General features: G+C 38.6%; 6 protein-coding genes and 1 long non-coding RNA gene across 8 annotated transcripts in view; 4 read left to right on the top strand and 3 right to left on the bottom strand.

The window, feature by feature from the left end:
* Positions 1-2,341, top strand: part of psmb1 (proteasome 20S subunit beta 1) — a 6,824-nt gene extending 4,483 nt beyond the window's left edge. Inside the window, exons 5-6 of the mRNA XM_017463818.2 lie at positions 26-132; positions 2,019-2,341. Of these exons, the coding sequence (XP_017319307.1) occupies positions 26-132; positions 2,019-2,204 (293 nt within the window). The 3' untranslated portion in view covers positions 2,205-2,341. The remainder of the gene's footprint in view (positions 1-25; positions 133-2,018) is intronic.
* A 3,982-nt stretch (positions 2,342-6,323) lies between these two features.
* On the top strand, positions 6,324-12,894 carry LOC108263225 (uncharacterized). The gene is made up of 6 exons (XR_001812117.3): positions 6,324-7,220; positions 7,982-8,180; positions 8,667-8,877; positions 9,086-9,201; positions 9,807-9,973; positions 12,825-12,894. It is a non-coding gene; the product is annotated as an uncharacterized LOC108263225 (long non-coding RNA).
* dnaaf10 (dynein axonemal assembly factor 10) lies at positions 10,703-17,373 on the bottom strand. The gene is made up of 8 exons (XM_017463819.3): positions 17,057-17,373; positions 15,379-15,479; positions 13,881-14,011; positions 13,483-13,584; positions 12,795-12,910; positions 11,914-12,048; positions 11,720-11,817; positions 10,703-11,183 (listed from the first exon to the last, which is right to left on the bottom strand). Exons 1-8 carry the CDS (start codon positions 17,240-17,242, stop codon positions 10,976-10,978), a joined length of 1,077 nt encoding a protein of 358 aa, XP_017319308.1. The 5' UTR covers positions 17,243-17,373; the 3' UTR covers positions 10,703-10,975.
* Positions 17,374-17,406: 33 nt separating this feature from the next.
* Positions 17,407-22,866, top strand: pno1 (partner of NOB1 homolog). Of its 2 annotated transcripts, XR_001811652.3 has the most exons (8): positions 17,407-18,014; positions 19,475-19,624; positions 19,739-19,822; positions 19,919-19,979; positions 20,741-20,858; positions 20,948-21,018; positions 21,102-21,255; positions 21,428-22,866. XR_001811652.3 is itself a non-coding variant. In NM_001200627.1 (7 exons), exons 1-7 carry the CDS (start codon positions 17,817-17,819, stop codon positions 21,167-21,169), a joined length of 750 nt encoding a protein of 249 aa, NP_001187556.1. In that variant the 5' UTR covers positions 17,736-17,816; the 3' UTR covers positions 21,170-21,352. The 2 variants fall into 2 exon arrangements, 1 of the variants encoding a protein (NP_001187556.1); NM_001200627.1 differs by lacking the exon at positions 21,428-22,866 and having other exon boundaries at positions 17,736-18,014; positions 21,102-21,352.
* On the bottom strand, positions 21,100-39,493 carry ppp3r1a (protein phosphatase 3, regulatory subunit B, alpha a). Its single transcript, XM_017463821.3, has 6 exons — positions 39,301-39,493; positions 29,470-29,509; positions 25,549-25,725; positions 25,021-25,080; positions 24,749-24,933; positions 21,100-23,195 (listed from the first exon to the last, which is right to left on the bottom strand). The coding sequence occupies exons 1-6, from the start codon at positions 39,301-39,303 to the stop codon at positions 23,148-23,150; spliced, it is 513 nt and encodes a 170-aa protein (XP_017319310.1). The 5' UTR covers positions 39,304-39,493; the 3' UTR covers positions 21,100-23,147.
* Positions 39,494-39,982: 489 nt separating this feature from the next.
* Positions 39,983-47,470, bottom strand: cnrip1b (cannabinoid receptor interacting protein 1b). Its single transcript, XM_017463194.3, has 3 exons — positions 47,163-47,470; positions 42,245-42,389; positions 39,983-41,668 (listed from the first exon to the last, which is right to left on the bottom strand). Exons 1-3 carry the CDS (start codon positions 47,339-47,341, stop codon positions 41,504-41,506), a joined length of 489 nt encoding a protein of 162 aa, XP_017318683.1. The 5' UTR covers positions 47,342-47,470; the 3' UTR covers positions 39,983-41,503.
* Positions 47,471-51,389: 3,919 nt separating this feature from the next.
* plek (pleckstrin) lies at positions 51,390-56,029 on the top strand. The gene is made up of 9 exons (XM_017464884.3): positions 51,390-51,547; positions 52,258-52,413; positions 52,505-52,686; positions 53,752-53,843; positions 54,384-54,568; positions 54,915-55,019; positions 55,214-55,297; positions 55,412-55,484; positions 55,693-56,029. The coding sequence occupies exons 1-9, from the start codon at positions 51,506-51,508 to the stop codon at positions 55,830-55,832; spliced, it is 1,059 nt and encodes a 352-aa protein (XP_017320373.1). The 5' UTR covers positions 51,390-51,505; the 3' UTR covers positions 55,833-56,029.
* The last annotated feature ends 10,124 nt before the right edge of the window (positions 56,030-66,153 follow it).

Raw genomic sequence — 66,153 nt, 5'->3', positions numbered from 1 at the left:
TCATAATTTTGCCTCTCACTTCAAGGTCGAGGTGCAGTGTACAGTTTTGATCCAGTTGGTTCCTACCAGAGGGACGCTTACAAAGCCGGTGGCTCAGCAAGCGCAATGCTGCAGCCCCTGCTTGACAATCAGGTAAGATTATAACGGACAGCTTCACAACTGTCCGTTAGGGCATGTTGGTGCGAGGTGTTACTCAAATCAACATGTGTATGTATAAATGCAAGATAATTCTCACACATTAGTACATGTGGTTTAATTTTTTACATACATACATATAACGTTAACATAGCTGATTGGTTCAGAGTTAGAATCGTTTAAAATATGAATAGTTTAAAATAAAATTCTATTAAAAAAAAAAAAAAAGTTTAAGATACTTAAAAAAAAAATACTTTACAGGCGCCTGGAGGAAATTTCTCATGGAATACGATGAGTATTTAACTTGATATAAAACAGGAAAGAACAGTGATGGATTTACCAAATGATGAAGCCATTTTTTGGTTGTTAAATCTTATTCCTCTAAACCAGTGGTCATCAACCCTTTTCCTGGAGATCTACCTTCCTGGAGACTTGAGCTCCAGCCATAATTGTGCCCATGTGACCATCTAATCTTTACATTAAGAAGTTCTTGATCAGCAAAAACAGGTGTGATACACATTGGTTGGAGATGAAACTGGCAGGAAGGTAGATCTCAAGGTGGAGGGTTGGTGACCACTGCTCTAGTCCGTAGTAGCAATTAAAATGGAGGACAAAAGTATTCAAATTAAAGAGAGAGTTCACCCAAAAATGATAATTCTGTCATCAATTACTCACCCTCATGTAGTTCCAAACCCATAAGACTTTTGTTCATCTTCGGAACACAAATGAAGGCATTTTTAATGAAATCTGGGAGATTTCTGTCCCTCCGTTTACAGTCCAGTAACCAAAACTTTCAAGCTCCAAAAAGTTCATAAAGGCATCGTAAATGTAATCCATGTGACTCAAATGGTTTAATCCCAATTTTATGAAGTGATACGAATGCATAGATCTCCGATTCGCGCTCACCAGAGAACCACGACACGTTATGTTGATGTGAAAGCGGCCCAAAAAAATGCAAGTTTGCGGACATCTTTGGTACATGGATTGTTCTGCGTGACTCCGTTTGTGTACTGCGTCCCTCTTCCTCTGCTGTAAACAGTGTAGCACTTCCGGGTCCCAATAGGGACTTTAAGCAACAGCTGCAAATGGAACAGCAACGGCATCGACATTATGTCGTTGTATTGTGCATACACGACTTTAACTCCTACTTCATGACGTTCTACTGTAACGTCTACTACGGGAGAATAGCTGGTTTGCTGTAGTCGTTACAACGTAACAGATTAGGTAAGTAAATGTTATGTTTTATGGTATATGACACTGTAATTGCATCAGTCTATGATTGTACCATTTAGTCTTTTATTTAATCTGTGTTGATATGCTTTAAACTTCAGCTAATTTAAATTTTCTGACACGAAATTTAGGCATTTAGGCATTCGTCTTTCTTCATGTAATCAAGATTAAAAGGCAATTATTGCTTACATGGTAAATCTAGGTTTTTAGACTTATTGGCATCATACAAGAGTAAAACCTCTTTTCTGACAATAGATAATTATTTAATTACTTAATTTGAGCTTTTTTGCACACATAGAGCATTCATATCTCTTCATAAAATTGGGATTAAACCACTGGAGTCGCATGGATTACTTTTATGATGCCTTTATGAACTTTTTGGGACTTGAAAGTTTTGATCCAAAGCTTCATTTGTGTCCCGAAGATGAACGAAAGTTTTATGGGTTTGGAATGACATGAGGGCGAGTAATTGACGACTGAATTTTCATTTTTGATGATAAACAGCTTTTATGAGGTTAGTCTTATTGGGTATAGTAAGCTCTATAGCTTGATGCTCTTTAGTCTTGATACTTGAGAATGCAAGAGCTAGAACAATTGTTGCTGCGAAGCTAGTAAAATCTTTGACAAAACCTTTTGTACTTGGTTTTACACAGATTGGATACAAGAACATGGAAAATGTGGAGCAGTTGCCATTGACACTGGATAAAGCTGTACAGCTGGTTAAAGATGTGTTCGTATCCGCTGCAGAGAGAGATGTCTACACTGGAGATGCGCTCAAGATCTGCATCATTACCAAGGAAGGCATCCGGGAGGAGAATGTACCACTCAGGAGAGACTAAAGGGCCTACATGACTATGCCAGAAACCGCCCTGCTTTCTCTCTTTTTTCTGGAATTAATATGTTCACTCTGAATATTGAATACTGCTTTATTGTCCTTTTTTGTATTCTTGCCCAAGAATAAAAATACTAAATAGTTGCAAGGTCTCTTTATTTGCTATTGTAAGTTGTTTGAGACATCAGGTTATCAAGTCGTATCAGGTTATAAACAAACAAATACACTACTGATGTACGTGCTATTCAACATAAACTTTCATTTGAATTACACACACTGTCATTGGTTGTAAGATGAGGCTCACCCTAGCTGTAGAAGCAAGTGCATCTCTACAGTCAGTAATCTCTCCAACTAAAAATAAATAAATAAATAAACAGAAAATCATTAGTGAAAATTGAGTGGTTTTAAAATAAATTGGGGACTTTTTTTTGGTAACAAATAAATAAAACGAGTACATCTCACTCCTTCTGTAACAGCAAGTGACCGTTTCAAAGAGTGGTTTCATGCATTCCAACATTAAAAGCTTAAATAATGGTCTATAGTTTTCTGTGACTAAAACTTTTATATAAAAATATTTATATAAAATATTTATAGAAAAAAAATCATAATGCCTAGTATTATTTTTTTTTAGTATATATTCAGTATATTCATTTTGGTTGATTTAGTCAAGCTTTATTTTTCTGTCCTTTTATTAACAATTAAATTATAGGGCAATATGAAATAAAAACTGGCCTTAAAGAACGCTTCTTAGGTCATTTCTCTGCATAGATTCAGTTTTAGTATAAATGATCCCCTGTTAAAATGACAGGTTTTTGTTATGTAAAAAATAATAAAAACAAGATAAATCATGTGACAACTTTTTCAAAAGGTATATTTGGTGCATAAAAGCACATCACCAAAAGAACTCCATACCCACAGTGAAGCTTGGTGGTGGCAGCATCATGCTTTATGGCTGCTTTTCTTCAGCCAGAACTGGGGCTTTTATCGAAGGGGAAGGAATCATGTCACGTTTCAGCACGACAATGACCCAAAGCATATAATCCAAATCAACAAAGGAACGGCTTAATCAAAAATCAATGATTTTGAATGACTTAGCCAGAATCCAGACCTGAGTCCAAGTGAAAATCTGTGGGGTGACCTGAACCCAGCTGCACACAGGAGATGCCCTTACAATTTGATGGATCTAGAATGTTTTTGCAAAAAAAAAGAGTGAGAAAGTATTGCCAAATCAAGACGTGCTACGCTGATAGACTCTTCCCCAAAAAGACCGAGTGGTGTAATAAAATCAAAAAGTACTTCAACAAAGTATTAGTTTATGGGTGTGCAACTGAGGTTGTTTTTCTGTTCACCTGCCAAGGAGTAGCCTCATCAAAATGCGTAATTGTGATTTAGAAAAGCTAGTACTGAACCGCGTACATTTGTGCCTTTCGTTCAAGCCACACTTAACACTTTTCACATCCACAGTGTCGAGTCACATTAGCGAGGTAGCGCTTGATGTGCTAACGAGCGACTGTGGAGCATAATCGTAAGTATGAAAACCTGTGTTGAGTAGAACATTTTCAAAGTTTTTTTTTGCGAGTATAGAGCTAACTAAGGTGCATGTTTGTTGTGTTTTTAAGTTATTTGGCAATGGGTCCAAGTGCTTAAAACTGGACGATCGAAGGATTAAACCAAACAGACATTGAACTAACAGCTGAAGATGGTACGGTGAAGAAATACCACAGAGAGATCTCGAAGCTGTCCTCAACAGCAGCTAAACTCACCGAGCTGACTATAGAGGCCTGTCCAGACTTTTCTCCTAATCTTTTTGAATACTCAAGTAAGTTGTTTTGTTTATTTCGAAATCCCTCCAGGACCATGTTTCAGCATACACTCGTTGGACATTTTATCAGGTGCAGCCACCATACAATTACTGACACACTGTAGCTTTTGTTGTCCTGCACCTCTACCCTACAGGTTCCCAATCCTGGTCCTGGTCCTGTCCTGCACATTTGAGTGTTTTTCCTGCTCTAAAACAGCTGATTTGATGAGATCATTAACAGGTTCCTGAGTTGAAGTGGGCTTGTTAAAGCACTTAAAACACTACAATGCTCAGGGCAGGGTTACACCAGCACTCGGGTTGGAAACCAGTGCTTCATCCTGTCAATAGAACCACCGTAGGACCACCGCTGTCCAGATATTATTTCCTCATCTCACTGTCATGTCCGGGATTGATTTTAAACACATAAAAGCCACTGCAGGATTTATAATAGATCACCAAACTAAAAGAACACACTGACACTGGTGACCCTCCAGCTGTACAGCTATAAGGTAGACCAACATTGTGAGTATGTCTAAAGTAGACCACTCTATAAGGTAGACCAACAATGAGTGAGCATGTCTCTCAGTCTCATAATGTGAAGGTCGTGAGTTCGATCCTCACACAGCGCATGAATGTGTTGAACAATGGACTCTTCTCTCTTCTCCCTGTTGCGGTCAGGGATGCGCTTTCGCTCTCCAAAGGCCAACACACAGAGAATGAGCTGGAGCGTCTTCCCATAGGCCATTCAGGCGCTCATCCAGGACAAAACTACCTCAGCCTGATATTGCACAGCATCATTTTGCACAAACAGCTGCACATATACTGCACTGTATGCAAAATATATACAAAACACATCTTCGTATTGTTTCTGCCACTGATCTGTGTATCCATCATATTATATTTCTATATTTTATATTTTCTCTAGAGTATAAATTTCTACAGACAGTCGAAAAAAGTATTTCACTGCATGACATACTGCGCATGCTTGTGTGTGTGACATTGTCCTTTAAAAACCCCCCAAAACTTTGGCACTTACACCTCGTCTCTGTGCACTTTGCTTTTCTAGAACTCAATTAAAAGATCTTGTATGGTAGCACTACTTGTATTTTTCTCTGCTTGATATATCGCTTTGCTTGTATTTCCTCATTTGTAAGTTGCTTTTATAAAAGCGTCTGCTAAATGAATAAATGTGTGACAAATAAATTTTTAATTTGAAATGTACACTGTTTTAAAACCCCATTAGCACTGCTGCTTTTGATACCCTTGTATGAACACAATACACACAGTGACATGAGAACCGTCCACCACCCAAACAACATCTGGTTAGCGGTGGCCCGAGGTAGAGCACTGTGACAAATGGTTCATCTCAACAGATGGGTCCCAGCCAGTTTACCTACATGACCTACATGATAGGTAGATACAATGGCTAATGTGTGTATGTATAATGTAGGTACCTATTAACGTAGCCTGAGTGTACAGAATCAGGGTTCTCTAAACAGAACTGCATACAAGGTCAAATAGTAAAACAGTATAACTGTCTGTACAAACTGAAAGTAACTGTAAACAACCATATATATTACAGAAACAGATAAGTCACTACTTTCTCCTCATCCCAGACCTGTGTCAGATTGTCTACATCATGCTGTAGGCTGTTTCATGGTGACAGTGCCAGATCCGAACATGAAAGTGGGGGTGATTGAGAGCTGCAGCGCTGATCCTGTGTTTCTGAATGCTGGAGACACCATGGTCACTGTGACAGTTTTGTCACCAGATGGCACAAATTCCCAAGTAAGCCTCAATTTTACCACTACTCATGAATTCATGTCCAACCTGGCTGGAAAAGGTTCATTTATAACCCACATCTCATAGATCTGTTGAGTTGGATCAGATTAGTGATGCAATTAAAGTGTAAAAAGGATCTCCAGTGGGAGTGTTGATGACTAAAAAAAAGTATAAACCAGTGTTTATACTGGAACCCTCTTCCTTGAGATCTACCTTCCTGCAGGTTTCATCTCCAACCAAAATCTAACACACCTGCTTTAGTTGATCAAGAACTGATTAGATGGTCAGGTAGGCACAATTATGGTTGGAGCTGAAGTCTTCAGGAAGCTAGATCTCCAGGAACAGGGTTGGTATAAACTATTACTTGAATATTGGTGACGTGGAAACGTGCATACATGTTTCTGAGTAACTTAGAGTAACAGAGCTACCATTTACATGCTCTTGTTGACTGGCCTTTCCCACTGTAGAAGATCCTCATGGTAATCCTTTTGTTGGGTATGATTACTTTGTAGCAAGGGTTCTCAAACTTTTTTATTTTTTACAGCCAGGGACTGTAAAATAAACTCCACACACTCCCAATAGGTTGTCCTATTCCACTATTCAGATATTATGCTTATTTAGACTTATTATTTAAATGTATATAATAATATTCTGCCTATTTATTAGAGACATGGAGCTTTAGCTTTAAATTCCCAAACACATTAGATCCAAGTTGACATTATTTATTTGCATTGACTTTGTTTGCGTCAATGCAGAGCCAAAACAGCAAAATTCATGTCTAGTCACATAAATATTGTAATGTGTGTATTCTGGATGGCTTATTAAAGGCATTGCTGGCATTACTTGCTGTGTATGCTCTGGCTGATGATAATGATTTTCATGTTTTCCGGTGTACACTATAACAGTTAGGAATAAATTCCATTAGCTGTTACTTTCTGAGAGTTTGAATGTCCTGTATCTTTTAAATGTCCTCTATAGACCTTTGTCAATAAATCCAAGGTAGGAAAACCCCATACCATAAGAACAGTTGATTTAATTTCATAAGAATTTGGTGTGTTCTGACAAATCCAAATGTTTTTTGCTGTGACCCAAAAGTTGTCTCCTCAGCACTGTATATTGAGCTCCTGACCTGGAGGTCAAAGGTGCACAGTGGAGCTCCACTATGTATTCTGTAGTATGTATGTTTGATGTTCTCATGTACAGTGTTGCTGTAATGACTGCTCAAGCTCTGAGCGTGTGTATTGGTCAGGGACAGGTGACTCAGCAGTTAGAGACAGTGCTGATGTGAGAGGTGTGCCCAATTTGCTTCACTTAAAGTTCTCACTGAGCAGGAGAACATAATCAAGCAAGCCTAGATGACTAAGAGGTGCCAAGCTCTCTCTGCTTTTAAGGCTCTCCTGCATCTCCACCTGCAGGGAACTCCTGTACCTGCAGTTAAAGGTGAGTGACTTTTTCCACATGGCCACGTGAGTGTTTTATTCACGTGCACATTTATAACACCATTTAGGCTTGATCGCTCCATGTAGCTTGTTTTTGATCTGTATAATCCGTATGTATTGTAAATAATTAACTTATCAATACATGTAGATAGCATGACAACCATATCTTCAGCAACCACAGGGCAAAATCATCCTCAATATTGACAGGCAATGTGGCTCTTTTTTGTAAGTCAGAGCAATACAGTATTTGCACTGAGAAATACGGAAAACATTCCTTTACTTACATTAATATTATTCAGCTTGCTGTGTCTGAGCTTAACTTTAATCATAGTTGAATTTCTAGAAAGTTCCTTTCCGAATATCCTGAGATTTACCTCCCTAATACAATACACTCCACATCATAACAATCTGCAGTGCAACTGGACCCTCACACTGCCGAAGTCAGAAAGATTAGAGTAGACCTAACAACTTGTCTTTCACTGGAACTAGCTTACATGGTAGGAGACAATGAATGCATTTAGGTCATGCTGTGGTTGCGAGTGTGGCTAATCATGGTTAGAAAATACTGATGCATTTTTAATACAATATCAATTTGTCTGATCTTATGTAAATAACTTAGTCTCATCACGTTTGTGAATTACAGTATACATTGTTATAGCTCACCAAACCTCTGAAATTCTTGAATAGATATAATATTAGGATGATACAGCATTTGGTATCGGATACTTCATTTAGATGAGTCATTGTTTCTGGTCTGTGCAGGTGTTCGAGTCGGAGGTTAGGAACACGCCTTGCAGCAGCACTGCGTTATGCCTGCTGAGTGCTCAGCTAGCCCAATGCAACCGTAATGCTGGCTCAGAAACGAGTCGAGCTGCCTTGGCCAACGCCTGCCTCGGTTTCCAGGCTAGCATGATGTTGGAGGGATTGCCATTGACTGGAGATCCTCCTAAACAACTGACCAGTAAGCGAGCACTTCAGGGTTAAATTTCGACTTGGATATATACAGTTGCAATCAAAATGATTCAACCCCCATTGCAAATCAGATTTATTGTTAAAATTTACAGATTTTCAGCTGTTTGCAATGAACAAATCAAACAAAAGCAATTGAAAGCAAGTGGTTTCCCCATTTGTGCTGTTGTGAGGGATTCTATTCAGGGGGTTGAATAATTATGAAACTGGAGAAGTTGCATAATAGGTTGCATTTTCAGTTGAATTTGGGGAAAGCACTTGAAGCATTCGTTGTGTTGAACTATTCCAATTGCTTTTGTTTATTTGTTCATTGCAAACAGCTGAAAGTCTGTAAATTTTAACAATAAACCTGATTTGCAATGGGGGTTGAATCATTTTGATTGCAACTGTAATAGTATTTCAATCCATAATTTTTTGTCAGTCTATTGTTTTACCTTCAAATAGTCCTGTATGACTGTGTGATTTTCACTTTGTACAGAACCGAAGTAGTGGCAGGAGCACTTGGCTAAAGGGAAGGAGAGAACAGAAAAGCAAATCTGCGTTAAGGAAGTGAAAGTGAGCAGGTCATTTGAGCGCACTGGTGCTGGAAGAGGGAACGGAAAAGGAGCTCCAGCCCAAGGGGGAACTACAGCCATGGCTAAAACATCTGCTACAACTCGAGGGGTCAAAACTGTTTCAGGGGCAGCAAGGTTACCATCTGAGACACAGGGACACATCTGATGCATTAAGGCTTAGCATATGTTCCAAGGACAGGAGTGTAATGAACAGAAAACGATTGAAACTATACATCTAATAGATTTAACCCTTTCAGTCATTTCATAGTATCTGAATTCAATTTTTAGAATTTTTTAAAAAAAGTGCATTGATCAAGTGATTCTCTTTTCCATGTTATCTCAGAGGAGTGGCTGTGGTTAAGCGGGATGGAAAGAGTGCATGCTAACCAAGCCCCAAAACCCAGTTTTCTGCCAGCAAGTCCAAACAGGAGTGCATCACGCAACACACAAAACCAACAGGTTTGTCCAGCAACTGTGTTCACATAATTCACCGTAACTGTTTTTGCCTGTTTGCTGATAGTTATCACTGCATAAGTGATATTGGTATCGATGTTTTTGTTTTTTTAAATATGCTAGATACTCTGGTTTCCTTGCACCTCCTTTAAAACAGGCCCGTAGTTTAATTGGCTACTCTAAACTGCCCCAAGAGTGAACGGTGCCCTCTGATGAGCAGGTGATAGATTGGCAACCTATCCAATATGTGTGTTCCTGGGACAGACACCAGACTGACCTGACCAGGATAAACTGCAGATGAACAACATATTCCTCAATCTGTAGTGTTTACATTTACTATTGTAGCAATGCACAGTATGGAAAAGCTAGATGTGTGATGAACACTGTCCTGTTGTGATGATGCGTATTAATTTTGTCCATGTTAGTTCCCGGGATTAGGTTTTATAGCATTGTCATTTACCTGTTCATTTGAAGAAAGGTAATTTACTGGGGTTTAGAAAGCAAGTAGCTACTGCTAGGGCTTTCTGAAACATACTGAGACTATGACCAGTAATCTTAATGAAACAGCATAATGAGTTTCAGACGTGATCATTTTGTGTGGATTTAAATAGCGCCTTTGGAGGAGAAGTGCAAGATCAGTGATTCCACCGCTCCAGCAGCTCTGAACCTGGAGGCCCATGCTCCTCGGCTAGGATTAGCCAGAGCCCTGGCACGTTCTTCAAACTCCCACCAGTAGGCCTGCTTTCTCTACCAAGTGGTTATCACCATGTCTCCACAGGTTAGATCACTTCATTGGACATTGATTTCTTAAAGCTGGTGCTCATTGTGGTTTGTAAGGATGTATTTCAAGTTCATACATGGAGCTGGCAAACCTACTGCTGGAAAGTGAGCCACAGGCCGCTGTAGATGTTTAAAGCAGGTTCCCTTTAAAGCCTGTTAACGAACAAATATTTGATGACCCCTTCATCACAGGAGAAATTGTTCACATCCTCATAAAGCAAGAGCTGTATGCACATCCACAGCTGGCTCCTAATCTGATTGCATATGGGAAAGTCATGGGGCTCAGTAGGTTTATTTGTGGCAGGAAAATATGACCAATTTAAATGCTGGATATAGGCTTTCGCTCGCTTTACAGGTTCATTTCCATCCATCCATCTTCTATACCGCTTATCCTCTCAGGGTCACGGGGAAACCTGGAGCCTATCCCAGGGAGCCAATCCATTGCAGGGCACAATCACACACACATTCACACACCCATTCATATACTACGGACACTTTGGACATGCCAATCAGCCTACCGGGCATGTCTTTGGAGGAAACTGGCGTACCCAGAGGAAAACATGCAAACTCCACACACAGGACCACGGTGGGACTCAAACCCCCAACCCTGGAGGCGTGAGGCGCATGTGCTAACCACTAAGCCACTGTGTGAGGCCCTTTCTGTTATTATGGACTTGGTAGTTAGTTTATTAGTTAACTAAAAACATCTGCGAGCAAAGAATTTGCATGAATTTAAAAGCTTTTATTTAAAGATGGTTTACTGTGAAAAACATTTCATATTCAAAAGTAATGGCACAGGTCGAATTGGGAGAAGACTTCAGTTCATATCATTTCACTCTAACTGAAGTTAGTCATGTTTGTTTGTATACAAACAGTCTCACATTTGGTTTGTAGAGGACACATAATTGACACATAATAATAATAATAATAATAATAATAATAAGAAGAAGAAGAAGAAGAAGGCGGCGGCGGCGAAGGCCCAGCGTCACAGGACATGAGCTCATACTCTGTTCAGCTTGGTGACTATGAGGACCCGCACAGATTGATCAAAGGAAGCACACACACACAGGCCCTGCTTGTCGGGACTCCAGTCCAGGCTGGCGATGGGTTGTGTGGACAGAGTGATATTCTGCAGGAGATTGAGTGTCCCAGCCACTCCTCTGTCTACTCCATCTCCATCCTTCTCACTCCTCTTTTCTGGATACTCACTGCAATAAGCCAGAATTGTCAATACAGATCAGTGGTGCTTAGTGCTGGGATGATATAATATCAATATTGTGACAAATTATGGATGACAATTTTGAGATATATGTATCAGCCTTTTTAATAAAAATAACCATGAATGCATCATTAAATAAAATAAAAAGCAGCACTACTGTTCTGCTGCCAGTGTGAGTATATTTATAGATGGTGATACAAATCATGTATCTTCCTCCACTAGCTGAATTAAAAACTACACGTTCTTACATTCTAGTCCTGCGTTCTCATACTGCTCTTAACTCATCCACTTCCCCTTGCCATTTCCCATTGAGAGAACCTCACTCCTCATCTTAAGGGCTATTCTAATACTGAATAAACGCTCAAGCGTCTCAATTTTTGTTTCACAACGGTAAAACCTCTCCCAGCACACACACCTCAGGTAATTACTAGTGTGAAACTGGTGATATGCGTGTCGGAGTTGTAAGGGGAAACAGCAGAGGGTTTGTTAATAACAGTACGACTATACGGATATTTTTTCACTTACTATTTCCATAAGTGCAGGTTCCCAGCTCCGCCTGCTGTCATGAAGATGTCCCGGTTTTGGGGCAAATGCCTCACTTGCCATACAGTAGATTTGTGGGCCTTAAATACAGACAATAGCAGTGAAGGTAAATGGAATAGTAGTGGGTATAAATACTTAATAGCTGATATCATGCGAGCGAGTGCTCTCAGGCTCACCTTTTCAGAAACAGATGCAAAGCCTTTGGTCGGATGCTGAGTTCTCATGTCAAAGACATGAAATTTGCCCTCTAAAGATGTCGCCACTAGTTTATTCATATTGATATCTTTTCTGTCAAATTCAACACTGCACACCTATAAAATGCAGAAAGTTTTCGTTTTTTTAGTTTTTAAATTGCTGATGTATTAAATATGTTACTTATCAACATTTAGAAAATCTCAAAGTACTAGGATACTTTCTTATGAGACTATAAACCAGGGGTGTCAAACCCGGCCGATAAAGGATCTAATCCAGCTCACCAAATGAATTTAAAAACTGTATAATTGAATTGAAAGATTTGGGAAAAAAAGAGCAAGTCTCTTTTTTTTGTCCACTAGGGGGCAAACTAGTCCAGCTGAACATTTTACTGTTACTACTGTATGTCTCCTTTCAAAAGAACTCATTTACAGGTTTCACAGTAATGGGGGTGAATACTTATACAATCACAGTTTTTTTTTGTAAATATTCTGCAAATCATTTAGATTTTTTCCACTTCAATATTATAGAATATTTTGTGTAGATTCATGGCATTAAATCCCAATTCAAGTCAGCGTGTGTACATGGTAAAACCATAATTTGGCATTTTTTTGGACCACAAATTGTAGTCTGCTCGTCTGTTTTGTGAATTATATACAGTACGTACGCTCATAACGTATCTTTCCGATAAATGCAAATAAATAAACACATTCACAAAGAGTGGCTGACGTGTCGTCCGTCACTAATCTGATTTTTTTTTGCTTTGGTCCAATTCAGTTGACCGTGGACTAAATGTAATGTGGCCCTTAAATGAGTTTGACACCCCTAACATATCTTATGTGTGTTATATGAAAATGTAGCTTACACCATTTTTAATATTTTTCTCCCATCGCAGAGACATATTTCGGAGATCAAACAGCTTAATATCGCCGTTGTCATAACCAGCACATACACAGCGGTCCTGGTCGTTAAAGGCGTGACCTTTGAAGGAAAAGACGTGCATGAATCAGCTAGGTATACACATCATTGGCTACACATCATACTTTGAGAAAACAGCTTAATACAAAACTCTGACACTTAATCAAAAGCCTTGTACCCGATAACAGGAATTAACTTGTCTCGTGGATGCTCCATATCATTCATTGTAATGCAAGTGTGTAATTGTTGGCAAATTGCTGTTGTATGAAAGGAATAAAACATTTTGGCACATGCTGTTATATGAAAATAATAATAAAAATGCAAGGATGCAAGTTAAACGAAGCTTATCACACCACCCCGGCATGGATTATTTTCCTAGAACAGCACGGCCTGTTGTGTTTCATTCCTTAATTACATGCCATGCTAAACTGAACAAGTCACTACTACAGTACAATACTACATACAGGTGTAATTGTACCATAAACACATGGTACGATAATCATACAATGCAATGTTGTAAATATCACAGTACAAGTTAACACACTGGAATAAGATTCCCATATGCTTCCACTTCCTTATCATTTAGTACTAGTATCATGGTTTAGCGTGATATCTGTAGTGCTATAAATACACACCAAATGCAACAGTCCAACAGTCTCTCTTGGTCTCGCCTTCTGTTGGCTCCATGTTCGCCACAGGTTTGTCTTTTTGCCTCGGATCCCACACTTTAACTGTACCTACAAAGACAAGACCGAAAAATAAGCAGATACACATCATCATTATCATCATCATAATACTACAGCACCAGGTATAATAGATAGATCGTATATACTGATATTCAACATGCACAATATTAATATTTATCATCGTTATGTCTGGATTGCGATGTTAAACGTGTCATGTGTGCAGCATTGCAAACAGTTACAGTTAAACCTGTATTTGTAATTTTGTTATAATATCATGAAACAGGATAAAAACACTTGCCATATTTTATAACACCAAACATCAGAATTTGTAGCGACGGCAAACTAACCATCTCGGCTCCCTGTAACGATCTCTGGTGCGCCGTCTCCAATGCCTAAGCCTCCAACTCCGTCGATGCTGTTGATTATTTCCTTGTGGCCTTTCACAGAGTACACTGGAACCTCGGATGCCTCAAGATTCCTACAGGTATAAGATTTCACAATTCGGTCCAGAGTGTTTGATTCTGATATTTATCTCAATGGTGCCTCGAGCCTATGTCTAAACCCCAAACTACGTATTAATAAGTCCCCTTTTTGTTGGTCAGAGTGGATCACGAGGTTAATACACTTGGTGATCTTTATGAGAGTGGTGTGATGATATCTTTTGAAAAATTGGTTCAACATTTTGGGATCCCCAGATCTCAGTTTTTTAGGTATCTTCAACTACGCCACTTGCTCTGTACTATTTTTGGGAGTAGCATGCACCCCCCTAAAGCAGCTGATACTCTGGGAGAGCTGATTTCTGCTTTTGGAACAGGGCATGAAGCATCAGTGTATTACTCCTTACTGATTCAGAGTCTAGGGGACGGAGTCTCGACCACTCGAGATTATGGGAGAAAGATTTAAATTTGGAATTGGGGGAGGGAGAGTGGGCTAGGATTTTAAAAAATATAAAAACTGCATCTAGAGACGCAAGGGTGCGCATTATACAATTTAAGATTTTACATCGGTTCTATTGGACCCCCTCTAAATTGTATAGGCTCAGTCTTAAAGACACACCCACCTGCTGGCGATGCCATTCAGAAGATGGAGACACCACCCATGTTTTTTGGGGGTGTCGTAAGATCCAAGAATTTTGGTGGAAGGTGCAGAGCTTTGTATGTGAGGTGTTGAACACTCAGATCTCGTTCTGCCCTAGACTCTGTATTTTGGGAGATGGGGAGGTCACAAAATTGGAGGATAGGTACAAAAAAGATTGGGTTTTGACCAGTGTGATGATTGGTAGACAGGTTATTTTAAGGGGATGGAAATCAGATGGAGCGCCCTCGTTTCCAGAGTGGTGTATGGAGATGGGGAGGGTGGCTGCCTTTGAGGAGGGGTCGAGCAGAAGGATCGGAGTTGGGAATTCCTTCAGGAAGAAATGGAGCAGTTATTTGGCGTTTTTGGGGGACTCTCGAGGAGGGGCAGTGGAGAGTATAATTTAGGGTTTAGTCTATGATTATACTTGATTATTGTATTTATTTATTTTTTAATTGTGTGTATTTTTTTTTTAGTTTTATTTTTTTTGGATATGCGAGTTTATATTCTATTGACCACAGGGGTGTTCGTCGGGGGACCAGGGTGGGGTGGGAGGTTGGTAGGGGGAGGGGTTATAGTGAGGATTTATGTTAAAATAGCTGATAATATAATAATAATATAATGATTCATTATATATGTTGTTTGTCTATTTGTGTTAACTTGTGAATCAATAAAAGTGTTAATTACAAAAAAAGATTTCACAATTTGGCTCAGAACAAAGCTCGTGAGTGTATGGAATGAACAGATGTAAAGTAGGATGGTCAATCGTACCACACGTGAAGGTTGCCGTCAAAATCGCCTGTTGCCAAATGCCTCTGCTGGAGAGATGTCGCCCCAAATGTTCCACATTTGAACGCCTTGGGCTTTTCGATCTGAAATATCAAAATACATAAATACATGACCAGTCAGACTTTTAGACACACCCATTCTTTATTATTATTTTTTCCTCCACATTTTATAATAATAATAGCAGTAGTAGTAATAATAATAATAATGTCATCAAAACTCTGGAATAACACAAATGTGATTTAAAAAAATCCAAATAAATGCAAATAATTTTGTATTTTAGCATCTTCAAAGTAGACAGCCTTTTTGCGTATAATTTCCAGAAATGTATTCTTGGCATTTTCGCAAACGATTTCTTGAGGAACTCCCCTGAGATGCTTTTTAAACAGTATTACAGGAGTTCCCACTGACACTGGACACTTATCGGCTACTTTTCTGAATATTTCGCACCAAGTCATCCGTTTGTAAATAAAATGTTAGTTTTCTAATGAAAGAAATGAATATGTTGGTGCGATTATATTTTTGTCTACAACACCGATTTAATCATACCGATTTAAACATTTAATCATACGCCTTCAAATCAAAAGGTTTTGAAGATCATGAGAAACATTTCAGTCGAGTGTCTCCAAACTTTTGACCGGTAGTGTAGAACATCCATAGAAACATATGAGAACAATGATATGTACAGGAGAAAATATGCATATTTTAGCCTTCACACCTGAAGTTATAACAGTACAAAGATCTGTTTGTCTAACACAGCTATTTTTTTTCCTCCTCTGATTTGTTTGCCCATGTGTTCAATCCTCACCTTTGACTACACATTCATATTTAAGCTCTTTTTGTTAAGGCTAACAGAAATTTGGACCAAACCCTTAAACCAAATCATTTTACAAGATAGGGGAAATGTGAAATGATGTGGAGTTGATCCTGATGCATAGACCTACATTTCTGACCACCAGTTTGATCAAACAGACATACAGGTGCATCTAAAAAAAAAATGTTAATATTGTGGAAAAGTTCATTCCGCCCCCTAATTTAGTTCAAAAAGTGGAACTTTAATATATTCTAGATTCATTACTTATACAGTGAAATCTTCCAAGCCTTTTTTTTTTTTTTTTTTACAGCTAGGGGAATTAAAAATCCAGTATCTGAAAATATTAGAATAAAGAATTAGGTGTTTATAGCCTCTGGTATACTTCGGGTTTTTTTACGCGTACGAATAGCCTTTCAAAGTATACTCCATTTGACACGGACGCGTACGCAGGCGATCGACGCATGCGCATTAGGACAACTTGCACTACCCCTCCTGGCCACAAGAGTCAGCATAGAGCAGTAGTGTGCACGGGAGCTGAGGGGGCAACAAGGGGCAACTCTGTACTTACAAATTCCATCTTAATGGTACGTTAACTTGATTAAAAAAGGGGGTAATAATTATACAAGCGTATTTACACTGCGAAATTGTAGTGAAACGAAAAGCAGTTGTATAAAAGTCTTGTTTTCTTCAGCAGCCGTGCGCTATCAATCTGGAACCGACGCTGCTAGCGGTTGCTATGACAACGGTGTATAGAGAGTTTTCTAGAAGCGGCTAGCTGCTTAGCCTGTCAGCTAGTGACTGTCTAAAGCTGTAAAAATACGGCTTAACCTTAACAACAACAACTTTCACCTCTTTGACAAGCTGCACGTCTCCGTGCTGAACCTCGTACACCTGCAGGACCCCAGTTCCTCTGGCGAAGTTTCCCATACAAACAAACTTCGCGCTGCACGGAATCCACTTACAGTCGAATAACGTGTAGTTCAGGCTCTTCTGGGTGTGCGCAATGATCTGCGGCTTTTCCAGAGGCGTTGACATTTCGGCCACAAATAACACCGAACCAGCTCGAGTTTTTTAGACGAATTCGAAAGCGTATTCTATTGCAACCTGAGTGAGACAGGCGTATGGTCCCGTTTTCAACCTGTATTACGAGAACTCCTGCCTCCTGCGCTCTGACTGGCTGCAGGATCAGAGTTGACACAGAGTTAGCCAATCGAGCGACGGAACAGAGAAGTGTTAGCAAATCACAGTGAGGAGGCGGAACTTGTCGGAATGCTGGTGGGAAAAGGTGTCAGGAAGATGTGGGTGCTGCATGTACAGCTGTTCGTCTGATTGCCTGACCATTTATTCACAACTCACGCTATTATAAACGAGTCCTTAGCAGAGTTTAGTTTGTCGTTTTCTATTAGTGTAAATATGTTTACAAATACAACGCGATTCTGGTCCTGGTATATTTTTTAAATAGCTCTGGGAAAATTACAAACGCATACAGGCAGTGGTCGGACGAATCTGGGGTCCTTTTGGTAGAATGGAGGACACCGCGTGCTCGAGATAAACAGTTCCTCCGTATCTTTTATCACATTTATAAGTAAGAGCCACTCGGAAGTGCACGATGGAGACGGTTAGTAACCCAGCCTCTGAGGAGATCAGTATTGTGGAGAATGGAGAAAACACGGACACTTTCCAAAAGGTAAAATCGAAGAAAACGTCCAAACGTAAACGTGATCAGGGTGAAGCCGAAATGGAGTCTGAAGACGCAGTGGCACCGAAGAGACCACAGTTTCCCCCGATATCAGGAGACAGACTGAAGGTAACTGACAATCACTCAGTTTTGTCAAAACATATGGATTTGTGCACAGTTTAATCCTACATGACGAAGCCTGCTGGATAAATCTTTGTCTTTGTGCGCATGCGCGACTCTCAGCTGATTCGAACAACGGAGACACACATACATTTGTTTATTTAGATTTTTGTTTTCTGTTAACAAACACATCACCGGGATCCACATTGTTAAAAAAAAAAAAAGCCAAAACATTCGCTTTGCTGCACACACTATATTTAGTTATTAGCCTATTTGACTGCTCATTTGAATGAAATGACTTCAATAAAAAAAAGTCTGTGTATAAATAATGTCCGCTTATTCTGTTAGTGGAAAGCTTAGGAGCGAAGAATTACAGCTCCGTTAAATATCCAAAATATTGTTGAACACATTGAATAGTTTGGTTGTAAATTTATTCTGTAGTAATTGGGTGAGTGGGGTTTCTTTTACAGTGTTACAGGGTCACTGGTTGCTGAAAAATTGAGAATCTCTGCATTACATAGTTCCAGGCATGAATGAAAACCACCGAGAGATACATCCTGGTATTTAAAAGTGATCAAGCTCTGACCTAGAAAGCGTGGATGTGGCTATATTTGATAGGCTGCGAATAGACTGTTAAGATTTTGCAGAATACCTTTATAACATTGTATAGTTCTAGTTGAGGTTCCCAATGTGTTTTTTTTTTTTTTTTTTTTTTGCTAGTAAGGCCAACTTAAGGGCCCCAAATTCTCATGGCCAGCCAGCACCATGACCCCAAGAATTCCTAGTGCGAATTAGTAAAACAATAGGCCTACTACTTTAAAAACTCAGTGCATTACTGTAAATAAGCATACAGAATGATAGGTAATGTTTTAATCGATCCATAAAAACACATTAAAAGCACATCTCACATCGTATTTAATTGTTATACATCAAAGAGGGAAAGTTAGCCCATGTTGAATACTTTTTATGAATCCCTGCACGGTGGCTTAGAGGTCAGCATGTTTGCCTCAGACCTCCAGGGTTGGGGGTTCAACTCCCACTGCTGCCCCGTGTGTGTTTCCTTTGGGTACTCCGGTTTCCTCCCCCAGTCCTGATTGGCATGTCCAAAGCGTCTGTAGAGTATGAATGTGTGTGATTGTGCCCAATGCTCCCTGGGATAGGTTCCAGGTTCCCCATGACCCTGTAGGATAAGTGGTATAAAATGGATGGATGCATGTAAGGATTCACAGCTACAGACACTCTGCAGTTTATCAAAGTTCAAAGGTTGAAAACTTGTCTTGAAATCTTCTCTGTTGTAACATCTAGCCTCATTGAACTCTCATGGCTTGTATAAGCTCACTTTCATTCTATAATTTCTGTAAAATGCTGCTATAAAAATAAAAGCATTGTTTATTATGCCCATGAGAACAGAAGCCTTTGACTTTATTAAATTGGGAGTTGTATAACCTTGAGCTCTTGTGCTTTTTCAGGGTGGTGCTGATGAAATGAGGAAAATCCCCGTGCCGTCTCACCGATATACACCTCTGAAAGAAAACTGGCTCAAAATCTTCACCCCCATCGTTGAAAACCTGCAACTTCAAGTCCGATTTAATCTCAAAACAAGAAATGTGGAGATTAAGGTAAGGACAAATGTGTTCTATAATTACTCATTCATCCGGTGAGTAAATATATTCATGGTTCTGCAACTCTTCCTCAGTTTACTGCACTCTTTTTTTTTTTTTTTTTTAAAACAGACGTGTAAAGAAACACAGGATATCGGCGCTCTTACGAAAGCAGCAGATTTTGTAAAGGCCTTCGTTTTAGGATTTCAGGTTGAGGTAGGTAATTAAGTCACAGCTCTGCATTTGAATCTAGCACTTGATTGTTTAGTGTTTAACAGTTCTATTCATGTGAGTTTCTGAAATAATCCACAGGATGCACTTGCACTCATCAGACTGGATGAATTGTTTCTGGAAACCTTCGAGGTCACAGATGGTAAATTTGTACCTTTTTATATTTATTGGTTAAAGCTAGTGGAATACTTTAAATGAAAATTCAGACGAAAAAAGCCATCTTGTGAGCAACAAATATGCTGTGATTTTAGTTTGTACACCCTGATATGCACAAGCATCCAAACAGAACTACTAACTTTTTTTTTTGGTTGAGACTTTCCGAGCATCAGTGTCATTTCTGAATACCTTTTGCTGACTGATCATGTTTGAGGAAAAACTCACCACTGCTCTTGTGTGTTCAGTTTTTGACAGGGTTGTGTTTCAAAAGCATGTCTCTTTCAAGCTGATTCTATAGTTTGGCAGCATGCCTACCATTTGTAAGATGTATCGCATTGCTTCTAAATATCAATGTTTTCTACAAATATTGTCATGAATAATTTTTTTTTAAAAAACAACCACCAAGTAAACCAATTCACTGATGCACAAAGTAATCTATTCATTTAGTAATGTACAGAGCTAATGTTGAGAAAAGGTACAGGGCATGCACGGATTTGAAATGCATGGCAGCATTTCAAAAATAGGCTTCTGGCAAAAGCTGACCTGGTAACACTGAGACCCTCTCAAAAGCATTGCACGTTACCTAGTGGTGCAGTGTCTTAGAAAGATGTCATAGTTCTGTTTGAGGCGTTTTCATTTGTTGTTTTTGTCCTTTGGAAGTTTAACCGTCTTGTACATGTGTTCTACCCAGAAATAGAGTTGTTGACTTTTTTTTTTTTTTTTGCTTCGTGGTGTTTTGGGGAACAGTTAAGCCTCTCAAAGGAGATCACTTATCGAGAGCTGTTGGGAGAATAGCAGGCAAAGGAGGCAAAACAAAATTCACCATTGAAAATGTCACAAAGACCAGGATCGTCCTTGCAGACACGTGAGTCTAAAGATAAACTTCAACTTCCAGGTGCTTTTTCTATGAACCAGAGTTCATGAAATAATTTTTTAAAAATATTTATTTTGCAGCAAGGTTCACATTTTGGGGTCTTTCCAGAATATAAAGATGGCACGAACAGCTATATGTAACCTTATATTAGGTAAGAAAAAGTGTGGACGTGTGTGAGTGCGAGATTAAATGAAGTGCATGAACTTGAAATGCTGTTTACTTTCACCTCCACAGGAAGTCCACCATCAAAGGTGTATGGGAACATTCGGGCAGTTGCCAGCCGTGCAGCAGAGAGATTCTAACACAGGGCACAACTCTCTGATCCTCCCCCTGCTATACAGCTCAAGGACTGAAGCAGAAAAATGTCCAAAATATCTACACGCTACAGGTGACTGGAGTCATAGTTGTCAGAGGACACTTTTCACTGACTGATCACAAACATCACTGAAACACTCAAAAATAAACCGTATATCACTGGCAATGAAGCAGGTTGTGGATTCAGTAAGAAATGCTTAACGTGTATATATTCTTTTTAAAAATATTTATTTATTCTTATACAGTACCAAGTCCAAGGATTCCCAACAGTAGGCAATATGATGCAGCATGCAGAGTAGACGTCCCCAACTGGAAATATAATGATTCTCGATGTCGATTTGGGAACGAAACACCCATTCTCCCATTCCATCAACATAAATTTGGAGTAAAATTAGTTTTAAAGCAATTAAAAATAAATTTTATAAAGGTATCACTGACTGGATTTATATATCTCTATACTGTATAGACACCATACATTTCACTGCAACTTAATATTATTCAGGAAGAAAAACGTGTATATATGTATTTGTACTTTTCAAGAACACAGATTGTGCCGAGTCTTTTTTTTTTCTTCTTTTTTTTCAAAACTTTTTGGCGACATCCATAACTATTCGATATTTGATGTTGAATATCACAAGTGTAAACAGTAGACGTGCTGTAAATCGGAAACCATGCAGAAGGGAACATGTTCGTGCAGACGCTGGAGGAGCACTTGGGGGATCAAAGACACACTAGGTACCACAGGTGAGAGAAGCCTGTGAAGATGTGTAGAGGAAGTAAGGAGCAAATCCTTTCCAGCAATACTCTTTACTCACGTCATGCTAAAGTTCTAAGGTTAATGTCCTACTGGGTGTTTTGGATTTAAAATACAATACTTTGTTTGTCCAGGTGGGGGCATGGAGTGGTCACAAATAGCGTACTGCTGTTCTAAAATCCTGTGTTCTGGCTTCTGGTACATATGTATCTAGAATTATTTTGGGTTTTTAAAGCAAAAACAATGCTGACTGCAATGAAACTGCCGTAATTATCTGCAGAGGTGTTGATGATGATGATAATAATAATGATGATGATAATAATAATGATAATAATAATAATAATAATAATAATAATAATAATAATAATAATAGATGCGGTCATCAGAGCTCAGTGATTCAACAAATCTTTCAGAATTTGAGCACTGAAACATTACTAATTGTTTATCATCAGAAGGTCTTTAACAAAATCCTAACCTGAAGAAGTCATTGATTGTTTCGGTAAAGTTGGATTTTTTTTTGGCATCTATTTCTACTGGACTGTCATCGAATTAAACACAGAATAAAGTTACTCTCCAGTAATACGAACATTCATAAATAATTTATCACAATACAAAAAGTACTGATTAACATGATTAATCGCAAGAACAATAGAAACATTGCAAAATGAAAGAAAAATAAAGTATTCACTTAAACAAACAAAAAACCCAAACAAAATCAAACCAGTTTTTTCTAATTAAAAAGATCTGTCTGGTTTGTTGATTGTGTTCTGCTTGGCACATCATACCCTAATTATTTCTGTACTGAAATGCCAACGTTAACTTAACATAACTTCCTCCTTTGCAGAAAGCTTAATATACACTTGCTTTAAAAAAAAGTGATCCAAAATAAATATAAATTAAAAAAAATTACAAAAAGAAAATGAGGGGGGGGGGGGGGGGGAAATAATGAACCAGCCACCCTGTCTTCCCTTGTTCAGATATTGATGCTCTTTGCCGTTCTTCAGTCAGTAAAGTGCTACACCAGGTTATTGTGAGGATCAGAGTTCAAAAACACTTACGCGTTGGCTTCACCAGGCTCGTGGTAGCAATAAGGTAGCTTCACAGAGTAAATACTTCCATTGAAAAAGAGCATTTGCTAGATGTCTTGAGCAGATCATCAGAGATGGAAAGGAAAGCACGTGTTGTAGGTGGCAAGGAGGATGTGTGAAGACTCACACATCCACTACCATCTTTTTGTGAATGTCAAGACCACCAACAACCTGGAGGAAAAGCATATGCAAACAGTGCTAGTGAGTCAAGGTGTTTGGATTAGTATTACAAGACTCACTGGAGCTGGATATCATCGGTGTACAGTTTTATCCCAAGCGACTGGGTAAAGAATCAAATAGAAACTTCAAATAACTCCTAATGATAGAGTTTCCATCTGATCAGAAACAACTACAAAATGTGTTTCTGAAAAGAAAAAAAACAAAACACTAAGTAGTAGTGCCACCATTAAACAGACTGAGACAGAGCTTGTGTTAAAACTCAGTTTCACTACAAACACTAGTTATGATGAATTATTCATTACTACAAATCAAAGAAGTCAGACTTGCAGCAGCGTTATACGCAAACAAGCGACAGAAGTCATCGCTCATCAGCAGGTAACGTGTGAAAAGACAGGACAGACACGTACACATATGCCAGACTCTAAAGCAGATTGATTAAGATGATTCAGTCCTGACATTTAAGTCCTCTCAGAAGAGTCTTTAAGCTTTCCTTGCCATGTGCCTTCAAGCAAAGATGCATCATGTTTTTAAAAGGAATGGAAAAATACATAATTTCCCCCCAATATTCTGGATCAGATTTTGCGACTTTTTGAACAGACATAGCGACTGCACTCTATACGACTCTGAAGCTGCTGATTATCAAACTTCAGATGCAGGTTCGGCTGACTTATCAGTGTGTAAAGCCTGACTGAATCGTTTGCTTGCACGAGTTTCCAAAGACGAGTCACCGCTTTCCACTTTTCCCAACAACCAATCACTGTAATCGCCATTGTTCAACACCCATGACTACCTTTACACACCCATCCAATTCTGTTTAAGGTCTATATCCGGATTGCAGCCACATTCCGAATACGATGTTTATACGTGTACAAGCATCGGAAAATTCCCATATACATGTTTGTTGTAAGTATGATGAGCTACACTGCGCTTTTCCTTTCATGCTGTTATTTCCCAGGAGATTCAAGATGCTGACACTGATATTAGAGTATGCTCAGTTATTAGTTTTATTACTACTTTTTCACATTAATTTAATTAGGATGAACACTTCTCAGGATCAAAAATGCCTAACACCTGGAAATAAAAAGGGTCAGTTAAGCATCTGCGTAAGCCGAGTCTCTGTCAGCACCCACAATTCCAGGCGGAATGAGCATGTGCACATATCTCCTTTCAGTGGATTTTCTGAATAAGTTGTTTACACATGCAACAAATTATCAATTAAAACATTGTCGCATTTGCACACTTAAAAAAAACAAAAACATTTAAGCTCACTTCTTGGTGATATTTACTAGGACTAGAAGAGAAGAGTTATTCCATCCATAGTCGTTTCCTATCTATTATCAGCCATCTATTATTTTCTATTTTGCATTCTGTTCTAAGGGTCATCAGAAAATCCTGCTTCGATATGCAAATGATCATGATGTTTCGATGAATATGCAAATTAGTCCATGTCATCTGCCGGCTTTCAGCGACTTACTGAGCATGTGTTAGCTACTTTCCCCTGAAGTAAATGTTGGCCAGAGTGTTGCCTGGCAGAGAATACTTACAGCACAGAACTCTTCAAAAGATATTCTCCCATCGCCATCCTTGTCTGCATTGATAATGGTCTTATCTACAATCTGCTGCAGTTGGGTGTCCTTCAAGTTGTTTCCCACCATCATCTTCAACACTTGGAACAGCTCGCCATTGGAAATATAGCCGTCCTTGTCCATATCGTAGATCCTGAAAGCGACTGGAGACATTTGGAAAGATGTTTATATGCAAGTGCACAAATGTATGTTAATGTACTTTCATACCAAGTCACTGAAATTGCACTTACATCTGAGTTTCTGTTCCTTATCTCCCTTAACACTGAATTGTGAGACGCCCTCTATAAACTCTACAGAAAACAGTGTTAGTTTTTTTGTTTTTTTGCAAAGACCTTAACTTTGCCTCACATTAAATCATATGTATGACTTTCGTTAAAGAAATAAGGTTGGAGTGATGGAGATTATCCATCTCCTAAGCTATAAAAGTAAGAAATGTGCTGAAAAAGGAAAGGTTTGTTTTGCCCAATTTCTCAACAAAGGTCTTTATTCATGTTCCTCATTAATACTTTAGAATACCACCCAATGATAAAATATTGACGATTTAAGAAAACGAGGAATTGCATAATAGCAATACTACTACTTCACTAAACAGGAAATATTCTCCATGAACAAAAACACAATAAATGTTGCATTGAATTGATCAGAGGCTTTTCAGCATTTATCAGCAGGATAATTATTGTACACTTTACAACAATGCATTATGCAGATATTTACTTGCATGTGGTGGTGGTGGTGATGAAGTGTTTGCGTGGACTCACCTTTGAAATCCACTTCCCCATTGCCATCTGTGTCAAATATATCGATAACCCTCTGCACCAGCGGATTCTGCTGCAGCTCGGGCAGGGACATGAACTCCTCTACGCTCAGGGATCCGGAGTTATCTAGGTCGAGTTTCTTAAATCTCTTTCCTAGCCTCTTAATCTCATCTGCATCGACTAGAGGAAAGAAAAAGCAAACGAGGGGGAGGGAAATAAACAAAAAAGTAACCAACTCAGCTCATTAACCCTCGTCCTCATACACTTAAATATCTAATAGGAGGGACTCAAACTATCAAATCTGTTGTATGTACTCTGTGCAGGTATATCTAAACAAAGTTGTCTATAGCTAAGAATTTTAACTAAACGTAATGGTAAATCCAACAGTAGAAACTTACAGCCTATAGTCTGCTCTTTTCCCTCAGAAGGCATTGCTCCGTGTGCTTGCTTACAATACAAGCTGTTGTCAACTACAAGCTTATTCACGCTGTCTCCTAATCCTTTAGTCAATCTAAGCCATAAGCTCTAACCAGTTCTACAATGGATCTAAAAATCTTTTCAGGTGAGTCTTAATGGCCAGAAAAGTGTCATGTGTGCACCGAAACTGAACAGGCACACAGGAAATTGTTTTTCAATCATCTGGTCAATTCCAGTGAGCCGGCACCCGCTGCAGCCTCAGATTCCTTATCTTTCCAGACGTTCCTTACGTAGCCCATCTACCTCAAGGTTCTGTGTTTTGTGAATTTCGAGATGCTTTTCTGCTCACCACGTTGTAAATACTGGTTATTTAGGTTACTGCATCCTTCCTGTTATTCTTCCTTCCTGTCGTTTCAGCTAGCTTACAGTACTGTCACTCATTGGAGGATTTTTTTTTGTCTTTTTTTTTTTTTACACCATTCTATGTAAACTCTAGAAACTGTTGTGTGTGAAAATCCTGGCAGATCATCAGTTACCGAAATACTTAACCCTGTCTGCCTGGCACAAACAATCATCCGACAGTCAACGCCACCAAGAGCACATTTTTCCTTTTCCTCTTACTGATGTTTGATGTATTAACTGAATGCTGATTGGATAAATGACCAGGTACGATGTTATAGCGAGTATCTACTAGCACAAATGACCTGGATACATAAATTATTTGCTGCTTCTGTAGCTAAAACACAATTTAACATGTTGGATCAATTGACATTCTAGTCCATTAGGCAGGGGGGAACCTGCTAAATTCATCACCGCGTGAACACTTTCCCTGGGATGTAGTACACATTAATCTTGCAATTGTTCGTATTGGAAACATAGGGAGAGTGCAGCTCTAGTAGAGTGTCACTAGGTGGGTCAGTAATTGCATATGGTCAACACCTCAGTTCCATTAGTGTAATGCTCCACATTAAGCTTAAAAAAAAAGAGCTGGCATACTCTTTCTAAACTTGAGTGGGAGAAAAATGGTTTCCTATTTTAATAGCTAGATGAAGAGAGGTCGAGAGATCTAGAATCTCGCCACTGTGCAGAAATAAGGCATTCAAAAAAAGAAAGGGGAAAAAAAAGAAAAGAAATGGCCTTCCTCGCCTCACAGCTATTCGACATTGTCAAAGCCATTACAAATGATCTGAATTCCAACACCATTACGTTGATGAGTGTTGGTTTAGGCAGCCGCCTCGGCTGTATTTATATCTAAGCGGTCATGAGAGAACCTCCTCTGGTTGCCCTGAGAATCTTGCGTTTGGGGAAACCCTTAGCAACAAGGAACTCCAGCATGCAGGTTATTTTGAGCCACTACATGCAGCATAGGATGGTTATAGATGCGGCTGTGCACCTGTCTCGGCCATATGCTGTTATATCTTGCTTTTGCGGAGAAGTGCAAAAGCATCATTACTTATATAGTGTGGCTTGCTCTAATATGTGCATGCTACACGTTACAAATAAACCAATTACAGGATCAGTCAAGTGTTCACAGTGTAAGTGTAAAACATCCACAAAAATAGAAAAAAAAACAGATACATTGTATGATTGAGTGGCATTCAATACTGTGAACGATAAATATTTTGTAGCAAGCCAGTGCAGGTTAGAGTGTAGTAATCATATGTTCTGTTAATGCATTTTTGATAGAATTCATATTAAGCAAAAACATCATTTAAATGTAAGTGTGTGTGTGTATATATATATATATATATATATATATATATATATATATATATATATATATATATATATATATACACACACACACACACATACATATACACACACACACACACAGGCTGTAATAAAATGAGTAAACAGAACATTGTATGTACACAGTGTATTTGTAGTGAATTCCAGGTCAAGACATACACAAATGGAGGGCCAGAGATTAAGCCCATCATAGATAAAGATGTGTGTGTGTGTGTATGTGTGTTTTTGGAACTGAAAATATCTGACACACAAGGCCTTCTGCAGGTCATGGTTTCACACCTGTTTATCTCTGGTTATTTTCAGGGTTATTAACAAACTGGGGAGAGAAAAAAAAAAACTTGAGCTCTCACAGTGCCAACTTTCAAATGCAGTTTACTTCTGAATAATTATATTATTACCTACAAGAAAAAAAAAATAGAATAGAAAAAGGAGAGGGAGAGGAGTGTTCTTTTACAAATTTACTTAGTCTCATTTTAAGGAAGTGCCAATGGTTGACTGAACACAAAAACACACTGCATAAGCAGGTTTTCCGCTCTCTACCCTGTTTGAGTTCTTAAGTAGAACTTTTGGCTTTTCATTTCAAGAAAGAGGACAATATAAGGTAGAAAACGTGAGCCGACGGGTCTGCCCTGCCTCCCAGAGTAACACGCCGCCTCACAAAAAAAAACCTAACAGAAGCAACTCACAACCAAGCACATCTTTCCTTTTTATCCACTCTATTCTGGTGGTCTTGCTCATGCTCATGTCTATAAGGTCCAGGAGATCAAGGGGCATGAAACCAATGAAAAAAGCATATACATATATATGACTAAAAATAAGTGTGGCTCCATCTGTAGCAGTGTGAATGCCCTTTACATTAGAGGAGGGAATTTTTAGACAGTGTGAACCTGTTGAAGCTTCAATTATCTTCAAATTTCAATTCAAACCATCTTTAAGATTTATATAAGTGCAATGTACAAATGTGTACTATGTAAACATTTAAACAAACAAAAAAAAAGGTGCTTTACTTTTTCTTTTTTTTTTTTTTTTAAAGACATGACTAAACATTGAAATTAACTACACATTTTGTCCGCAGCCCAGAAAAAAACCCCAAAACAAACAAAAACAACAGAGGTATGGAATTAAATAACGTTTCTAAAAACGCACAAAAATATACAATGAAAAAGAAGAAAAAACACAAAAATTTTACATGGTTTTCAAATAAACAGTGTTCTTTGTCGATCCAAATCTCACTAGCCAATGAGAGCAAATCGCCTGCCCACATGCAAGATTTGTGCCAGAACGATGAACGTCAACTTGTGGAGCATAACCTAAAACTCCGGCAGCGCATTCAGAAACCATGATTAGTGAAAACGAAGCTTAGAAGACTGTTAAAGAACGCTGTTTATTTGAAGACCATGTTCAATTTTTGCCACCGAATTCACGGTTTTCAATTTCAGAGTGCTTTTCTTCTCTCTCGCTGTATATTTTTATTCGTTTCTTGAAAAGTTACATTCAATACTTTTGGCACAAATTTAATTCCTTCCAGAGACAAATGTGTTAAATATCAACTACAGCACAATTAGATATATAATTCAAATGTGCACACTGATTATGTAAGAGTTACTCAATCACATCCAGAGTAGATTCTGCCTACAGAATGTTACATTACTAAACGTTCACTCTAAGAGCTGTGCTGTTATTTCTGTACTCATCTAACAAAACAGTTCAATAATTACGGCATACGAAATGTTTCAGGTAAATGATAATACTTACAGTGCGAGCACATCTCCAGGGGATAACTTGCTTCATTTCCCTAAAAAAGAGAAAATAATAAGTTACCTTCCTTTAGACTACCCACAGCCGGGGTGTCCAAACTCATCCACAAAGGACCAGTGTAGTCGGAGCGATTCATGCATTTCTACTTCATTTTAAACACCTGCTTCTACAGATTCAGCAACCATGCTAACTCTGTTGCTGTGCGTACATCTGGTGTTCAAAAGTGACCAAAGGCAATGATTAAAACAAAAAAAAAAAGTGGCTCGCTGGAGGTGTGTTAGCTCATGTAGAACTCGGTCATTTATTTCACTGCAGCCAGTTAATAGAAGATGCTGATATGCTCAGATCTGAACAAGGTTTAATGAGCTAAAAGCCAGTGTTGGCACTCGAGATGTGAAATTTGCACGTACAACATGGAACACACTGCAGACTGTAATAAAGCTCCACACTGTGCCTACAGTAAACAGTACACAGCAAGCTGTGATGCAGTGTGTGTTCCAACACCTTTCTATCATAGTCAGCATGAACTTTTCCAGCAATTTGTGCTACAGTAGCTCTTCTGTGGGATCGGACCAGACGGGCTAGCCTTCGTTCCACACGCACATCAGTGAACCTTGGGCGCCCATGACCCTCTCACCGCTTGTCATTCCTTGGGCCACTTTTGGTATGTACTGCAACTGCATACAGGGAACACCCCAAAAGACTTTGAGATGTTCTGACCCAGTCTTCTGGCCATCACAATTTGGCCCTGGACTGTGATGAGACTGGAGAAGTCATTATAAGTTGCATTTTCAGTTGAATTTGTGGAAACGACTTGAATCATTCATTGTGTTGAACTATTTCAATTGCTTTCGTTTGATTTGTTCATTGCAAAACAGCTGAAAGTCTGTAAATTTGCACGATAAACCTGATTTGCAATGGGTGTTGAATAATTTTGATTGCAACTGCAAACCTTTGACTAATTTTTTACTGAACCCGCACTGTTACACACCACGCCAACCACCACAAGTAAATTATCAACCTGTGGGAAACACTGTAGTTTTATATTATATTTGTCTTTTTCAGATAGCCTTTAAGAATGCCTTTGAAAAAAGACGACCATACTGACACCATTCTAATGGCTGTATCAGGAAACGTGACCCATACGACACTGTTACTAAACTTAACAAATTCAAAAAGACGGTAATTGTTGCAGACCAACCGAGAAGTCAACGTCCACCAACATCCACTGACGAAGGCACAACCGACGCAGTGCTAGCAAACACAGTCCACTATGTATGGAGATTTTTGAGACACTCCATATACATACATTGGCTATGACAGGAACAAAGCTTGGGCTCAAATATGCCAGGCTAGAGGATGAAATTTGTAATTACACAAGGGTCTGAAATTCTTTTTCTCCACACCACATTAAACAAAAACGGCTGTGGACAGTAGAGCTCTAACAGAACAGATCTATTCGGCTTTGATTTATTATTGACAGTGTTCAGTTGGGCTCAAGGGAATCAAAGCCACATGTTCAATAGGTGACTGGGGTAACACACTGAACTGTGTACAAAATAGATACACTTCTCATCTATGAAATAAAACTGGATTGATTTCAAAACTAAAATCTGAATACTGACAGTGATGTGGAATCCAAAGTAAACACAGTTCATGTTTTCTCAACCTTATCATGCAAGCTAATTAGAAATTAATTTGACAGAGATAAAAATAAAAACCAAAGTAAGCCGCAGCTTCCTTCCTGTGACCTTAAAAAAAAAATCAATACAGCGCACAATTTTGATTAAATTCTCCATTTTAGCGTTTTGAATGCATTTCCAGTGAGTACTTTCTGCATTATCCACATAAAACCCATGGGCAGATTTGCATTAAGACCTAGTAAAACGTGACTGCAAGCAAATCTGAATAGTTTTAAAAATGTATATATATTTTAACTGGTACTCTTGAAGGTAGATGGAATACACGATGTTAGTACCTAAACCAGTGTTAATCATAGATGTGTAAAATGTGGGTTAAAAAAATCATTGAATTTCAAAGATTTTCAAGAGTCCCTTATCAGAGAACAGATGTAAATTACATTAAAAGTTGCTTTTGCTCTTTTTAGGTCTGTGAACAATAAAAACAAATCAATTGAATTTAAAGCCAGTTCCTTGCAACTAAGCACAAAAGAATAAGGTTGTGCAATTTCAAAATAATAAAACCAGGAAATTATTCACAACCATAGAATCATAGTACTGGACATGAATAAATATTAGTGAGCCCCTCAATCCAGAGATGCTCTTCTACTAAACGAACTGTTTAGTGAGCTGAGCATCACCTAGGAAGAGTATGAGAGAAACACTCGATGCAGCCCATAAATAATGGATTCTTCATTCAGAGGCAATTAGACTAAACAAAATGTGTTTTGAACTGTGGTTCAGTGGGCCAGGCCACATGTAGAACATAATCTTAGTGACAAATTGGAAAGGAAAAAAAACAAAACAAAAAAAAACAAGCCTTTTAGCCACCTCAAAAATATAATGAAAAACCCATTCATAATTAATATCTGATATTCAGTTGTGTTCAATGGCAAGATTTCTTTTAGCATAAACTGCCCAGTCCTCAAGACTTTCCTGTGGTGGAAAAACCTAAACTTATCTGAACTCAATCATACTCTGCGTTGGAGCTGATTCAAATCGCACTGATGCTGAACATTACCTACAATGCCATTCAACTAACCCGCTGATAGTGACGCCAGATCTCATGCTTTACATCTACCTGAAAAGATGAGTGCAGCAGTGCTTTACCTCTTTAGTTTGTTCCGCTCTCTCTCCTCCTCATCTGTACACGACACTCAATGTTTTCATGCTGATATATCTCAAGGTGCACTTTTCCTTTAATAGGTGGAAGTACTCACAACCTATTATTAACTCACCCAGGATGTCCTTCAGACATTAAGACCAATTTTACAGCATTCTTAATATGCTGAACAATTTTTGAATGTATGTAATGGTCTGCCTAACCGTTTCACAGCTTTGAGCTATAATAGGTTATGGAGAGAAAGATGAAAGCTTTGTACAACAAGAACCACCGCACTCCATTAATGAGCTGCTTCTGTCTTTTGGAAGACCTTTTGCTAATTTATTCCATTTAAAGAGCTCCCTAAACATTGCACATGGGGCTGCCACAATTACAGTTTGTTTATTCATAATGAAGCGGGGTGGGCATTACAGCACTCACAAGGAGCCACTATAATATATAAATATACGCTGAACACATTCTATAACAGCATACTGAAAAACATGTAGATTTGGTTCTTTCACTAGTGAAAAGTAACTAGTAATTATCACCTGGTTTTGAAGTGCCAGCTATTCTTATACATCCAAAACCAGTATAAATCTTGGATACTCAATTCAATTCAATGCAATGGGAACCGTCTGGAAAGCCATCAAATGTGCCAATCTTAAGACAGCATCTAGATGCCCCATGTCTTTTATAAATATAAAACCAAATAATCCATCCATCTTCTATACCGCTTATCCTACTGGGTCGTGGGGAACCTGGAGCCTATCCCAAGGAGCATCGGGCACAAGACGGACAGGGTGCCAATCCATCGCAGTATAACCAAATAATAATAAAGCAAACCTTTTTCTTTCTTTTTTAAATCTCGGCGCTTCAGAGCAACAACTAATCATCAGCCTGCAGGCAGTTTTTGTTTAGGTTTACTTTGTAAGAATAAGTATTACACATTTAATAATTTCTCATTTATTAATCAATCATCTAAACACATTATGAAAATTAATCAGTCAAAATGCATTTTTTACAGCTTATTATCTGTAAACATAATTACAGAACAATTACCACTTTCAATGTAAACTTCCTTGTACTTTCTTGCCTGTGAACTGACATCTTACATGAATCCTCTAATGAAGGGGTTTTTAATTGATCCATTTCTTGAACTTGGCACAAACCAGTCATTTTGCATTTTGATTATTAAAAAAAAAATTGTTAAAACAATTATATAATTTAATTATTATTATAATTTTTTTAACAGGTGAGGTTTACTTACAAGGGGATAAGTAACATGCATAATGTTGAGTGTGCACTACTATTACCTCATCTCTGCTTGGTATAGCTGTATCTATATCTAGAGCAATGTTCATTTGATACCGATGACTTGTTCCTTTCAAGTAAGTTCAAATACAAATCTAAAACTGTCAACATCACATGCTGCTGCAATGGATTATGAGCAAACCTTACCTAAACAGACATCTTAAAATAATTGTGTGTGTATTTTATCTTGGTCACTTTAGCCCTTCCTAATTGATGCCAGTTTCTGCAAAGTCACAAGACTGCCCTCTCAGCCAAAAATTAAAAAAAATAAAAAAAAATAGATAAAAGTAGCTCGTGTGTGGCCCAGAAACAGTTCTATTATAAAACCCGTGAAGACTTGGAGCTCATGAGAGTAAAGATCTGCTCCATTATAGCCGGTATCAGTAACTCACTTCTTTGTGTTCATGATTTCTGCTTTTTTAATGACTATCACAAAATGCTAACTATATTATCTAAGACTTTCTTGACAGTCTTGTACAGACTGGTGATAAATTAATGGGGAAGAAACAGAGTTTAATTGAGTGAATATCTTCTGAAAAAATGCTGTTAGCCACTCCAAGACTTGAATAAACAGTGCCAAGGCAGATTAAAGCAGTTCTGGTGGTTTATGGAGATCCTTCACCTTACTAAGTTGCTTCATGTAGGTTTTTCCTTTAATTTGTCACATGTCTGTCTATAAGTGTGGGTAACCTTTATCAACTTGGATCTAATTCAGGTCAGAAGGTGAACTGATCACAGATATAAAGCAGGGCCTGAGAGACCACAAACCCATAAATAGATGTATAAATCTGCATCTGTGAAAGCTAGGTTCTGCTGAAGTACAATGCTCACACTATAGAAATACTAATAAACATTGCAATGCTTGGTTTGATATCAAAATGGTTTCATGCATTTAACTTGCTGTTGGTTACAGGTTACATGACTACAACTCAAGTGTTTCAACTGACACAATTAATGCAACTAGAGTTGCAAGGCTTGCTCAATTAAATATCAATAACGGCAGATCCTGGTTCAGAGCTTCACGAACATAGGCGAAAATCATTCAAACGTTGACCCGTCCTAACTGTTAGAGACATGATCTTGGGGTTAAAAAAAAAAAAAGACTAATCTTTTTTTCAAAGCCTTTTTCAAAGCGCCCCACAAAGTTCACTGCTCGGTCCCGTTCTGTTCTCCCTCTCTCTGAGTGAGGTCATATCCTCACATGGGTTTTCATACCACTGCTGTGCTGATGACCCTCACCTCATCCTCTCCTTTAATCCCTCAGGCACTCATGTTTCTGCATGGATCTCAGGAACGAACTTCCCCTGGCTGTCCAGATGTTTAAACAAAGATTAAAAGACATACCTCTTCACCAAGCACATTTTATTTTCGTGCAGTACTAACCCCCCAGCAGAGATTTAGGTGCACTTCTCTAAGTCACTCTGGTTAATAGCGTCTGCTAAGTGCTGTAAATATTAACAACAGCATTTATTTGAGGTTAATTTCATGTCAAATGTAAGCGTAAACACTTATTTTTTTAAAATGCTGTTTTTATATAGTTCACTCATTGGGTTGAACGGGTTTGTTAGGTCATTTTGCTGGTCAGTTCATATTATGGTAACCAGAGTTTTGGGTTTGTGGTTCTGCCATTGGAACATGATAACAACCCAGCAACTGAGTCAGTTTTACTTCAGCATCACTGGATATAGCACAAAGCCACTGAGAATTCTCAACTGACAGGTGGGTGACAAAGCACCCACTTTTGACGTAGACAAATCATACCCAACTGCATTAAGCCCATAATCAAAATTTCAGTCTTAAACATGAAATAATCCTCCAATCTCAAGAAAACCCCACAAGAATCTCTAGATCAAACTGTGGACCCCTGGAGCTGTGGGGCAGCAACACTAACCTGCTATACCAACGCCCAAGTATTCAAATAATACATGGTTTTGAAAACACAATACACAATGCCATTGGCATCCAATATTAATTTTGTCATTCAATTCTGAAGGTTTAAACTTCCATCATTAACATGTTGGTCTATTGCGGCACTCAACTATTGCTCATAATTTCTTCCTTGGGTATGTGGGATGGTCTCATCAACCTCGAGTTCAGCAAGTTATGTCAAATCGATATAGCTTCTCACGGCCAACAGTAAACAAAGTTCCTGTATCTTTATATATGAGCTACAAGGTATATACCAGTATTTGCTTTAGATCAAACAATATACAGATAGATATATTAATGTGTTAATTCTATAACATTGACTATACAGTTTGTTGTTTTGAGGAGGTACATATACATCACTAATCACAGTTAGCTGGCTAGCTTGTTGCTAACAAAAAGTGTCCATGTTTTCCCAACTTTGTGCATCAAATGCACGGAGGTCTTTATTAAGTTCCGATTTATCCCTCCGACTTATCATTTCACGTATCAATATACAGGTTGTCTTCATTATGTTACTGTACACAGTTTTGTGTGGTTAATTTTTAATTTTACGAAAGCTTCAAGTGCAGTTAATTATTAGTCATGCTAAATGTGCAACCAGACGACTGCTTGAAGCCGTGGGCTGCGCCGAAGCTGAATACTTACCTACTATATAGTAGCCAAATACATATTTTGCCAACTACAGTATCTCACAAAAGTGAGCACACCCCTCACATTTTTGTAAATATTTGATTATATCTTTTCATGTGACAACACTGAAGAAATGACACTTTGCCACAATGTAAAGTAGTGAGTGTACAGCTTGTGTAACAGTGTAAATTTGCTGTCCCCTCAAAATAACTCAACACACAGCCATTAATGTCTAAACCGCTGGCAACAAAAGTGAGTACACCCCTAAGTGCAAATATCCAGATTGGTCCCAAAGTGTCAATATTTTGTGTGGCCACCATTATTTTCCAGCACTGCCTTAACCCTCTTGGGCATGGAGTTCACCAGAGCTTCACAGGTTTCCACTGGAGTCTTCTTCCACTCCTCCATGATGACATCACGGAGCTGGTGGATGTTAGAGACCTTGTGCTCCTCCAGCTTCCGTTTGAGGATGCCCTACAGATGCTCAATAGGGTTTAGGTCTGGAGACATGCTTGGCCAGTCCATCACCTTCACCCTCAGCTTCTTTAGCAAGGCAGTGGTTGTCTTGGAGGTGTGTTTGGGGTCGTTATCATGTTGGAATACTGCATACTGATCATGCTCTGCTTCAGTATGTCACAGTACATGTTGGCATTCATGGTTCCCTCAATGAACTGTAGCTCCCCAGTGCCAGCAGCACTCATGTAGCCCCAGACCATGACACTCCCACCACCATGCTTGACTGTAGGCAAGACACACTTGTCTTTGTACTACTCACCTGGTTGCCACCACACATGCTTAACACCATCTGAACCAAATAAGTTTATCTTGATCTCATCAGACCACAGGACATGGTTCCAGTAATCCATGTTCTTAGTCTGCTTGTCTTCAGCAAACTGTTTGCAGGCTTTCTTGTGCATCATCTTTAGAAGAGGCTTCCTTCTGGGATGACAGCCATGCAGACCAATTAGATGTAGTGTGCGGCGTATGGTCTGAGCACTGACAGGCTGTCCCCCCCACCCCTTCAACCTCTGCAGCAATGCTGGAGCACTCATACGTCTATTTCCCAAAGACAACCTCTGGATATGATGCTGAGCACGTGCACTCAACTTCTTTGGTTGACCATGGAGAGGCCTGTTCTGAGTGGAACCTGTACTGTTAAACTGCTTTGGTCTTGGCCACCGTGTTGCAGCTCAGTGTCAGGGTCTTGGCAAATTCTTATAGCCTAGGCCATCTTTATGTAGAGCAACAATTCTTTTTTTTTTGATCCTCAGAGTTATTTGCCATAAGGTGCCATGTTGAATTTCCAGTGACCAGTATGAGGGAGTGTGAGAGCGATGACACCAAATTGAACACACCTGCTCCTCATTCACACCTGAGACCTTGTAACACTAACAAGTCACATGACACCGGGGAGAGTAAATGGCTAATTGGGCCCAATTTGGACATTTTGACTTAGGGGTGTACTCACTTTTGTTGACAGCGGTTTAGACATTAATGGCTGTGTGTTGAGTTATTTTGAGGGGACAATAAATTTACATTGTTACACAAGCTGTACACTCACTACTTTACATTGTAGTAAAGTGTCATTTCTTCAATTTTGTCACATGAAAAGATATAATCAAATATTTACAAAAATGTGAGGAGTGTACTCACTTTTGTGAGATACTGTATATATTGTAGTAGGTAAGTACGCTGTTTCGGACACAGCCGTGCTTTCTTGGTTGCCGTCAAACGGTTGAGCACTGCTGTGTGTGTACGTGTCCTATCGCAAAAAGTGGTGAAAACTCCCACACGATGTTAATAGTGTGATTAAGGTGTTTACATGTCTATAATGCACTTCAATAATGAGACTAAAAAAGGAAGACTCCACACATCTTAATTCGATTTGTGCTTACTTCGAGTGTGACTAGTCGGATTAAGGTCATCAATAATTGCTGTTTACATGGTAATTTCTTAATCAGAGTATTGTCTTAATATCAGATTATTGTTTGTTTTCCATGTAAACGTACTTAAAGAGCTGGAGACCTCCAGTGAAATGAGCGACAGACATGTGGGCGTGTCCAAATGTAACTTTATGCAAATTTCGGTGGACAGACTACCAATGAGAATGAAGACAGTAGGACGCTCCCCTGCTCGCTAGCTAAGGACATAAACTAAGCTAAGATGGCCGCGATGGCAAAGAGCACACTCGTCTTCTCCTTCATTTAGTAGGATGAGATACATATATCCATACGCATATATCCATACACACACACACACGCTCGCTCTCGGGAATGTTTTAGCTGCAAGAAAACGGGTTTGTTGTCAAAAGTAGAGTGCCTAGTTGCGCCACCCACTGATAAATGTTACTATGGCAACCAGTAGTAGGAACGCCTACTGGCGTCTTCGATAAAATCACCGTGTGTGCGCGCGCGCGCGCAGCAATGTCCCCCTGAGACAACACTGCGGCACACACCCTCTAACTTCTCACAGGATTATTATTATTATTATTATTATTATTATTATTATAAAATCCAACAACCACCAACAAATTAACACCAGAATAACTAAACAGGGCAGGAATATTTCGATCTAATCATACTTCATATGGTTCAGGGTGGAGACTTTCTTTAACACATCAGCTATCATGTTTTTGATATTATTTTATCGCGGTAAACCCGTGTACTCCTGTGAATAGCATGTTTCATATCTACACCTAAACACTGGGGGCTGCGGATCCTCAGCGACATCCGACTCGTAAATGGTATCCAGGCTGCAGATATGAACTCCGCCTGCTTCCTGTAATCAGTGGCAGTTAAACGCTGTACCGAGTGCGTTTAAATGTTAAATCAAGTAAATGTTTAAACGCCTGTCTCTCTCTTTCTCGTTCACACACAAAGAAAACCCCACTTATCTGTAACAGAGCGACGACTTTGCACGAAGCTCCGAATTGTTATTATTATCCGGGCCACAAACTGAACACTGGCACAAAAGTACCACAAAATAAAACCTCTCAGCTTATCTCCGCCACTTTGTGTACGCTCGACTAACTATTAGTCAGAGTTTAGAGTAAAGCAACAACCACAGACGCTAAGTTAGTTAAATAGATAGTTAATCATTGTGCTTGGAGCTTTAGCTACAGCGCTACTAAATTGGCCGCGTTCATTAGCCACCGTATAGCAAACATTTCCTCACCATTTTGTTGCTCAGGAGACAAAATTCCGCTTCAAAAACGGGCAGCAACAAATGACTGCAGAAAATGAACTCGAACAGCCTCTTCCTGTCCAGGCAAATATTCGTCTTGCTTTGCCACACACAGCAGGTAGAAAAGATATACGCTGCTGTTTTTGCTGCAGAGAATAGGAGGGGTTAAGGAAACGAAAAAAGACGTGATGTGTGTACACTACATCCGGGTACTGCAGTGGCTCAATCCTAAATAACTCCTGACAGCCTGTATAATTGCACTACATAGGGTAGGGAGTGAAGGCTTTCAGCACTCTACCTAGTTCACTCGAATAAGCAGCAATTCGTGATTCTGACAACAGGACATCCCGATATTTGCTGCAAAGGTGAACGCGTTATAGATGAACTGGTCATATTCTGTTTAGCCTGGTAAATATATCCTGACAAATAACTTGTTATATCCTGTAATATCAATGATATAATAACATTATTGTAAGCCTACATGCAAGCAGTCATAAGCGCTGGTTTTGTTTCTGCAGTGCTGAATTCTGCCAAGTTCAGTTTTTAAATCTGTTACTTTAGCGCCATCTGCTGGTTATAACCACTCATTAACTGAAACGACCCAGTGTTCCTTTGTATTACAGACCACAATATTTATTCAATAATGATATGCATATAATTAATGGATGCATGTTTAGTTGTATTGCATACCACAATATTTAACCACATTACACAGATAAAGGGAAAAGTTTTACAGAGTAGTAATGAAACCATGGAAACAGTAAACACACCTGTGTAGATTGTTGTTTTATTATTAGAGTATCAAATATTTAAACAAAACAGAAAAAACCTAACAAACAATACAACTCAATAGTGGAAATTAAAATCTATCTATCTTTGTTATGTTTGTGACAATACATGTACAAATTTCTAAAAAAAAAAAAAAACAGCATTAGGACATAAACCTCATTCTTACAACACTCCTTGTGTAGTCTTAATTACACAGTCTTACATGAGTTTTGTGTATTATTATCATTCATTGTCACTAACTGCTTGATGCTGCTCAGGGTTACGGTGGATCTGGAGTCTATCCCAGGAACACTGGGCGCAAGACAGGAGAATTCAGCTCTGATGGATGGAATGCCAGTCCATCGCAGAGAGCCACGTACACACACACACACACACACACACACACACACACACACACACACACACACACACACACACACACACACACACACACACACACACACACACACACACACACACACACACACACACACACACACACACGAGAAGAAAGGCAGAACATGCACAGAAACGCCACACAGACACTAACCCAATCTCGTGATTGAACAGCAATGCAACCTGCTATGCCGTTGTACCACTAAGTCTTTTTTTGCATTACATGCTAGGCTATTATGGTTCTCAAAATAGGGTCTGGGGACCCTTAGATCTCCACAAAGCATAGCCTGATGGGTCTTTGATTTTCTTTTCATTTTGTTACAGTTATTATTTTATTTAGGGGTCCAAGCACCAAAGTCAACTCAGTGTTTATCGGTGAAAACTTTCAGGAATAGAAAGCTATACAGCTCCAAAATATACTATTTATATTTTTAAAAATAATGTTTATAAAAAAAAACACATCCTGAGGAGATCCGAGGAACTTCTTTTACAGTTCGAGGAGCTACAAAACATTTGAGAACCACTGATCTACTTGACGACGAGCACAATGGTGCAGACAGTGGCCATGTTGAACATTTATTATATGTTTGAAATGACGAGTTACGACCTTTAGTAGAAGGTTTGGAAGCCCGCCACTCTGATTATTGCATTCTGACTGAACACACAGAATCAGCACTGTCTCAGATATAGAGATCACAGAACACAAAATGGACAAACATGAAAATAACAACAAAGAGCAAAAGCAAAATGCATTGAACAACATAAACAGTTAAATCCCAGTCAGAATAATGACAATTGTGATAATGCTCTACAGGATCTGGAAGATATGTATTGTGCATATGATACTTCTGTATGTACAGAGACGTACTTTATAATGAATATGTGTATATACTATGATGAATGATATATGAATACACATTATGACAGACATGTCCATGTACACTTCATTGCTGGTTATGCGATTCCCATGCAAAGTTTGCTTTCTTGGTCCTCATATTCTAATTTGCATCAGAAAGCTGTCAGTAATTTCTCACAAAAACGTTTCCTTACTGATCCACATCAGGCTGTGGGTGTCGTTAGGTTTGCACTCGTACTCGATGCTGCGGAAGCTGTTGCCCCACTGGCAGTGGTCTCTCTTGTTGTAGTTGTAGAATTTTACCTGCCACATAGTCTCAAAGAGACCGGCTGCCATAAACTGTAGAGGGGAAGCATATGGCTGTGCAAACAACACTGTCTCAAAATGATATATCACTTAGAGCATTATAACATGAAGTGGTTTCCAACATCCAACTGTAGAATATTATAACATACCATTTGCAAAAAGTATATTACACTATACACTATATTTCAATGCAGTTTAACAGGCCTACATGGTATGCACAAAATACTATATTTTAATTATACTGCTACATATTATCATTGTAATATGCCTTATTATATATTACAGTGTATAACATGATATGGCTAAAGATCATATCTGGATCTGTGTTATTTTGAAAATAATGCTTCATAATGATTTCGATTCATTCACTAAAAGAACACCAGTTTGTATTATACTGTCTAAGATTATGTGTACAATATTAAATTTACTGATTTATTATTGGCCTCCTTTTCTTAAATGCATACTAACATTAATGTGTGCCAACAGTAGAACAAAAGGCATTATCGCAATAACAGTTAACACACCAACATATTACGGTAGGTGGTCCTAAAGGGTTCCTGGGTTGAGTAGTTTAGAAACACCACATTCAGAAACACTACTGATTCTTACGTGTATGCTCACTTGGACAGGCTGCCGCTCTCCACTTTTGGTGTGCGCCACCCCTTCAGTGTCATACATCGCCGAATACACTACTGCCTGTGGGTCTTTGGACTTCTGCTCCAAAGAAAACGTAGCCCCACCGACACTCATGGATCTGAAAGTTCAGACACGTAAAGATAAGGCTTCAAAAGGTGTCACTCTGCAGTAAATTATACTGGCATAATGAAGGGAAAAAATTAGGGATGCACCGAAATGAAAATTCTTGGCAGAAGCCGAAATCGAATATAATGAAAAACTTGGCCGAAGGCCGAATACCGAACACGGTTTTTTTGCGCTTTTTTCCATTTATTTTGCCAATTTTTTTTCACCATTGCATAAATTAAATAGTCAAAATGTGCTTTTTACTATTTTGTCTTGCTTTTCAAAGAAAAAATCAATTACAAAAACTACAATTTCAAAATAGTCATTTAACACTGAACATTTTACATTCCAGCAGGTATAGGCTACCAACAAAGTACAATATAACTTTAAATAAAAAAAAATTGTAAAATAAAAATATTTTTGTGGTCATCTTTGAGCCCCCCTTGAATAGCCGATGTTAGGCCTATAACTGACTGCTGAAAGAATGGAAGACTCTGTAGCCTACAACAAAAAAGTGCAGTAAAAAGTGCATTGACAAGAGTGCAAAAAAGTGGATGGACCCACAACAAATGAATAATTGTCCTAGACATATGCCTACTTTCTTTATAAAAAGTAGCTTCTCTGCTTTCCCACATTCAAGTCGGTTCCTCTTCTCATCGATGACATGAGATGCAGCACTAAACAGACTCTCGCTGTCAGTGCTTGTGCATGGAGCAGACAAGTACCTATAGGAACGGAATCGTTAAATATTTAAATATGGCCTTTTTTTTGATAGTTGCTCATTTCAGAACAATTATGCTTCAGAGATAATGAAATGGTTAAAAACCGGTGCAGGCCTAGGCTACTATTTTTCCACAATGAGCTATAAAATAAGCTATAATAAAAAATTTACTTTTTTACTGGATCTACTTCATAGGTGTCCCATTATACAGAATTAATGACACCTGCCAACCATTCAGAAAATAGTAGGCCTATTTCTCCTATCCGGGGTAGCATATAATTTAATAATTTAATTGAATTCATTAGGCTAACTAACATTAACAATGAGCAATACATTTGTTACAGTTGGCCTGATTAATCTTTGTTAATGTAAGTTGAGAAAAATATCATTGTTCACTGTTAGTTCATGTTAGTGTGAGTGCATTAATTAATGTTAAGAAAACTTTTGATTGTAATACTGTATTAGTAAATGTTGAAATTAACATTAAGATTAATAAATGCTTTAGACAAATTTTTCATTGTTAGTTCATAACTAACTTAATTAACTATAGTTAACAAATTGAAACTGCTTATAATGTGTTACCAAAATATAGCCTGAATAAAGGTTTTTATGAATAGGCCTAGCCTATACCTGTGTGCCATCTGTGCCAGGTCGGGAAAGCGACCTTGATTGGTCCTCCAATATTCGAGAGGGTTATTGCTCCTGGGGATGGGGACTTCTGAGAGATAACCATCTAACTGTTGAGTGGTTGAGCTTGTCCTCTGTCTTGCATTTGGGTTATTCTCTTGGAGGATTTCATCAAACATGTCAGACAGCAAGGCTGTACGCGGCTCATCTGCGCTGTCTCCCACATCTCCTGCGCTGTGCATCCCCTGACCATCTCCATCACCGAGTGGCTTTCCCAAATCCAACTTGGCCTGGATAATTTCTTGTGTATGCTGCTTTGTCCCCACATCCAAGTAATGCTCTTTATATCGTGGATCAAGTACAGTTGTGATGCAGTACAAGGGTTCGGAGGCCACCTGACTAAATCGGGTGTTGACAGCCTCTAAGTGTGCACATTTAGTTGTTTTCACTCCGTGGTCTGTTTAGCCTCTTTGTTTAGAAGACACTTTAGTGCTGCAAGGAAGGGGACAACATCTGCCACAGATGCCTCAGATGAGCTTATCTTTTTTGTTAGTTGCTCAAAAGGGGCAAGAAGAGAGAGAACATTCTCGAATTAACACCCACTGGTGTGGTGTGCTTACATCTTGTTGGAGACATTTTTTTGGCATCGCGAACTGCTCTTGGATAGATTGTAGGCGCGCATAGGCAAGCGGAGAATGCTTAAAGTGGCCAACTCTTGTCCTGCTTATAGCTATCACATCCACTATACTGTGCTGACTCATCACTCCCTCATTGACTGCTAGTTGAATTATGTGTGCCATGCACCGTATGCCTTTCAGATCACTGTCTTCCATGGCTTTGGCCATAATTCTTGCGTTGTCACTGACTACCACATGCACTTTAGATCGGTCGATACGCCAAGTGTCAAACATGTTGGCGAATGCCTCGGAGATGGCTGCAGCTGTATGGGACCCCCTAAACTATTGTGAGTGAAGCACAACCTTTTGTAGCTTGAAATCTATGTCGATCCACTGTGCGTTTAAACTCAGCATACTGGTGGGGCTTACATCTGTGCTCCACATATCTGTCGTGAAGCTGAGGGCTGCAATATCTGTAGCCAAGAGCTCGTGGACATGAGTTGAAACGACATTATACATCTCAGGTAAGCACATGTCGGAGAAATACCCTCTACTAGGCATGGTGTAACGGGGCTCGATATAGTCTATAAGCCTGCGAAATCCAACGTGCTCTACAACCAAGAATGGTTGATCATCCAAGGCGATGAATTCCATAATCTTTTTAGTAATGCCTTTAGTTTTGGTCGTTGTCACTGTTGTTGGCAAACTTTTTTGCCTTTTCTAAGAAGTCAGCCACAGATGGAGTAGATGTACTGGAAGGAACTTTTCTTTTCGCTGCTGCTGCTGCCCCTGTGTCTTTCTCGTATTCTGCATACTGTTCCGGGTGACTTGATTTTAAATGATAAATTAAGCTTGAACGTTTTTCCAGATGTACCCCCTCTAGACAGTACAGCAGAATACTGTCTGCAAATGGCCATTATTCCATCTTTCTCTGACACTTTAAAATACTTCCACACTGCCGACATGTTTGCTGCAATTAAAGCTTCGCGTGTCTCACTCTGTTTGCTAGGCTATTTGGTCACGTCATCAAACACGTCATTGTTCGGTCAAATTTATTCAGCCTTTTCACTTATTCGGAATAATTTCGGTTGCTGAACATTTGGTGCATCCCTAGAAAAAAATGGAGGCTGATCACCACCTTTAATCATCAAAGTGGCATCAATATGTAATACAGGAATAACGTTTTATGGACCTTATCCAAAAATAGTACTTGATGTCACTGGACAGATAGTATTCAGCTTTCAACATGTACCATTTTGAGAGAATGATACAATACGGATTAAGCACAAGATATTTGTATGCTAGTTAGTTCCATATAAAAGGTCTTTCAAAGCCATCCATTTTCTGTAACGTGTATCCGACACAGGGTCACGAGCGAGCGTGGAGCCTATCCTAGGGAACTCCAAGCACAAGCCGGGGGATACCCTGGACAGGGTGCCAACCTATCTCAGGGCACAATCACACACTACGGACAATTTGGAAATGCCAATCAGCCTACAGCACATGTTTTTGAGCTGGGGGAGGAAACTGGAGTACCCATGCAAGCTCGGCACACATAGGGCGGAGGCGGGATTCAAACGCCCAACCCCGGAGATGTGAGGCAAACGTGATAACCACTAAGCCACCATGCCCCCTTGATGTTTTATAATGTTTTCTAAATTATTTTGGCAGAGTGTTATTCGACATTAAGAAGAATGCTACACAGATCAAACAGGCAGTGAGTGTGTAAATGTCACAGATGGAGCAGGGCAAGACCTTAATTCTGAGGATTTATCTGCTAAACACAAATCTGGTTTCTCTCATCTACTGTCAGTGATCAAGCAGGAGACTGAGCTTGCACTGACATAAAAAAAGCCTATATAACAATTTCCACAATCCACTAATTTGATTGGTCAAGTGGTGTTCTAAGAGTGCTGATATTTAGTATCTATTAATTACACTAAATATAGCTGATATTACCAATATTTGAATATACACAAAAGTCCAATTTGATCAGTAGTTCCTTACACTGAAAACGTTTACCTACAATTACCTACAGGCTGTCAGTCAGTCTGAGCGTTGCTATGCCAACCTGTGGATTATCTCGCGACTATATTACTATGGAGCAAAAATAGATAAAAGTATATATTTGTTTGCTCATATTGTATCTGAAATATCAGTTACTCGATATTAACGTCTTGTTCATATAACTGTTGTATCAGTACAACTGTGATTATTACTGTGCCGAATCACAGCCGTGCTGAATATTCAGAAAAACAGCACTCGTTAATGCTTAAATATATAAAAGACAGAGCATTAATTCACACGGATACTGTATTAATGCGCCGGGGTTTTTAAACCAGAAACAACGGTTCAATTTTAAACCGTTATCCGTTGTGTTACTCAGCAACCAACGCTTACTGTTTACAGACTACATTGTGAGGCGGAAGAATAGTTTATAGCTAATATTATTCATAATGAATTATTTACTGAACAATAGATACACTTTTATTATGTTGGGGGTTTTTTTGGCCCCGGTTTATAAAAGCTTTACGTCGTGTCTACAGTGCAGCCCTTTGATTTAAATAAATAAATACATAAATACATAAACAAACAAACAAACAAACAAACAAACAAACAAACAAACAAACAAATAAATAAATACTGTAACGCACGCCATCTGCTGGCTGATTGCTTTAATAACACATGCATTTTGTGTACGCCCCATTTTCTGTCAAATAAACCGAAAACCTTCCGGATTAAAAAAAAAAGGAAAGAAAGAAAGAAAAAAAAAGATAAAAAATAAACCCATCGTAATAAAGAAACGAACACAGATACTCACGAAGCCTCGACCGCGCCGGGTTTGACGGTTATTTCTATTTTATATTTGGTGCCAGTGAGCAGTTTTATGGTTCGGTTCTGGCCAAATCTCGTCCCGTCCGCTTTAAAGAACACGGGCCCGTCATCCGGAGTGGTCTTCAGGGAAAATGCGACTTTAATCAGCTGCGGAACACCGGCCATGGCGCCGCTTTTGAACAGGATGAGATGAGAGGATGAAGGGATGAGACGAGAGGATGACAGTGATTAGACGTCGACTACAGTTTAAGACCCAAATCGCAAGAGTACCAAACTGACGTGTAAAAACCAGCACGTGAGCGAGTTGCCCTGATTTGTACTCTTGCTGTTCTTAATCCCAACCACACACACACACACACACACACGGAGCTCTCTCTCTCTCTCTCTCTCTCTCTCTCTCTCTCTCAAGATTCATGGAGCTTTATTGCCTGGTAAAAGGCTTCACATTAACATTAAATTACAGAAATACACATTTACACACATTCACACCCAATTAAAAAAAAGGTTTGATAAAATAATATCAATAAAAGAAGAAGAAAATACACACACACACACACACACACACAGTTGGGAATTTGTAACGCTTTGTAACGGGTAACTGTAATGACTTTTTTTTGATAACGCAGTAATGCAATGCATTACAGTTTACATTTATATAATTTGATTACTGTTACTGATGTTAATAAAAGTACGTTACTTGCGTTACACATTTATGGGTAAGAAAACAATATTAAGTAAAAATGCGTTTTAAAAATGTATCACGTTTTGTGCGGCTGCCAGGGGCGTAACCTGGCCTGGGTACTGGGGGCTGTAACTTAGGGGGGGTTTGGACTCCCCAAAGTCCATACCATGGTTACGCCCTTGTCTTTAGCCTTGAATAATTCTCCACTTGGAGCGGTTTGTCACTACGTAACTGAACATCAGTAAAAGCAGACGGCAGTGTTGTAATTTTATATCTTCAGTGAACAGAGGCGAGACCTATCAGACAGGGTTTACAGGAAAATACATGGATACGCTCTTGTCTTATTGGCTGACAGTCTCAAACACTAACTAACAGAGTCAGTGTGAGGAAAAATGGATATACACCGATTTTTATTTTTTAAACCAGTAAATGGTTTGAAACTGAAACAGTAACATCCTCTCATTCTGAGCAGGAAAACAAGTTGTGTAAATATCTATGAGTTCCAATTCACGTGAACATGATATAAGCAGAGCATAAGGAAAGATAATGTACTCTGCATGGCACTGTAGCAGCTAAACCCATAGCTTAGCTGTGCCTCCCCTTGGCTAGGGACACCAAACTAGCCTAGTTAGAAAAGTTTTATATTTGATCTGTCAGGTCCTACAAACAGTGACAACACCCAGGCACGTTTTATAAATCATGTGATACACTGACATGTGCCAAAATCACTGAAAGAAGTATGAGTTTCACTTTGAGTTTTTAAAGTAACTCGAAAGTAAAGTAATTAGTAATCTGATTACTTTTTACATGCAGTAATCAGTAATGTAAACAAATTGCAATTTTAAAGTAGTAATTATTAATCTGTAGTGGATACATTTTTTTGAGTAATTTACCCGACACTGATACAGCGTAGTCCCCCCACTGCATTTACTACATTTACATTAACTACAAAACACTGTGGTATTGTGCTTTCTCTCTCTCTCTCTCTCTCTCTCTCTCTCTCTCTCTCTCTCTCTCTCTCTCTCTCTCTCTCTCTCTCTCTCTCTGTGTGTGTGTGTGCCTGTGTGTGTGTGTGTGAGAAAGAGAGAGAGAGAGAGAGAGAGAGAGAGAGAGAGCGCGCGTGAGTGAGGTCGGGAAGTGTGTGGGTGTTTCTAAATGCTATATTTATGTGATGATGTTGTCATGCTGTAGATATGTATTTGGTAGCGCAGAGTGTAATAAAGGTTATTCGCACAAAAACACATTTTCATAGCAAGGTTTGAACCATTAACAGTAATATAATATTTCACGTAGTGGCTTCCTCTACTAAATGCCATAACTGTTCAACCTGCAAAGCATTCTGGTTGAAATAGAAACAGCTATTTAGAACACGGGGTGTAAATGTGTGAACCTTACACCCACCTAAGAACAGTATAACATCACTAAGACCCATTAAAACAAGTCGGGTCAAAAGCGAAAGGGGGGTGGCACCCAAGTTTCTTAATTCTCTATAGTTAAGCATGCTCTTTGCCTCTTTGGCCTTGTTTGTAAGCTTTGTAGTTTTGGATATTGTACTACCAATGTTGGTGATTATTGATTGAGAATTAATCAAGTGCACTCTGGGCACACTACAACTGAAACTGTAAACTGTGACAGCCCCTGCAAGGACTTTATACCACATAATTCGACAGTCGGCAATGAAGTCTGGTAAGTACATTTAATAGGTGAAGAATTTAGAAAGTTTTGCAAGCTTCAAGTTTTGAATCAAACACATAAAATGCTAAATACACTGTCCTCCCTTTAATCGCATCAGGTCATGTATCTCATAGGAGCACGACTGGCATTGGGTTCTATCTGAATTCTACCTAATAATTTGGTCAATTCTGTATACATACAGAAAGGTACGTAAATATTTGGAAATTGCCAAAGTTAATGTTATTTTGGCTGTTTACTACAGTATACTACAGAGTTGAAATTAACGAATGAATATGAGCTCAAAGTGCAGACTTTCCACGTTAACTTGAGGGTGTTTACATCCAAATCGAGTGAACGATCCCCCTTTTAGGTGACCAAAATTAATTGGACAATCTAATATAATTAAAATGTCATTTTAGTACTTCGGTTCAAATCAGTTGCACTCGGTGACTGCCTGAAGACTGAAACTCATACACATCACCAGATGCTGGATTTTTTCCCTGGTGATGCTCTGCCACGCCTTTACCACAGCTGTCTTTATTTCCTGCTTGCACTTGGGGCGTTTTGCCTTCAGCTAGTGATATGCATGCTCAGTTGGAGACAGGTCAGAACATTTCACTTCTTGTATTTCAAAAGTCTTGGGTTGTTTTGCAGGGTGAATTGCCGTCCAATGAGTTTTGAAGCATTTGGCTGAATAATATAACTCTAAACACTTATGAATTCATCTTGTTGCTTTTGTATGCAATCACATCATCAACAAATACAAGTTCCAGTTCCAGTGGCAGAACCAGTACATGAGCAGTTCCTTCCCTTGTCCATACTCTTCTGTTTGCATCATTCTTTGTTGGTTTTTGTCTCATCTTTCCACTGAATGTTGTTCCAGAAACGTACAGGCTTTTTTTTAATGTTTGTTTGGCAAAACCTCCTAATACCTTCAACTCTTTTTTACCAGAGAACAAAAAATGTTATTTCCACTAGCAGATAAACACAGTGTCATGATACTCTACACACAGAGACCCAGCAGTGTCTTGACTATTTCTTATAACAGACTTGTGGCAAAAAAACTATTCATTTGTTTATACTGATTGAATGATAAGTTGATTTCCATTCAGAAATGAAATGGAACGCCAGTGTACCGTGAGAAGTGTCACCGATTTGTAATGTTGCCATCACATTGTAGTAATTTTGTAACATACCTATTAGTAAAGCAGGATACCAATAAGAGTAGTCAAAAACTGCCACAAATGACAATGACCAAATGATGGCATATTCCATTGTTATATTGTCAGTGCCATTTTGAGAAATGAAGCATGACTCATCACTAGGTATCACGCTTTGAAGCCCACTCAGAAGGTCCATTGACTTTAGTAGCCTACATGTTTTCATTTTTTATCAGAAATCTCATTTGATGAATAATTTGTGGAAAACATTTACAGAATGTACCCCCACAATGACTGTTTGTAGGTCCAGCTGGCCATATCATTTAATCTAAATTGCTCATCTGGAGAGTCGATTAACAAATTGTAAACATGTATAATTATTTAATTAATTGTAATGAATTCTCCATGTAAAAAAAACAAACAAAAAAAAAAACAACTCCCTCTAACACCACAATAAATTTAAAAAAAATAAATAAATAAAAATAAAGATCACGAGAGAGATGTTTTTGAATAAAAATAAACCACAATTATTTTTTTATTACTTAGCTCTGTTTCCTTATCATGTAAAGCTCATCTTAAATTAAGGCACATAACTAATCCAAACAACTCATTGTCAGTAGTCTTGGAGGCTGAAAATAGACTGAAATCAAGTTGACCAAGGCCACATGTGACTCATGTTCATGCATCTACTTCCCTTTTCTCAAGTGTACACTTATCATTTAGGCACCAGAAGCAAAAGCTGCTGCTTGGTGCTGTGGTTGTCACACTTATCACCCCTCTTTTTGAATAAGCAGTTAAGCCCAGCCAGCAGCTATGGAGCCCAACATCATCCGAGAGGGATATCTGGTAAAAAAGGTAAGAGCTGTTCATTAGAAATGAAAATTATAATATAGTGTGTGTGTGTGTGTGTGTGTGTGTGTGTGTGTGTGTGTGTGTGTGTGTGTGTAATGGAACATCACTGTAACTGTCAAATTCAAGTCATCTATTTTAAATGGCTAGACAGTGATCATTGTGATGTTCTTGACTCAACATATGTATCAGTTGAGTCTATTTAATTTTTCTTTGTTTATTTGGCCAAAAATATTGTTAAAAGTCAGGACAGTTAAACAGGCAGCACGAATGCTTGGTTTCAACACTTATTTCCCCACCGCCAGTAGAGCTCATGTTTGACAAAGTGCTAACTTCCCCAGAAAACCACAGCTAAGATAACTATACTTCTCTGAGCATATCTGTTTGTCAGATAAGTTACACTGTTGTGAGACAAAACCTTTTTTTCATGAAATCTTATAAAATAATGATTTGTAATTTTAGAGAGAGAGAGAGAGAGAGAGAGAGAGAGAGAGATGCAATTACAGAATTTTGTACACTATGGTGACCTCAGAGAGCAAAATGAAGAAAAAAAAAGGCTATAAAAAATACCAACATAGGTGTGGCAGTAGAAATGAAAACGAAAGGAATTATACACAGAGACAAAGGAATCAACATTACATTTTACCTCTAACACCTTTTTTTGACACAATGTTTCCATAATGCTGTAATGCTGTAATGCTTATTATTATCTCCAGGGCACTGTACTGAATTCGTGGAAAGTGGTGTGGGTGGTGTTAGCGGATGATGGAATAGAGTTTTACAAGAAGAAGACAGACAGCAGTCCAAAGGGCATGATTCCATTAAAAGAAGCGGTGATGACCAACCCGTGCCAGGACTTCAGCAAAAGAACGGTGATGCCCAATGCATACGTGTAACTCTGAAATCAGTACAGGCTTATGACCAGAAACAATTTTCCACATTTGTGTTCTTGCTCTCTAACAGTTAGTGTTCAAGGTGACCACAGCAAAGAAGCAGGACCATTTTTTCCAAGCAACCCACCTGGAGGAGAGAGAGGTGTGGGTTAAAGACATCAAGAGAGCCATTACTTGTTTGCAGGGCGGAAAGAAGTTTGCCAGGAAATCTACCAGGAGGTCAATTCGATTGCCTGAAACAGTTAACCTGAGGTATGAACTTATAACTAACTGCCTGTCTGCAACTGCTTTAGAGACAGTATTCATTTACATTTATTCATGTTTATCCAGAGCAAGTGAAACATAAAGCTTATAAAGACTACAAATTTCCATTGGCTCTCTGAAAACAAGATAACAGTGAGATATTTATAGGCAAAAATGATGAGAGAGACACTAGTAAAGACGAACACACTCACACAACAGCACCATGACTGAGCACAGTAAAAGTATGCCTAAGTATAATACCGTATGTTACAGCCAAGTTACACAATTACTGTGGTTACTGACTCTGAGGTGTTTCACACATTCTCTTAATGCTTTTGTGGGTTTCCTTCAGGTATTCTGGTTTGTTGAACAAGAGTCTCATGTTGGGTTTTATACCAGGTTGTAGTATCACCCATCACTTCCTCTTTTGAATCACTTCCTCCATTGCAGTGCAACACATACATTTGGAAGAGCCAATCTGCCCTGATATGTTTTTAGGAGGTGGAATCCAACTAGGAGGAAACTGACACCAACATTATTACAACATGTGAAACAACTCTGTGTCAGTATTCACAGCAGTTGTGCAACCTGACTGATACTACAGTTATATATATATATATATTTATAACTGTAGTATCAGTCAGGTTGCACAACTGCTGTGAATACTGACACAGAGTTGTTTCACATGTTGTAATAATGTTGGTGTCAGTTTCCTCCTAGTTGGATATATCTATCTATCTATCTATCTATCTATCTATCTATCTATATATATATATATATATATATATGTGTGTTTGTGTGTGTGTGTGTGTGTGTGTGTGTGTGTGTGTGTGTGTGTGTGTGTTTAGATGGAACGAACTAGTTAGTAAACCATTTTAAAAGTATATAACTTACAGTGCAAATAGAATTCAGAAAATGAAACCAAAAAATTATACAAACTTGCAGGAGGTGAAGTCAATAAGTATGCAATTTTCTCTGGTATATTCTAAAATACACACCAATCTATGTATGTAGTACCCCAATTTGCTCTCATCATTTAATCTGCTCATGGACCTGTTATGTCTTGTCTTTTAGCGAGCTATACATTTTGATGAAAGACCAAGACACAGGAATTAAAGAAATGAAAGTGGAAAAAGACAAGAAGCTTTTCAACCACTGCTTCACTGGTACGTTACTTCAATCAGAATGTTCAAACGGGCTATTGGGTAGAATCTGCTATTATGAATTTGTCATATTATGCTATTATCTTATTAGGGATATGATCGGTGGGCTGGCATTTGTTTAAAAAAACAAATAAACAACATAGCTCAACATACAGTAACCTAACACTTATGTTCTCTTCAAGTCAAGAATGCCCCGACTTAAGTCCATTTTAAAATCATATTAATATTGTAAATATTATTTTTACCTGAGAGAATCACACAACCTCAATCTTTTATGTCTAGGCAAAAGTATCTAATATTCCTCATAGGTTTTCTGGGGGAGTAGATGGGTTAAATTGTTCATTGAACAATTTATAATAAAGGCTAAGTTTATTTCAAAATAGGTTTAGTAATCTCAGGCTTATTCTATTGTTGGATAATTCCACTTATGTCAAGTTTTTAGTTCTAGAAAGCCGTAAAAGTATTAGAGAATGTGTTATAGTGCTATGCTTATGTGCTGCCTTTCTGCATGTTTCTGTATTGTGAATTGTGATCTCATGGCAGGTGACACAGTGATTGACTGGCTGATCTCTGAGGGGAAGGTAAGGAACCGGACTGAGGGTGTGATGCTGTCCACAGGGCTGCTGAACGAGGGCTATCTGCAGCCGGCTGGAGAGCTGTCCAAATCAGCTGTGGAAAGCAACACGGAGTCTGCATTCCTGGACCAGACGGACGCTCTGTATTACTTTGTGAGTGAGCACGCACACCTTTAACCATTCCTTTCCGTCTAAATTCATTTATTGTGAATCTTCAGTAGCTGCTTTATCCTGGTCGGGATTGCTGCGAAGCCCAGGAACACTGGGCATGAGGTGGGAACACAAACTGGATGGGATTCCAGTCTATTGGTCAAAATGACCCACACGTAACATTTTGTTTACATTGCTTAAAATTGGGAGAAGATAAAATATACTCTATGTGTGGTATTTTAAATAATTTGTATAGCGGAATTACGGCTGTTTGCATAGGAGTCATATTTAAGGAGCTGAAAAAATGTGGTTTTGAGTATGTGAGGCTGTTTATTTTTTCTCCCTGTAGGCAGAAAGTGGCTTCTTCTGTGAAGGCTACTCGAGTGATGAGGATGTGCTTGTAAAAGAAGAGTTCAGAGGAGCCATAGTAAAGCAGGGCTGTCTGATGAAACAGGTAAATGTTTGAATGAATGTATTTTTTTTCCCCAGATATCAAAGAGATAAACTTGAAATGCAGTAACAGTGGGAATGAGAGAAGTTGTAAGATTGACAGTTGTGTTCATATGTAACATTTATACCAACATGCCGTTGGAAAATCAAAACACTTACAAAATGTGGACGTTTTTTTTTGCTTTGTTTTTACAATAGGGCCACAGGCGAAAAAACTGGAAGGTGAGAAAATTTATCCTGAGAGATGATCCTGCATTTATCCACTACTATGACCCCACCAAGGTGAGCAAGGCTGTGCTATTGAATCAGACTTTTTCTTCATTCTTAATTCCTTGTAACATTGGAAACATATATCTATATATATATATATCTATATCTATATATCTATTTCATAAGGGTGAGGAGGAACCTCTTGGTTCGATTCACTTGCGTGGATCTGTTGTGACTGCGGTGGATTACGTGCCAGATGGTGAGATCTGAGTAATCATTAATCACTAACTCTTCATCAGTAACAACGATAAGATTCAATGTTATTACCTAAACCCAGCAAGTGTAATTGTCGCTTTTGAAAGCTTTTTGTATTGTGTAATCCTAATACATCACAGCCATATGACAAGACAGTGCAAACTTCACATGTGCAAAAGAAGCATTAATTCACTGTTCTCACACTGATGCAGCTAAGAGGCATGACATTGAGGGCAACTTGTTTGAGATCATCACGTCAGATGAGGTACACTACTACCTGCAGGCAGCTACAGACGAAGAACGCAATGACTGGATCAGAGCTATTCAAGTAGTGTCAAAGACTGGAAAATAACTGTGAAAGGCCATTTCAGTCCAGAAGGATCCTGACAAATAAATACAAGGACACTTGTTATATTTTGACTGTTAACACACATTGATATTTTATGTCATACACATAACAAAAATGGCTATGTAACACTTTTTACGCTGCAAGTTTGTCAAGTTCCTCTTGAAACCTAAAAATAGATTAAGAGAGTGACGGGATGTGGATTATGAGTATTTTGGTCTTTTATTACTATTTATGTCAATGATAATCCAGGAAAAAAAAAGCCAACAAGTGGAAACTACTGAAATCTTCACAGTCCACCCACTTCTTGTTTCGCATTGCTTCCTGTCTGTCAGTATTCTAGCCACTCTGTGGTTAGCCTCATGCACATCTCTTTACACTTATCACTTAACAGACACATAAACATACTCCATTTATGGCATTTTAAGAGAGGGGTGCGCATTCAGTACAACTTATGCCTCAGGTCAGGAACTTCAGTTAATGTTCATGTCAAATATAAGAATGTTGGTGCCAGACAGGCTGAACTGACTATTTTAGGAAACTGCTGATCTCCTGGTATTCTCTCAAAGAACAGCCTCTAGAACAAAAAACACCCAGTAAGTGGCGGTTCTGCTGGCAGAAACACCTCAATATATTGTACATATACACCTAAAGAACCTTAATATTTGAATAATTTTGAATGGTTTAAATAGAAACAGGGGTATTTGTACAGAAACAGCGGATCTGTGTTTGGGGGGGGGGGGGGGGGGGGGTGTGTGTGTGTGTGTGTGTGTGTGTCTGTGTAGTTTATTTATCTCCGGCTGCAAAATCTTTGAGAACCCCTGTATTATAACCGACATTGGTAGCTTGGTCTGTGTGCAATGGGAACTGACAGTGAAGTGGTTCATTTCTTTTGATTGTTAACTAACTGTAAAAACACTTCCATATTTTAACTGTACAATTCTGAAAGTTAACCTATGTTCCTCATATTGTATCTCTGCTTTAAACAATTTGTGCACTTTTCCTTTCTAGTTCAGTGTTGACCAAAAAAACCCCCAAACAAACAAACAAAAAAAACACGGAAGAACTGCGAACATTGTCAAACAGCCACCCACCTTGTTATACTTTTTGCCAGCTGGACGATGATCTTGTTATGATATTAACCTCAAGATGAAAATGAAAATGACATGTGAGCATATGTTCCATCATGGGCCTCATGTGGGTCTCAGAAACTTACCAAGAGACACAGTTGCTTGTATGTACAAAAAAGGAAGCCATCACAGCATCACACAGGTTGTAATAATTTTGTCAGTGCTCACATTTAAGTATCCTCCATAAAACTTGATTAGAATATACATCTAGGGGTGTAGAATATAAGGCTGGGGTTGTAAACACTGGTTGAGATTATGAACTGAAGATTAGGAAAAAGCACATGACTGTGGCTGAAGTCTGTAAATTGCAAAAGATATAAACTGTAGTAAACCTGTTTACCCATTTTTCATTAGCAATTCATTATTCATCCACTAGAGGGGGTACAGTGATCTCACTAGTAGTCCCACTGAATAAGCCGTAATTCCAGACCAGCAGCCAGTAGAATCATTCGTTAATCACCAGTAACTGCTTTAACCTGGTCAGGGTCGTGGTGGATCCAGAGCCTATTGCTGGAAAACATTGGTTATGAGGTGGAGACACACTTTGAATGGGTCTCTAGTGCATCACGGGGGCCTGTGCGCACACGTACATTCACACCTAGGGGCAATTTATCATAGATCCTCGTTTACACCTGGCATTAAAATGAGTCCTGGGGGATCGGATTGTACATCAGTTTTATACTCATTATGAAATTCAGTAAGCTGTTATACCTTGTGGATGGGGTCGTTATCATCCTGGAAGAGACTGCTCCCATCAGGTAAGAAATGTTTATCATAGAATAAAGGTGATCAGTCAGATAAACCATTTAAGAGGAGAAGTGGACCCAAACCCAAAAAGCATAACAGAGCCATGTTTCCTTGAATTTTTCGCCCATCTTCAGGTTTACTTTAACACAACAAAAATGCAATAATGCATTACAGTTTCATGCAAAATTTGTGCAATGGTCCAGCACCAACTTTCATTTACATGTATGAGTACTTTGTGTCTAAATAGATTGTTTCTACAATGAATTTTATGCAACTGATCTTTTTTTTTTTTGTTTTTTTGTAAATGCCAAGCACATTAATACAATTTTAATAAAGTGCACTTTGGTTTGCAAGTACTGTAACATTTTTTTTTTTAAATCGCCATTAGCAAAATGATTACAACAATGTAGCACAAGCATACATACAAGGCACAAGTGTACAATAACATCATAAATGGGTGGCCATTTTACCTTACAGGATATGGCTATTTAGTGCCTTCCAGTCTAAATTAGCCTGGAAAATCCCCCATTAAATTTGGATATTTTTAAGTAGCCTAATGTTTGCTTGTGGGCTACCATTGTAATTGCAATACCTACAGTAGTTCACCCACGCAGTTGCTAGATGCATACATTTTGGACAGCTCTAAAAGGCACTTTAATTGTAAAAAAAAAAAAAAAAATACTGAAGTATTATTATCGAATTTTATACCACAGCACTGTTGAATTCTCAAGTATGAGTGTTCAGATGGTGTTGATTCATTTTCTATAATAGCAGCTGGATGTAAATTTTTATAGTTTCCATAGAAAAGCTCCTTATTAGGGACTTGTTTGATGGATGCTCCATACATTATAAGGCTTATAACAAACAGATTAATAAACAGGAAAAATGTTATTATTTAGAAAAAAAGAACATATAATCACTGATATGGTGAAGTTTTCTATAAAGAGCTATTTATATATTGTTTATGAAATGTGTCTAGGGTGTCAGAGCTTTGTAACAATCAGTATGTTTTCCGCCACAGGAAATGCTTTTGCTTCAAGAGAGTTAAAGATATATATATATATATATATATATATATATATAACAGTGAGGGGATAACTGCTTATATCTGTTATAATGTAAGTCATAACAGGAACTAAACTATCTCACCAATGTTAAATCTAATTACAAATGGTTAAAAAGTGCAATGTGTCCTTCTGGTAGTATATGGAATATAAGAGGAATAAAACACTTTGGGATGTACTGTTATAGAAAATAATCCACTTCAGGGCGGTAATGGACCAATGTATCGTGGATCACACAACCTTGGCATGGATTATTTTCCTATAGCAGCCCACCCTATCATGTTTTAAGAACTAAATATATTTAGCATTCATACACAGACTATAGCAAACTGTAAGGAACTAATATTTAAAAGCCAATATTTAAAAGGCTTTGCTTTATTAATAACACCCCTAATCTACATTTAAAACACAATCTGCATTTCAAACAAGTATTTGGATAGTAGGAAATAGAGTAAGAAAAAAAATCTGTGGTAAAACACTCTTCTATTTTTAATAATAATAAAAAAATCTTTATTAAGTTCCTCTCTGCAGTTTCCCTGCTATTTACATCTAATGGATAATCATCTTTTTCCAGTGCTACATTTCAAATTCTTGATGTGACACATTATAATAGGCTTGATGTAAACGGCATCAGGGCACAGCAGCTCCTAAGCTTTTAAATGTGTTATTGAGTTTGACAGCTTAATTATTAGGATTGAATATGGTGTCTGTCTATGTTTTATATGGTGATAAAGCATGCACATTCTGGAATTTTCCCTTTGGTAATTTATTGTTTGTGGTTTGCCTTTCTTAGCTGTCATATATGAAAGTAATATATGCTCAATGTCAACTTTTTTAGGAACGCCTGTACACCTGCACATTCATTCATTTATCAAATCAGCCAATCATGCGGCAGTCATGCAGATACAGGTCAAGAGCTTCAGTTGATGTTCAGATCAAACTGTTGGCAGTTGTTGCTAGATGGGCTGGTTTGAGTATTTCAGAAACTACTGATGTTTCCATGCATAGCATCTCTAGCCTAGAGTTTCACAGATTGGTGCAAAAAAAATAAACAACCCAAAAACATCCAGTGAGCAAAAAAGCCTTGAGAGAGGTCAGAAGAGAATTGCCAGACTGGTTTGAGCTGTCAGGAAGGCTACTCTTTACAACCGGTGTGAGTAGAAAAACAATCTCAACACAGTGATCCTTGAGGCAGATGGGCTACAACAGTAGAAGACCACTTGGGTTGTTCTTTGCCTATCAGCCAAGAGCAGGATTCTGACACTATATATTTTTTTTTAAATTCCACTTTTTAAATTAAACATTGTTGTAATAATTTTATTTCTACAGCTGCAATGCATTCAGAGATTCACCCAGCTCAGCTACAGGCGTTAAAGAGGTAAAAGCCAGACTTGATGTAAGCTTAATTTCTTTTGCTCTCTTTCACCTTGAGATGGAAGAATCAAATTCTTAAAAGAAAAAAATTGAATAAAATTTTAGTGACTGGAGACAAATACATGTTTGATAATCTAAGGTCTATACACGTATCAGATAAATCTGCAGATTTGCAGATAAATTTGGACACACATGATTAAGAGGAAGCACATGCTAGCATGGCACATGACTGGGTAATGTGACTAGCCTGACAGCTTCATTATGACATTTTTTCTTAGTAATGGGTCAAATTGGGTATATAAAGTCTCACAATCATTTACATTTAGCAGACACCCTTATCTAGAGCAACGTAGAGAAATGTTTTTTGGTTTTTATCCATCAGAAACACATTCTTGTGCTAGTACAAATAGGCCAGGGATTAAGAATACCATTAAGCCATTAAGATTAAACCTGAGAGACTTTAGTGTGGGAGTAAGTTTTTTCAAGTACTTAGTGAAGAGGTGAGTCTTCAGTCTTTGATTAAAAACAAAGCCAGAGGAGGTTCATTCCACCACCTTGGGGCCAGTACAGAGAAGAAATGAGTCTTGATGCATGTCTTTTAGTGTCTTTAGGGATGGTGGGTGATATTGAGTGGTGCTTGTGGCTTGCAGGGGAACGTGGTACAGGCATGTGACATCTGTTTTTGTCTTTAAAGCCAAGCTTCAGTGTTTTATTCTGAAAACACGGCAGGTGAGTGGCCTTTGTGGAGAGAAATGGCCAAATCCTTCTGACCTACATGACTGAGAAAGGTTAGCATGGGCAGAGAATGCATCACCAAGGAGATAGGTAGATAGATAGATAGATAGATAAAAAAAATAAAACAGTTCAGTTCATTATTTCAGTCAATGCTTTTATTTAAAATTTATTTTCACCAGAACTGCCTCAAAGCAAAGTAGATGACAGAATCTGAAAATATAATGATCTCTGGAGATGATACCACCTACAGGAGTCCCATCATACTCACCATAGGAGCTGACAAGGCTGTGACATGAGAGAGAGAGTCAGGGGTTCAAAGCTTGCCAGGTCATGGGGTCTCATTTGGTCCAATGGCTTCCTCCAACTGGGCTGTGGTGATGATGGAGATTTGCTGAGAGCCCATTAGTATAGCCTTGCCTTGCCTCCAGATATTGGATAAATCCTAGCCATATTTAATTTAACATATAAGGGTCCGTTATGGCAATGACAGTGGTGGCTCGTCTATAAGGCAAGCGCGACAGAGCCGCAACATTACATCATACATTTTCAATTCCATTGAAATACTAATGACTCTTCTGAGTGACAAGTAATTTAAAAAATATTGCTATTTGACAGATATAAGCTGATGTTCCACTGATTTGCTTGCCTTTTTTTGCACTTAGCTTCCCCAGAGTTATTCTTGCACCTATTGATCAAAAATAAAAACTGCAACAAGCCCTAATAGAGGTCCACTGAGGCAGGATTCATACTGGGAGAAGGAAAGGGGGATAAGGGAGAGGACAATCAGAATAGCAGAATTGTTTGTGAACCTTCACATGCAAAGACTGTGGAAAAAAAAGAAGAGCTCCCTTACAAGTTTTTGGGCTAGTTTCAGGTCTTTAGTGTAGATTTTTAGATGTAGTTTGGCTGGACATTTTACTGAAACCTGGCAAGCCTGGTTAATGATATTACCTTTAATGTCATTGGTGATAAGAAACACTCCTGCTGTTTTGAACACAGGTATCACTCAAAAGAAGATGCTAGACTGTATGCTGGATGACTGTATGTTTTCGACTCTCAACTGCCTATTACAGGGTTACAGTAAAAATTCACTAGATAGTAGCCTATGGCATAAGTTAAACATGACAGTGTCTTGACTTAATTTTGCTTGTCTTTGTCCTGCTCTATGAAAATCTATAGTCAGGAACCACTGCTGATTGTGGACCAAAAACGGCCAAGCATCCTGCATTGGACTCTATACCAAAAGTGTCCCAAATCTAAACAACAACCCATATCTAAAGCTTGTCCAGCATTCAATTGTAGGATGAATGTAGCCCAAAGGTGGTAATAATTATGGTGCATATAATCTCATCAAAACTAACCCTAACCCTAGCTCATCAAAGATTTAGATGTATTCTAGCAATTAGATTCAGATCTGCTCTTTGCCAAATCCTTGTGAGCCAGGTGAAAGTGGTAAGTTTGGTTTGGCACTGGGCTGTGACTCATTTGCTATCTTGGTGCATGGAGTTCAGAACAAAAACTCTTGCTCATCTGTGTATTGTGTAATGTTCATTTATTTAATCTTTTATCTATTTGATCTTTTTATTTATTTTATTTTATTTATTTGAATCATTTATTTGATTTATTTTGATAGAGAGATAGAGGGAGCACAAATTAAAGTAAACAAATTAAAAGTTTACACATGTTAAATGTTAAACTCAAGAACATAAACACTTGTAATTAGCTGATTAGAGAACTTCACAGCAGGTAAAGCAAGTCCTTAGATAATTAATAGTAAATGAGACAGGTGCAGTTCATGATCTTAGACTGCAGGAGTTACAGAGCGAGGCTCGAGTGCTGCCTCTTAATCCTCAGTATCTTTTGCATCCTCAGGAAGGCACAAGAGCTATCATTTGCTTAAGCAAAGTGTTTTCTCTTTTATTTGTAGGACAGCTAGCCATCCAGGTAGGAGTACAGATAGACAAGCAGATAGTCAAAACACTACTTAGTCTAACCTCCAAGGACAGCTTGTTCCTAATGCATCCTATTAGCTAAAGCGCATGCCAGAGAGCCTGGGTGTGATATAGCAGAAGTCAAAAACCATGTTTTATACTCTCATTATAGTCTTTGCACTGTGGAACAGTGAAATCCTTCATGACTGGTGCCACATGGAGGAGCACATTTCATTTTATGGGCTGCAAGTCAGCATCCAGTCCAATTTGGGCTGTAGCCATTTTAATAGTGGCTGTCATGGCCGGTTTGGAGCCTGCCAGCAGTGCAAGGTGGTAAAGGGCAATGTTGTACCGACTCATTTCTGAGCACTGCTGAAGCTGGAGTTAAATATGGCTGCTCAACTGTCAGTTCACTGTCAGACTCAAGATGTGGCCATAGACAGAATTGGCTCTCAGGCTTTAAGGAGGACTCTACTGAAGCAGATGAGCATAATGATTAGAAAAATACAAAAAAAATAAATAAAAAAATTAGCCACAGATCCACTAATCTTCACATGGTGTGGGATGTGGAAGCTGGGGAATGAACCACTGAGGAAGGGAAAAAATGGCTTGGTGGGGAATAAGAGGGGTTAGTGAAGGAAACTCAGCCCCAGCCCTAATGTGTTGGTGGAAATCCAGCTAATGTAATAGACATGAGCAGCTGCCAACGCATTCAAATATGAATATATTTTCAAATCTGGATGTCTGGATTATAGCCATCATTGATTTATTGACAATTACCCAATTAATAAAAATAGTGAATATATGTGCTTTGATTTTGTTCCACAAGATTCATAGATAACAAACTGTGTATAAATGTGATTTTTTTTTTTTTTTGCATTGAAAGTAATAAAACTGGTTTTAATCATATTAATTAGAACATGTAACCTTTGCTGAAAAGCTGAATTAACTAATTCAAAACAGATGAGCAGATGCTCTAGTAAACTGCTAAAGAAAAAGCAGTGTATATTCACAAAATATTTTGGGTTAGTTGAGCCAAAGCACAAATCTAGATCAATTTGAAATGTTGGGAAAGGGTGGCTTAAAGCCATGCGACTCTGAGAACAGCCAATCTCATTTGATCTCATTGGAATTAAACAATACATGAAAGAAAGCCATCAAAACAGTATGAGATGGAGTGTGCAAACATTCTTTCCAGTTCATTTTATTCCTTTTCCCAAACAAAGTCCCCAAAGACAACACAAGGGGAAGTGAAATCAAACAATTAATTAAAAAAAAATGATTACTTTTTTTTTTTAAATATGCAAAGTGAATGTTTTTACTCTTGGACTTTTGAGCTCTGAATGTATGCAAAGCACTGAAAAAGGGTTGACATGTTTAAATATGTTAAGAAAGACAAGATGACTAAACTTTCATGGGCACACAATTACTTTCACTGATCTCTCATTCTATGCATGTGTATATTTGTGTTTATATAATTTGATATTCTCTGTTTATGATGGTCTATATTTCCTCAAAATTAAGGATAAAACACAATTGTGGGAACATCCTCTGGTTCCCATAAAGCAGGTTTCATTCAGAAAGGTTGGAAACACCACTTATAACAAAAACAAACTATCAACCAAGCAAAAAATCCTGAAGGTTTTAGTGTGCTTCTGTAAACTGGCTAAGTAAAGAGTAAAGTAAAGAGTAAAGATGCCACTTTACCTTTTTAAGATGAAGAAAATGTATAATCCTGTTGGATCTTGCCAGGAACAAGTGACATGGACCAAATTTCATTGCATTACATTGTTTTGACAATTCATGAGTGGTGGAAAAATGATCCAAATACCATTAATTCAGAAAGAAATGGAAGCCACCAATTAAAAGTATTTGTTTTTGAATAAAATTGAAGAACAGAAACAAGGCAGACATGAAAAAGGTTATATGCTCACATGAGACCAAAATGGCACAAAGCACTACAGTTAACAGAAACCCAACACTGGACACCATGTCTACAGTGAAACACGGTGCTGGTAGCATCATGCTGTTGTTGATGTTTTTTTGTCAGCATGGACTGAGAAACTGGTCACAGCTAAGGGGAAGATAGACAGAGCCAAATATGGGCCAATCCTAAAAGAAAATCTGTTCCAGTCTGCAGGATATTTGAGACTGTGGCACAGGTCGACCTTCAAACAGGACACTAGGCATACTGCTAGAGCTATACTGGGCTGGTTCAAACCAAGAATCAATCCAGTTAAGAATCGATAGCAGGACCATTCACCTGTTGTTTCCACTCAATTTGACAGAGCCTGAACCATTTTGCCAAAAAGAATGTGCAAAAAAAATATATTAGGACAGAGACGTGTAAAGCTGTCAGAAACATATCACAGACATGCAGTTGTAAATGCAGCCCTACTTCACCAGTATTAGTGAGTACTTATGCAACCAACACGTGTCTGCTTTTTGTTTACTTAATATTTGGGTCACAATAAAAAGATTTTGCACTTTCAGATGTTAGACATACAGTGAGGGGAAAAAAGTATTTGATCCCCTGCTGATTTTGTACGTTTGCCCACTGACAAAGAAATGATCAGTCTATAATTTTAATGGTAGGTTTATTTGAACAGTGAGAGACAGAATAACAACAAAAAATCCAGAAAAACGCATGTCAAAAATGTTATAAATTGATTTGCATTTTAATGAGGGAAATAAGTATTTGACCCCCTCTCAATCAGAAAGATTTCTGGCTCCCAGGCGTCTTTTATACAGGTAACGAGCTGAGATTAGGAGCACACTCTTAAAGGGAGTGCTCCTAATCTCAGCTTGTTACCTGTATAAAAGACACCTGTCCACAGAAGCAATCAATCAATCAGATTCCAAAATCTCCACCATGGCCAAGACCAAACAGCTCTCCAAGGATGTCAGGGACAAGATTGTAGACCTACACAAGTCTGGAATGTGCTACAAGACCATTGCCAAGCAGCTTGGTGAGAAGGTGGCAACAGTTGGTGCGATTATTCGCAAATGGAAGAAACACAAAAGAACTGTCGATCTCCCTCGGCCTGGGGCTCCATGCAAGATCTCACCTCGTGGAGTTGCAATGATCATGAGAACAGTGAGGAATCAGCTCAGAACTACACAGGAGGATCTTGTCAATGATCTCAAGGCAGCTGGGACCATAGTCACCAAGAAAACAATTGGTAACATACTACGCCGTGAAGGACTGAAATCCTGCAGCACCCGCAAGGTCCCCCTGCTCAAGAAAGCAGATATACATGCCCGTCTGAAGTTTGCCAATGAACATCTGAATGATTCAGAGGACAACTGGGTGAAAGTGTTGTGGTCAGATGAGACCAAAATGGAG

Source organism: Ictalurus punctatus, chromosome 3, assembly GCF_001660625.3.
Source record: "Ictalurus punctatus breed USDA103 chromosome 3, Coco_2.0, whole genome shotgun sequence".
Taxonomy (NCBI): domain Eukaryota; kingdom Metazoa; phylum Chordata; class Actinopteri; order Siluriformes; family Ictaluridae; genus Ictalurus; species Ictalurus punctatus.
Note: the sequence above shows the minus strand (reverse complement) of the source record. Positions and strands in the feature narration are given on the sequence as shown.

Bases quoted from the DNA above. Each gene is read 5' to 3' on its own strand.
- dnaaf10 (XM_017463819.3), bottom strand. From the start codon at position 17,242: ATGTCAACGCCTCTGGAAAAGCCGCAGATCATTGCGCACACCCAGAAG. The intron at 15,480-17,056 runs GTGAAAGTTGTT...TTGATATTTCAG, and splicing joins ACGTGCAGCTTGTCAAAGAG to ATCGAAAAGCCCAAGGCGTT. The intron at 13,585-13,880 runs GTTAGTTTGCCG...TTGTCTTTGTAG, and splicing joins CGTTACAGGGAGCCGAGATG to GTACAGTTAAAGTGTGGGAT.
- ppp3r1a (XM_017463821.3), bottom strand. The intron at 25,726-29,469 runs GTAAGTATTATC...TCTTTCCTCTAG, and splicing joins CCTGGAGATGTGCTCGCACT to TCGATGCAGATGAGATTAAG. The intron at 23,196-24,748 runs GTAAGTATTCTC...CTTTTCCTCCAG, and splicing joins CTTTTGAAGAGTTCTGTGCT to GTTGTTGGTGGTCTTGACAT.
- cnrip1b (XM_017463194.3), bottom strand. From the start codon at position 47,341: ATGGCCGGTGTTCCGCAGCTGATTAAAGTCGCATTTTCCCTGAAGACC. The intron at 42,390-47,162 runs GTGAGTATCTGT...CTGAACTTTCAG, and splicing joins CCCGGCGCGGTCGAGGCTTC to ATCCATGAGTGTCGGTGGGG. The intron at 41,669-42,244 runs GTAAGAATCAGT...TCCCCTCTACAG, and splicing joins CTGTCCAAGTGAGCATACAC to TTTATGGCAGCCGGTCTCTT.
- plek (XM_017464884.3), top strand. From the start codon at position 51,506: ATGGAGCCCAACATCATCCGAGAGGGATATCTGGTAAAAAAG. The intron at 51,548-52,257 runs GTAAGAGCTGTT...TATTATCTCCAG, and splicing joins AGGGATATCTGGTAAAAAAG to GGCACTGTACTGAATTCGTG. The intron at 55,298-55,411 runs GTGAGCAAGGCT...CTATTTCATAAG, and splicing joins ACTACTATGACCCCACCAAG to GGTGAGGAGGAACCTCTTGG.
- pno1 (NM_001200627.1), top strand. From the start codon at position 17,817: ATGGAGACGGTTAGTAACCCAGCCTCTGAGGAGATCAGTATTGTGGAG. The intron at 19,625-19,738 runs GTAAGGACAAAT...TTTTTAAAACAG, and splicing joins CAAGAAATGTGGAGATTAAG to ACGTGTAAAGAAACACAGGA. The intron at 19,823-19,918 runs GTAGGTAATTAA...AATAATCCACAG, and splicing joins TTTTAGGATTTCAGGTTGAG to GATGCACTTGCACTCATCAG.